At 38.8% G+C, this 72089-nt stretch overlaps 2 pseudogenes; both read right to left on the reverse strand.

Moving 5' to 3' along the window:
• Nucleotides 1-38418: 38418 nt before the first annotated feature.
• On the reverse strand, nt 38419-41955 carry LOC148755735 (large ribosomal subunit protein eL28 pseudogene; annotated as a pseudogene).
• Nucleotides 41956-45900: 3945 nt separating this feature from the next.
• LOC148755736 (large ribosomal subunit protein eL28-like) lies at nt 45901-58780 on the reverse strand (annotated as a pseudogene).
• Nucleotides 58781-72089: the final 13309 nt, after the last annotated feature.

The following is a 72089-nucleotide window of genomic DNA, read 5'->3' on the forward strand; positions in this document are numbered from 1 at the left end:
TTGGTACGGGAGTTATTAACCCCACCCCTGCTGCTACCTGCTCCGTAGTGAGCTCCGAGCACAAGGGCAGCTTCAACGTTGGAACCACAGAAACCAATGTTGCCTCAGTGGCTCCTTTCACATGTGAGACGTCAGAAGCAAAAAAAGAAGAAAGACTTGTCACCAAAAAACAGGTCACTTTAGGCAATATGGACCCTGCCCCTGTGCCATCGGCCTCATCGTCTGTTTGTGGAATAACAGGAAAGAAACATCGAGACCCTGTCACTCCTACTTCTCGAAAGTTTCAGAAGAAGACTGACAAAGAAGAACCAAAGAGTCAACCAGTGACTTCCCTTGTGAATTCTAAGCAAAGGAAACGTGGGAGTTCTTCCAATTCGACCCGGAGTTTCAATGTGGAAAAACCATCAGAGCAGAAGTCTGACGAGCCAACAGAGGCCATTTTTGCTGTCGGATCTCAAACATCTGCTACAGCTGGTAAGTATTAAAGAGTCCAGCTGCGTTGTCCCATGACACTTTCTATGTGATATACTCGCTTTCACTTGTGTCTTTCAATCTGAGGTGTGTCTCGTATACACAGCACACGTACGGTATTTCCAGAGAAGTGTTCATGAAGAGGTAGACTAATTGCCTTACGCAATATTAATGGTGATACCTGTACCTGTATGCTATCTCCCAGAGCGACTGCCTTGAAGGTCATTTACTGAAACATCAATGAAAAAGCCATCTTAAGCAGCGAGAAAAATTGAGTTAGGTTTGAGTTTCTCCTGTTTCTCTGTTCAAATATTAGAGTTACTACATATTCACATCTGTAAAAGGCTCTGCTATGTCTTTGTAATATGATTATATAGTTATTTTGTTCAGACATATGGTGACATGGACCCTAACCAAACATGATATGAGTATCCTGGGACGCATATGTGTAGTTTTATGTTTACATTGACAAGCTCTTGAGTTTGTAGCCTAGACCCATATCATATCAGGAGTTCTGAGCCCTGTTTTTATGACCTTGGACATCTCCATGAGAATGACATTTCAGAATCTTCATTCTGAATTATCTTTCTCTTCCCACCTGAAAACTTTCCTACACTAAAATAATAATAATAATAACAATAACAATAACAATAATAATAATAGTAATAAAGAAGCTCTGATGGATGCACGAAAGGGAAATTAATTCTGAGCTGAAGGGAGAAAAAACTTTGAGTCAGGCAATAAATTGTGAGACACAATTAACGGTAGCTCATATATGTATTAATGAAGCTTGAAATCATCCTGTGAAAGATGAGTCATCGTTTTCAGTAGAGAAGTGATACGATCAAATTGTAATTTGATAAATCACTTGGTAGCTTTATGGGGGCCACATTTGGAGGCGACAAAATTTGGAGACCAGGGCACAGTTTAGGAAGTCGTGTGGATAATACAGGCAAAGATAATGGTGATGTGCGCGAAGGAAATCACATAAGGGTGAGGGTGTAGAATAAGGTGCAGTGGAAGACATGTTGATTCAAGCTGCTGACATTGACGTTCAGATACACGTGAGGCCTTTGGCTATACTGATAATGGACTTTCTGGGCTAGATGTACGAACTTGGGAGTTTTATCCAACAGTTTTCACATACGTCACTGGAATAAAAGGGAAAGAAAGTGAGTGAACAGAGTGAAATGAGAAGACAGCTTAAAACTGAGGTCTGCAAACTTCAGGAAATGGCAGCAATAAAACTTCGGAGCAGTTCATTTTTTAAAAGAAAAACCACACAGGAAAATCATGGCAGTGGTTGCTTCTTGGAAGGATGGATTTAAGGGACCAAGACCAGAAGTCTCAATGAGAAGGCTCTTATTCAAGAAATAAGGGGAGTTTGAATTAGAATATCAGCAGATGGCTAGTCAGGAAACAGAATGAAGAAGGTTCGAGAAATATGTCAGGGAAGACGAGCCATCTAGGCGAGCGAATCAGGTGGATGGTGGGCAGACCATGAGGATGAAGCTCAGAAGTGTGGATTGCAGGTACAAGTCAGGAAACTGTTTTTTTGTTGATTACAACCATCCGAGTGTATGAGAGATCGTGAGATGGGTAGTGAACCAAAGATGGAAGCTCAGGGAGCAATTTTATTCGCAGTAACACGGCACACTCTGATCACTGGGAGATGCGACATCAACTGGAGACCGTTTAGAGAATCAGGGGTTCCACAATGAAAGGCTCCACTCTCTGGGTTTTTTCAATTAAAGTTTATTGTGGTGACAACTGTTAGTAAAGTTACATAGATTTCAGGTGTACAATTCTGTAATACATCATCTATATATCGCGTTGTGTGATCACCACCCAGAGTCAGTTCTCTTTCCATCACCATATATTTGTCCCCTTTACCCTCATCTACCACCCCGCTCCCACCTTACCCTCTGGTAACCACTCAACTATTGTCTGTCACTCTGAGTTTTTGTTTCTTCATTTGTTCCTCTTGTTCTTTCGTTGTTTTCAGTTGTATGTACCACATATCAGTGAAATCATATGGTTGTGTACTTTTTCTGTTGACTGATTTCGCTTAGCATTATAATCTCAAGATCCATCCACATTGCTGCAAATCGTACTATTTCATCTTTTCTTATGACAGAATATTATTCCATTGTGTATATACGCCACAACTTCTTTATGCATTCATCTATCAAGGACACTTTAGTTTTTCAAATATCTTGGCCGATGAACTGTGGAGCACATATGTCTTTATGGATAAAAGTTTTCTGACTGGTTTTTTTTTTGTTTTTTGGTATATACCCAGGCGAGGGATTGCTGGGTCCACTCTTAGCACTGTATTTTTGCATACATGTGCTTTGTTGAGCCGTCGTTCCTGTACAGTCACCTCTCCGCACATACTTGCTGGTTCTGCCTAAAGATTTACATCTCACCCTTGTGGATCCTCCTCCTGTTCTTAGTCCTTTCCTTCTTCTTTGTCCTCTTGTTTTAGATCATTTATCACTTTCCATGCGGGTGATGGTGCCACTGTGCATTTGGTTTACTTTAGAAGTTAAGCGACACTTTATTCATCTTTATGTCCCTAGAGCCTATTTACATTTTGGTGCCTAATAAATGTCCATTTAATGGCAGACTAATACAGAAATGCCACGGAAACAGTAGGTGGTTTCAAGTTGAACTGCAAAGTGGACAATAGAAGACTTGAGTGAAAAAAATTGATCATTTCAAAGACAGAGACCTGTGCTTTGAAATCTTGATTTTAATATGGCCGGTGGCTATGTAGTTTCTGTGTTTGGATACTGCCTACAATTTCTGCCTTGTGTTTTTAATGTTATACAGTTTGAAGGACTTTAACAAAGATTTTAAAGGAAAATTTAGTCTTTGTGGCTCTGATTTGTGAGCATGATGCTTTTTGTTATTTTTTTTCCCCAAATCCGTGGCTTTTATTCTGATTTGGGGTTAAGAGGGTGCTTATCATCAAGCAAGTTGATGTGAGTTGCTCATTAATAAGATTCAAAGAACTCTAGGATGGCTATAGTGTTTTTGACAATGTAATATTTATATTCTGGCATTCGCTCTATCCGAACCAGAATCATGAATACAAATTGAACATTTACACTTACTGGTGTCGCTAAGATATTGATATAATGTAAACAAGAATTTTCCTGTGTTTCCCCCCTGTTTTTTAGGCTGTGCAACACCGACCTCAAATTCAAGTAACAGCACTGTCCCTGTGTCTCAAACCTCTGGAGACCTCCAACAATTGAATGAGTTCAAGAAACCTGAGGGAAGCTCGGACTGTGCAGTTTGCCTAGTACAGAATACAACAGATGCCATGAAATGTGCAGCCTGTGAAAGTTTAAAGCCAGGCACCAATTCTGCGTGTGAAGGTAGGAGTTGGTATACAGTCTCCTTACTTGCCATTTTTTTAGTGACATGTTTGCAGAAAGCTTTAGGTTTAAAATTGGAAATTCCTGTAAATTGAAAATTCTCTATTGATAATTCATGTAAAATGAGGCAATGTCCTGGACTTTTAGTTCATCTTTACCTCTGAAATGGTGTGAAATTGCCTTATTTGGTGGTCAGCAGTGAGGTATCTTTATTGCAGCTGGGTAAAGAAATATTGTGTCTTCTGTTACTGAGTCTGAGAGAGTTTTAGGTTTTGATTTTAACTGTTATCCACCTTTGGTTTCTAGATGAATTTCCTGCCTTTTATGGAGGAATTTATACCCCTAGACCTTATTGTAAGCAATATAGACTTAAGCTTTAATTCCCCAGAGTATGTCCCAGAATAATAATTTTCTTACTATTTTGTTATGGTACGCTATCTGGAGGCTAGAATATTCAAGTCTTTATATTCCTGACTGAATTATTTCATATTTCATATGAGACACACTCCAGTCCAAATTTTGACACAATGACACAAGCTTTCAGAAGATCGCTGCTTCTTGGTCCCCTGTAGTTCCTGCTGTAGCTGGACCTCCTGGTTCTCTTCCCACGTTCTCTACCTGTAGTACAGTAATCGCCATACACTTACAGGTGTCCCTTTGAGGCAGAGGTGATAACTAGTTATTGTATTTGGCACCCGTATTTTTAGCTTTCTTTGTAACATCACCTAAGGTATTTTAGAGGCCAGGTGGATAGTCATTCGCTCCTGAGAATCTGATGCCATTTTTCAATTAGGTTTCTTAGGGTAGGAAAGTAGGGTGTGTAATCTTTAAAGGGGGAATTCTGAAGATGAGGCCTTGCAGAGCTTGGCTGTCGTTTGTCTTTATACACAGGTTAGCAGACCTCAGGATGAATATCGTGGACCCTTTAATGATTCCTGTTTTGAGGCACTCAGTCAAGTGCTTCATTTCTAGTTCAGTCCCCTGCAGAAAAGCATTAAGAAACCACGACTTTGGACTTGTCAGTAGAGTATTCTCTTTCGTTTTAGTATGGCTTCCACTCCTGTACTGCTTTTGGTTCTTTGACTAAAAACGGGTTTCAGTTTGTTAAATGCTTTGGTAGACATTCCTTCACAAGACTTAAAAATCAAATTACGACAGGAATCACAGTAAAAAGACTATCTCTTTGGCACATTTTCTCTTCTTCCTCCCCTATCAAACATGGTGACAGCTATGATGAGTTCCGTACAACTCTTTCAAAGTTTCTCTGTGGACATCATGAGCAAAGGTACTCTTACTCTGTGTATTGTTATTTCCCTCTACCTTGTTTGTGAAGGTTGTGTACCTTATTGCCTTTGTGCCGCTTGATTTTACAATGGATTAGCTTGACACATATTCTGCAATGTTCACTTCTGGCTGCCTGGCTGGCGTATGGCATTTTCCATGTCTCAGCGTTTATCTTGACAATAAAGACTCCGCGTAGAATTGCTGGATCTAACAATATATATCTTTGTAATTTTTTAAATATATTGAGAAATGCCTTCTGTCATTTTGTGCTAATTTCACACACCCACCTATTATTACATATAAAGAGTGTGTGATGCCTAGTCTCATCGTCCACGAAGTTTATCAAACTTGTGTGACCTCTGCCAGTCTCACAGATGAAAAGTGGTGTTTGTATAATTGTCAGGATGGTTCTCATGGTGAGTCTTGGGCAATTTAGTTTATGTTTCCTGCCATTGCTAATATACCTGAAAATAGGCCTTTTCAAAGTTGTTCCTCTGCCCCTTTTGGTTTGTACTGTTTAACATTTTGTTTGAGAGGATAACATTAATTCAAAATGTTTCGTATTTTTGAAGGTTTTGTCACATCTTCCTCATTCTTGAACCCAGCATCCGCATCGTTGAAATTCGGTGTCCCGTCGTCCTCATCTGCGCCTTCGCAGACTTTAAAAAGTGTTGGAGAGGTTCAACTCGGAGGTCAGGGAGGCTGGGAAGTAGATCTGTCATCACATTTTGCGTGTTTGAGCCTTATGAGTGAAGACTTTAATTCTCCTAAAGGAACAGGAGATCTTAAACTTGGAGTTTCATCTGATTCTAAACGTAAAGAAGTTAAAAAGGACAATAAGAATGATAATATTCAGTTTGGACTTTCTTCTGCTTTAAGCCATCCAGCTCCCTTCGAGCCACTTCAGTCAGGGGTGTCTCATTTGGGGCAGCGAGAAAAGAAGAAGGAAGGACCCAAAGCTTCATCTGTAGGCGTTAGCTTTGGTACGGGAGTTATTAACCCCACCCCTGCTGCTACCTGCTCCGTAGTGAGCTCCGAGCACAAGGGCAGCTTCAACGTTGGAACCACAGAAACCAATGTTGCCTCAGTGGCTCCTTTCACATGTGAGACGTCAGAAGCAAAAAAAGAAGAAAGACTTGTCACCAAAAAACAGGTCACTTTAGGCAATATGGACCCTGCCCCTGTGCCATCGGCCTCATCGTCTGTTTGTGGAATAACAGGAAAGAAACATCGAGACCCTGTCACTCCTACTTCTCGAAAGTTTCAGAAGAAGACTGACAAAGAAGAACCAAAGAGTCAACCAGTGACTTCCCTTGTGAATTCTAAGCAAAGGAAACGTGGGAGTTCTTCCAATTCGACCCGGAGTTTCAATGTGGAAAAACCATCAGAGCAGAAGTCTGACGAGCCAACAGAGGCCATTTTTGCTGTCGGATCTCAAACATCTGCTACAGCTGGTAAGTATTAAAGAGTCCAGCTGCGTTGTCCCATGACACTTTCTATGTGATATACTCGCTTTCACTTGTGTCTTTCAATCTGAGGTGTGTCTCGTATACACAGCACACGTACGGTATTTCCAGAGAAGTGTTCATGAAGAGGTAGACTAATTGCCTTACGCAATATTAATGGTGATACCTGTACCTGTATGCTATCTCCCAGAGCGACTGCCTTGAAGGTCATTTACTGAAACATCAATGAAAAAGCCATCTTAAGCAGCGAGAAAAATTGAGTTAGGTTTGAGTTTCTCCTGTTTCTCTGTTCAAATATTAGAGTTACTACATATTCACATCTGTAAAAGGCTCTGCTATGTCTTTGTAATATGATTATATAGTTATTTTGTTCAGACATATGGTGACATGGACCCTAACCAAACATGATATGAGTATCCTGGGACGCATATGTGTAGTTTTATGTTTACATTGACAAGCTCTTGAGTTTGTAGCCTAGACCCATATCATATCAGGAGTTCTGAGCCCTGTTTTTATGACCTTGGACATCTCCATGAGAATGACATTTCAGAATCTTCATTCTGAATTATCTTTCTCTTCCCACCTGAAAACTTTCCTACACTAAAATAATAATAATAATAACAATAACAATAACAATAATAATAATAGTAATAAAGAAGCTCTGATGGATGCACGAAAGGGAAATTAATTCTGAGCTGAAGGGAGAAAAAACTTTGAGTCAGGCAATAAATTGTGAGACACAATTAACGGTAGCTCATATATGTATTAATGAAGCTTGAAATCATCCTGTGAAAGATGAGTCATCGTTTTCAGTAGAGAAGTGATACGATCAAATTGTAATTTGATAAATCACTTGGTAGCTTTATGGGGGCCACATTTGGAGGCGACAAAATTTGGAGACCAGGGCACAGTTTAGGAAGTCGTGTGGATAATACAGGCAAAGATAATGGTGATGTGCGCGAAGGAAATCACATAAGGGTGAGGGTGTAGAATAAGGTGCAGTGGAAGACATGTTGATTCAAGCTGCTGACATTGACGTTCAGATACACGTGAGGCCTTTGGCTATACTGATAATGGACTTTCTGGGCTAGATGTACGAACTTGGGAGTTTTATCCAACAGTTTTCACATACGTCACTGGAATAAAAGGGAAAGAAAGTGAGTGAACAGAGTGAAATGAGAAGACAGCTTAAAACTGAGGTCTGCAAACTTCAGGAAATGGCAGCAATAAAACTTCGGAGCAGTTCATTTTTTAAAAGAAAAACCACACAGGAAAATCATGGCAGTGGTTGCTTCTTGGAAGGATGGATTTAAGGGACCAAGACCAGAAGTCTCAATGAGAAGGCTCTTATTCAAGAAATAAGGGGAGTTTGAATTAGAATATCAGCAGATGGCTAGTCAGGAAACAGAATGAAGAAGGTTCGAGAAATATGTCAGGGAAGACGAGCCATCTAGGCGAGCGAATCAGGTGGATGGTGGGCAGACCATGAGGATGAAGCTCAGAAGTGTGGATTGCAGGTACAAGTCAGGAAACTGTTTTTTTGTTGATTACAACCATCCGAGTGTATGAGAGATCGTGAGATGGGTAGTGAACCAAAGATGGAAGCTCAGGGAGCAATTTTATTCGCAGTAACACGGCACACTCTGATCACTGGGAGATGCGACATCAACTGGAGACCGTTTAGAGAATCAGGGGTTCCACAATGAAAGGCTCCACTCTCTGGGTTTTTTCAATTAAAGTTTATTGTGGTGACAACTGTTAGTAAAGTTACATAGATTTCAGGTGTACAATTCTGTAATACATCATCTATATATCGCGTTGTGTGATCACCACCCAGAGTCAGTTCTCTTTCCATCACCATATATTTGTCCCCTTTACCCTCATCTACCACCCCGCTCCCACCTTACCCTCTGGTAACCACTCAACTATTGTCTGTCACTCTGAGTTTTTGTTTCTTCATTTGTTCCTCTTGTTCTTTCGTTGTTTTCAGTTGTATGTACCACATATCAGTGAAATCATATGGTTGTGTACTTTTTCTGTTGACTGATTTCGCTTAGCATTATAATCTCAAGATCCATCCACATTGCTGCAAATCGTACTATTTCATCTTTTCTTATGACAGAATATTATTCCATTGTGTATATACGCCACAACTTCTTTATGCATTCATCTATCAAGGACACTTTAGTTTTTCAAATATCTTGGCCGATGAATTGTGGAGCACATATGTCTTTATGGATAAAAGTTTTCTGACTGGTTTTTTTTTTGTTTTTTGGTATATACCCAGGCGAGGGATTGCTGGGTCCACTCTTAGCACTGTATTTTTGCATACATGTGCTTTGTTGAGCCGTCGTTCCTGTACAGTCACCTCTCCGCACATACTTGCTGGTTCTGCCTAAAGATTTACATCTCACCCTTGTGGATCCTCCTCCTGTTCTTAGTCCTTTCCTTCTTCTTTGTCCTCTTGTTTTAGATCATTTATCACTTTCCATGCGGGTGATGGTGCCACTGTGCATTTGGTTTACTTTAGAAGTTAAGCGACACTTTATTCATCTTTATGTCCCTAGAGCCTATTTACATTTTGGTGCCTAATAAATGTCCGTTTAATGGCTAGACTAATACAGAAATGCCACGGAAACAGTAGGTGGTTTCAAGTTGAACTGCAAAGTGGACAATAGAAGACTTGAGTGAAAAAAATTGATCATTTCAAAGACAGAGACCTGTGCTTTGAAATCTTGATTTTAATATGGCCGGTGGCTATGTAGTTTCTGTGTTTGGATACTGCCTACAATTTCTGCCTTGTGTTTTTAATGTTATACAGTTTGAAGGACTTTAACAAAGATTTTAAAGGAAAATTTAGTCTTTGTGGCTCTGATTTGTGAGCATGATGCTTTTTGTTATTTTTTTTCCCCAAATCCGTGGCTTTTATTCTGATTTGGGGTTAAGAGGGTGCTTATCATCAAGCAAGTTGATGTGAGTTGCTCATTAATAAGATTCAAAGAACTCTAGGATGGCTATAGTGTTTTTGACAATGTAATATTTATATTCTGGCATTCGCTCTATCCGAACCAGAATCATGAATACAAATTGAACATTTACACTTACTGGTGTCGCTAAGATATTGATATAATGTAAACAAGAATTTTCCTGTGTTTCCCCCCTGTTTTTTAGGCTGTGCAACACCGACCTCAAATTCAAGTAACAGCACTGTCCCTGTGTCTCAAACCTCTGGAGACCTCCAACAATTGAATGAGTTCAAGAAACCTGAGGGAAGCTCGGACTGTGCAGTTTGCCTAGTACAGAATACAACAGATGCCATGAAATGTGCAGCCTGTGAAAGTTTAAAGCCAGGCACCAATTCTGCGTGTGAAGGTAGGAGTTGGTATACAGTCTCCTTACTTGCCATTTTTTTAGTGACATGTTTGCAGAAAGCTTTAGGTTTAAAATTGGAAATTCCTGTAAATTGAAAATTCTCTATTGATAATTCATGTAAAATGAGGCAATGTCCTGGACTTTTAGTTCATCTTTACCTCTGAAATGGTGTGAAATTGCCTTATTTGGTGGTCAGCAGTGAGGTATCTTTATTGCAGCTGGGTAAAGAAATATTGTGTCTTCTGTTACTGAGTCTGAGAGAGTTTTAGGTTTTGATTTTAACTGTTATCCACCTTTGGTTTCTAGATGAATTTCCTGCCTTTTATGGAGGAATTTATACCCCTAGACCTTATTGTAAGCAATATAGACTTAAGCTTTAATTCCCCAGAGTATGTCCCAGAATAATAATTTTCTTACTATTTTGTTATGGTACGCTATCTGGAGGCTAGAATATTCAAGTCTTTATATTCCTGACTGAATTATTTCATATTTCATATGAGACACACTCCAGTCCAAATTTTGACACAATGACACAAGCTTTCAGAAGATCGCTGCTTCTTGGTCCCCTGTAGTTCCTGCTGTAGCTGGACCTCCTGGTTCTCTTCCCACGTTCTCTACCTGTAGTACAGTAATCGCCATACACTTACAGGTGTCCCTTTGAGGCAGAGGTGATAACTAGTTATTGTATTTGGCACCCGTATTTTTAGCTTTCTTTGTAACATCACCTAAGGTATTTTAGAGGCCAGGTGGATAGTCATTCGCTCCTGAGAATCTGATGCCATTTTTCAATTAGGTTTCTTAGGGTAGGAAAGTAGGGTGTGTAATCTTTAAAGGGGGAATTCTGAAGATGAGGCCTTGCAGAGCTTGGCTGTCGTTTGTCTTTATACACAGGTTAGCAGACCTCAGGATGAATATCGTGGACCCTTTAATGATTCCTGTTTTGAGGCACTCAGTCAAGTGCTTCATTTCTAGTTCAGTCCCCTGCAGAAAAGCATTAAGAAACCACGACTTTGGACTTGTCAGTAGAGTATTCTCTTTCGTTTTAGTATGGCTTCCACTCCTGTACTGCTTTTGGTTCTTTGACTAAAAACGGGTTTCAGTTTGTTAAATGCTTTGGTAGACATTCCTTCACAAGACTTAAAAATCAAATTACGACAGGAATCACAGTAAAAAGACTATCTCTTTGGCACATTTTCTCTTCTTCCTCCCCTATCAAACATGGTGACAGCTATGATGAGTTCCGTACAACTCTTTCAAAGTTTCTCTGTGGACATCATGAGCAAAGGTACTCTTACTCTGTGTATTGTTATTTCCCTCTACCTTGTTTGTGAAGGTTGTGTACCTTATTGCCTTTGTGCCGCTTGATTTTACAATGGATTAGCTTGACACATATTCTGCAATGTTCACTTCTGGCTGCCTGGCTGGCGTATGGCATTTTCCATGTCTCAGCGTTTATCTTGACAATAAAGACTCCGCGTAGAATTGCTGGATCTAACAATATATATCTTTGTAATTTTTTAAATATATTGAGAAATGCCTTCTGTCATTTTGTGCTAATTTCACACACCCACCTATTATTACATATAAAGAGTGTGTGATGCCTAGTCTCATCGTCCACGAAGTTTATCAAACTTGTGTGACCTCTGCCAGTCTCACAGATGAAAAGTGGTGTTTGTATAATTGTCAGGATGGTTCTCATGGTGAGTCTTGGGCAATTTAGTTTATGTTTCCTGCCATTGCTAATATACCTGAAAATAGGCCTTTTCAAAGTTGTTCCTCTGCCCCTTTTGGTTTGTACTGTTTAACATTTTGTTTGAGAGGATAACATTAATTCAAAATGTTTCGTATTTTTGAAGGTTTTGTCACATCTTCCTCATTCTTGAACCCAGCATCCGCATCGTTGAAATTCGGTGTCCCGTCGTCCTCATCTGCGCCTTCGCAGACTTTAAAAAGTGTTGGAGAGGTTCAACTCGGAGGTCAGGGAGGCTGGGAAGTAGATCTGTCATCACATTTTGCGTGTTTGAGCCTTATGAGTGAAGACTTTAATTCTCCTAAAGGAACAGGAGATCTTAAACTTGGAGTTTCATCTGATTCTAAACGTAAAGAAGTTAAAAAGGACAATAAGAATGATAATATTCAGTTTGGACTTTCTTCTGCTTTAAGCCATCCAGCTCCCTTCGAGCCACTTCAGTCAGGGGTGTCTCATTTGGGGCAGCGAGAAAAGAAGAAGGAAGGACCCAAAGCTTCATCTGTAGGCGTTAGCTTTGGTACGGGAGTTATTAACCCCACCCCTGCTGCTACCTGCTCCGTAGTGAGCTCCGAGCACAAGGGCAGCTTCAACGTTGGAACCACAGAAACCAATGTTGCCTCAGTGGCTCCTTTCACATGTGAGACGTCAGAAGCAAAAAAAGAAGAAAGACTTGTCACCAAAAAACAGGTCACTTTAGGCAATATGGACCCTGCCCCTGTGCCATCGGCCTCATCGTCTGTTTGTGGAATAACAGGAAAGAAACATCGAGACCCTGTCACTCCTACTTCTCGAAAGTTTCAGAAGAAGACTGACAAAGAAGAACCAAAGAGTCAACCAGTGACTTCCCTTGTGAATTCTAAGCAAAGGAAACGTGGGAGTTCTTCCAATTCGACCCGGAGTTTCAATGTGGAAAAACCATCAGAGCAGAAGTCTGACGAGCCAACAGAGGCCATTTTTGCTGTCGGATCTCAAACATCTGCTACAGCTGGTAAGTATTAAAGAGTCCAGCTGCGTTGTCCCATGACACTTTCTATGTGATATACTCGCTTTCACTTGTGTCTTTCAATCTGAGGTGTGTCTCGTATACACAGCACACGTACGGTATTTCCAGAGAAGTGTTCATGAAGAGGTAGACTAATTGCCTTACGCAATATTAATGGTGATACCTGTACCTGTATGCTATCTCCCAGAGCGACTGCCTTGAAGGTCATTTACTGAAACATCAATGAAAAAGCCATCTTAAGCAGCGAGAAAAATTGAGTTAGGTTTGAGTTTCTCCTGTTTCTCTGTTCAAATATTAGAGTTACTACATATTCACATCTGTAAAAGGCTCTGCTATGTCTTTGTAATATGATTATATAGTTATTTTGTTCAGACATATGGTGACATGGACCCTAACCAAACATGATATGAGTATCCTGGGACGCATATGTGTAGTTTTATGTTTACATTGACAAGCTCTTGAGTTTGTAGCCTAGACCCATATCATATCAGGAGTTCTGAGCCCTGTTTTTATGACCTTGGACATCTCCATGAGAATGACATTTCAGAATCTTCATTCTGAATTATCTTTCTCTTCCCACCTGAAAACTTTCCTACACTAAAATAATAATAATAATAATAATAACAATAACAATAATAATAATAGTAATAAAGAAGCTCTGATGGATGCACGAAAGGGAAATTAATTCTGAGCTGAAGGGAGAAAAAACTTTGAGTCAGGCAATAAATTGTGAGACACAATTAACGGTAGCTCATATATGTATTAATGAAGCTTGAAATCATCCTGTGAAAGATGAGTCATCGTTTTCAGTAGAGAAGTGATACGATCAAATTGTAATTTGATAAATCACTTGGTAGCTTTATGGGGGCCACATTTGGAGGCGACAAAATTTGGAGACCAGGGCACAGTTTAGGAAGTCGTGTGGATAATACAGGCAAAGATAATGGTGATGTGCGCGAAGGAAATCACATAAGGGTGAGGGTGTAGAATAAGGTGCAGTGGAAGACATGTTGATTCAAGCTGCTGACATTGACGTTCAGATACACGTGAGGCCTTTGGCTATACTGATAATGGACTTTCTGGGCTAGATGTACGAACTTGGGAGTTTTATCCAACAGTTTTCACATACGTCACTGGAATAAAAGGGAAAGAAAGTGAGTGAACAGAGTGAAATGAGAAGACAGCTTAAAACTGAGGTCTGCAAACTTCAGGAAATGGCAGCAATAAAACTTCGGAGCAGTTCATTTTTTAAAAGAAAAACCACACAGGAAAATCATGGCAGTGGTTGCTTCTTGGAAGGATGGATTTAAGGGACCAAGACCAGAAGTCTCAATGAGAAGGCTCTTATTCAAGAAATAAGGGGAGTTTGAATTAGAATATCAGCAGATGGCTAGTCAGGAAACAGAATGAAGAAGGTTCGAGAAATATGTCAGGGAAGACGAGCCATCTAGGCGAGCGAATCAGGTGGATGGTGGGCAGACCATGAGGATGAAGCTCAGAAGTGTGGATTGCAGGTACAAGTCAGGAAACTGTTTTTTTGTTGATTACAACCATCCGAGTGTATGAGAGATCGTGAGATGGGTAGTGAACCAAAGATGGAAGCTCAGGGAGCAATTTTATTCGCAGTAACACGGCACACTCTGATCACTGGGAGATGCGACATCAACTGGAGACCGTTTAGAGAATCAGGGGTTCCACAATGAAAGGCTCCACTCTCTGGGTTTTTTCAATTAAAGTTTATTGTGGTGACAACTGTTAGTAAAGTTACATAGATTTCAGGTGTACAATTCTGTAATACATCATCTATATATCGCGTTGTGTGATCACCACCCAGAGTCAGTTCTCTTTCCATCACCATATATTTGTCCCCTTTACCCTCATCTACCACCCCGCTCCCACCTTACCCTCTGGTAACCACTCAACTATTGTCTGTCACTCTGAGTTTTTGTTTCTTCATTTGTTCCTCTTGTTCTTTCGTTGTTTTCAGTTGTATGTACCACATATCAGTGAAATCATATGGTTGTGTACTTTTTCTGTTGACTGATTTCGCTTAGCATTATAATCTCAAGATCCATCCACATTGCTGCAAATCGTACTATTTCATCTTTTCTTATGACAGAATATTATTCCATTGTGTATATACGCCACAACTTCTTTATGCATTCATCTATCAAGGACACTTTAGTTTTTCAAATATCTTGGCCGATGAACTGTGGAGCACATATGTCTTTATGGATAAAAGTTTTCTGACTGGTTTTTTTTTGTTTTTTGGTATATACCCAGGCGAGGGATTGCTGGGTCCACTCTTAGCACTGTATTTTTGCATACATGTGCTTTGTTGAGCCGTCGTTCCTGTACAGTCACCTCTCCGCACATACTTGCTGGTTCTGCCTAAAGATTTACATCTCACCCTTGTGGATCCTCCTCCTGTTCTTAGTCCTTTCCTTCTTCTTTGTCCTCTTGTTTTAGATCATTTATCACTTTCCATGCGGGTGATGGTGCCACTGTGCATTTGGTTTACTTTAGAAGTTAAGCGACACTTTATTCATCTTTATGTCCCTAGAGCCTATTTACATTTTGGTGCCTAATAAATGTCCATTTAATGGCAGACTAATACAGAAATGCCACGGAAACAGTAGGTGGTTTCAAGTTGAACTGCAAAGTGGACAATAGAAGACTTGAGTGAAAAAAATTGATCATTTCAAAGACAGAGACCTGTGCTTTGAAATCTTGATTTTAATATGGCCGGTGGCTATGTAGTTTCTGTGTTTGGATACTGCCTACAATTTCTGCCTTGTGTTTTTAATGTTATACAGTTTGAAGGACTTTAACAAAGATTTTAAAGGAAAATTTAGTCTTTGTGGCTCTGATTTGTGAGCATGATGCTTTTTGTTATTTTTTTTCCCCAAATCCGTGGCTTTTATTCTGATTTGGGGTTAAGAGGGTGCTTATCATCAAGCAAGTTGATGTGAGTTGCTCATTAATAAGATTCAAAGAACTCTAGGATGGCTATAGTGTTTTTGACAATGTAATATTTATATTCTGGCATTCGCTCTATCCGAACCAGAATCATGAATACAAATTGAACATTTACACTTACTGGTGTCGCTAAGATATTGATATAATGTAAACAAGAATTTTCCTGTGTTTCCCCCCTGTTTTTTAGGCTGTGCAACACCGACCTCAAATTCAAGTAACAGCACTGTCCCTGTGTCTCAAACCTCTGGAGACCTCCAACAATTGAATGAGTTCAAGAAACCTGAGGGAAGCTCGGACTGTGCAGTTTGCCTAGTACAGAATACAACAGATGCCATGAAATGTGCAGCCTGTGAAAGTTTAAAGCCAGGCACCAATTCTGCGTGTGAAGGTAGGAGTTGGTATACAGTCTCCTTACTTGCCATTTTTTTAGTGACATGTTTGCAGAAAGCTTTAGGTTTAAAATTGGAAATTCCTGTAAATTGAAAATTCTCTATTGATAATTCATGTAAAATGAGGCAATGTCCTGGACTTTTAGTTCATCTTTACCTCTGAAATGGTGTGAAATTGCCTTATTTGGTGGTCAGCAGTGAGGTATCTTTATTGCAGCTGGGTAAAGAAATATTGTGTCTTCTGTTACTGAGTCTGAGAGAGTTTTAGGTTTTGATTTTAACTGTTATCCACCTTTGGTTTCTAGATGAATTTCCTGCCTTTTATGGAGGAATTTATACCCCTAGACCTTATTGTAAGCAATATAGACTTAAGCTTTAATTCCCCAGAGTATGTCCCAGAATAATAATTTTCTTACTATTTTGTTATGGTACGCTATCTGGAGGCTAGAATATTCAAGTCTTTATATTCCTGACTGAATTATTTCATATTTCATATGAGACACACTCCAGTCCAAATTTTGACACAATGACACAAGCTTTCAGAAGATCGCTGCTTCTTGGTCCCCTGTAGTTCCTGCTGTAGCTGGACCTCCTGGTTCTCTTCCCACGTTCTCTACCTGTAGTACAGTAATCGCCATACACTTACAGGTGTCCCTTTGAGGCAGAGGTGATAACTAGTTATTGTATTTGGCACCCGTATTTTTAGCTTTCTTTGTAACATCACCTAAGGTATTTTAGAGGCCAGGTGGATAGTCATTCGCTCCTGAGAATCTGATGCCATTTTTCAATTAGGTTTCTTAGGGTAGGAAAGTAGGGTGTGTAATCTTTAAAGGGGGAATTCTGAAGATGAGGCCTTGCAGAGCTTGGCTGTCGTTTGTCTTTATACACAGGTTAGCAGACCTCAGGATGAATATCGTGGACCCTTTAATGATTCCTGTTTTGAGGCACTCAGTCAAGTGCTTCATTTCTAGTTCAGTCCCCTGCAGAAAAGCATTAAGAAACCACGACTTTGGACTTGTCAGTAGAGTATTCTCTTTCGTTTTAGTATGGCTTCCACTCCTGTACTGCTTTTGGTTCTTTGACTAAAAACGGGTTTCAGTTTGTTAAATGCTTTGGTAGACATTCCTTCACAAGACTTAAAAATCAAATTACGACAGGAATCACAGTAAAAAGACTATCTCTTTGGCACATTTTCTCTTCTTCCTCCCCTATCAAACATGGTGACAGCTATGATGAGTTCCGTACAACTCTTTCAAAGTTTCTCTGTGGACATCATGAGCAAAGGTACTCTTACTCTGTGTATTGTTATTTCCCTCTACCTTGTTTGTGAAGGTTGTGTACCTTATTGCCTTTGTGCCGCTTGATTTTACAATGGATTAGCTTGACACATATTCTGCAATGTTCACTTCTGGCTGCCTGGCTGGCGTATGGCATTTTCCATGTCTCAGCGTTTATCTTGACAATAAAGACTCCGCGTAGAATTGCTGGATCTAACAATATATATCTTTGTAATTTTTTAAATATATTGAGAAATGCCTTCTGTCATTTTGTGCTAATTTCACACACCCACCTATTATTACATATAAAGAGTGTGTGATGCCTAGTCTCATCGTCCACGAAGTTTATCAAACTTGTGTGACCTCTGCCAGTCTCACAGATGAAAAGTGGTGTTTGTATAATTGTCAGGATGGTTCTCATGGTGAGTCTTGGGCAATTTAGTTTATGTTTCCTGCCATTGCTAATATACCTGAAAATAGGCCTTTTCAAAGTTGTTCCTCTGCCCCTTTTGGTTTGTACTGTTTAACATTTTGTTTGAGAGGATAACATTAATTCAAAATGTTTCGTATTTTTGAAGGTTTTGTCACATCTTCCTCATTCTTGAACCCAGCATCCGCATCGTTGAAATTCGGTGTCCCGTCGTCCTCATCTGCGCCTTCGCAGACTTTAAAAAGTGTTGGAGAGGTTCAACTCGGAGGTCAGGGAGGCTGGGAAGTAGATCTGTCATCACATTTTGCGTGTTTGAGCCTTACGAGTGAAGACTTTAATTCTCCTAAAGGAACAGGAGATCTTAAACTTGGAGTTTCATCTGATTCTAAACGTAAAGAAGTTAAAAAGGACAATAAGAATGATAATATTCAGTTTGGACTTTCTTCTGCTTTAAGCCATCCAGCTCCCTTCGAGCCACTTCAGTCAGGGGTGTCTCATTTGGGGCAGCGAGAAAAGAAGAAGGAAGGACCCAAAGCTTCATCTGTAGGCGTTAGCTTTGGTACGGGAGTTATTAACCCCACCCCTGCTGCTACCTGCTCCGTAGTGAGCTCCGAGCACAAGGGCAGCTTCAACGTTGGAACCACAGAAACCAATGTTGCCTCAGTGGCTCCTTTCACATGTGAGACGTCAGAAGCAAAAAAAGAAGAAAGACTTGTCACCAAAAAACAGGTCACTTTAGGCAATATGGACCCTGCCCCTGTGCCATCGGCCTCATCGTCTGTTTGTGGAATAACAGGAAAGAAACATCGAGACCCTGTCACTCCTACTTCTCGAAAGTTTCAGAAGAAGACTGACAAAGAAGAACCAAAGAGTCAACCAGTGACTTCCCTTGTGAATTCTAAGCAAAGGAAACGTGGGAGTTCTTCCAATTCGACCCGGAGTTTCAATGTGGAAAAACCATCAGAGCAGAAGTCTGACGAGCCAACAGAGGCCATTTTTGCTGTCGGATCTCAAACATCTGCTACAGCTGGTAAGTATTAAAGAGTCCAGCTGCGTTGTCCCATGACACTTTCTATGTGATATACTCGCTTTCACTTGTGTCTTTCAATCTGAGGTGTGTCTCGTATACACAGCACACGTACGGTATTTCCAGAGAAGTGTTCATGAAGAGGTAGACTAATTGCCTTACGCAATATTAATGGTGATACCTGTACCTGTATGCTATCTCCCAGAGCGACTGCCTTGAAGGTCATTTACTGAAACATCAATGAAAAAGCCATCTTAAGCAGCGAGAAAAATTGAGTTAGGTTTGAGTTTCTCCTGTTTCTCTGTTCAAATATTAGAGTTACTACATATTCACATCTGTAAAAGGCTCTGCTATGTCTTTGTAATATGATTATATAGTTATTTTGTTCAGACATATGGTGACATGGACCCTAACCAAACATGATATGAGTATCCTGGGACGCATATGTGTAGTTTTATGTTTACATTGACAAGCTCTTGAGTTTGTAGCCTAGACCCATATCATATCAGGAGTTCTGAGCCCTGTTTTTATGACCTTGGACATCTCCATGAGAATGACATTTCAGAATCTTCATTCTGAATTATCTTTCTCTTCCCACCTGAAAACTTTCCTACACTAAAATAATAATAATAATAATAATAACAATAACAACAATAATAATAGTAATAAAGAAGCTCTGATGGATGCACGAAAGGGAAATTAATTCTGAGCTGAAGGGAGAAAACAACTTTGAGTCAGGCAATAAATTGTGAGACACAAGGAACGGTAGCTCATACATGTATTAATGAAGCTTGAAATCATCCTGTGAAAGATGAGTCATCGTTTTCAGTAGAGAAGTGATACGATCAAATTGTAATTTGATAAATCACTTGGTAGCTTTATGGGGGCCACATTTGGAGGCGACAAAATTTGGAGACCAGGGCACAGTTTAGGAAGTCATGTGGATAATACAGGCAAAGATAATGGTGATGTGCGCGAAGGAAATCACATAAGGGTGAGGGTGTAGAATAAGGTGCAGTGGAAGACATGTTGATTCAAGCTGCTGACATTGACGTTCAGATACATGTGAGGCCTTTGGCTATACTGATAATGGACTTTCTGGGCTAGAGGTACAGATTTGTGAGTCATTATCCAACAGTTTTCTAATATGTCATGGCAATAATAATGATGGAAAATGAGTGAGCAGAGTGAACAAAAAAGACCTCTTAACACTGAGGTCTGTTCCATTAAGGGAGTGGCAGCAATAAAACTTTGTAGCAGTTAATTTATTTTATAGGACTAACCGCACAGCAAAGTGATGACACTGGTTGCTTCTTGGGAGGATGGATTTAAGGAACCAAAACCAGAGGTCTCCATAAGAAGGCTCTTATTCAAGAAATAAGGGGAGCTTGAACTAGAATAGTAGCAGATGGCTAGTCAGGTATAGAGAATGAAGACGGCTTGATAAATATGTCAGGGAAGACGAACCATCTAGCCGAGCTAATCAGGTGGATGGGGAAGAGACCATGGGGATGAAGCTCAGAGTGTGGATTGTAGGTAGAAGTCAGGAAACTGTTTTTTTGGTATTTAAAACCATCCAAGTGGATGAGAGCTTGTGAGATGGGTAGTGAACCAAAGATGGAAACTCAGGCAGCAGTTTTATTGGCAATAAAATGGTGAGCTCAGGTCACTGGGAGAAGCGACTTCAACTGGAGACCATTTAGAGAATTGGGGGTTCCAGAATGAAAGGCTCCACTCTTAGCACTTTATTTCTGCATACACGTGCTTTGCTGAGCCATGTTTCCTATGCTACCTCCTCTCCACACATACTTGCTAGTTCTGCTTAACAATTTAAATCTCACCTGTGTGGATCCTCCGCATGCCCCTTAGTGATTTCTTTCTTCTTTGTCCTCTTGTATTAGATCATTTACCACTTTCCATGTGGGTGAAATGCTACTGTGTATTTGTTTTACTTTAGAAGTTAAGCAAGATTTTATTCATCTTTATGTCCCCAGATCCCAAGTACATTGTGATGCTTAATAAATGTTTGTTAAATGGCTAGCTTATGATAGAAATGCCATGAACACAGTAGGTGTTCAATAGTGGACAGTAGAACACTTTAATGCAAAAATGATCATTTTAAAGGTTGTGACCTGTGCTTTGAAATCTTGCATTTAACATGGTCTGTGGCTGTGTATTATCTGTGTTAGGATATTGCCTACTCTTTATATCTTATGTTTTGTAATTCATTACTGTTTAAATAAATTTGATAAAGATTTTAAAGGAAAATTTCGTCTGTTCAGCTCTGATTTGTGTGTATGATTTTTTGGTAATCCATGGCTATGTTTCTATCTTAGGGTTAAGTGGGTATTTCTCACCGAGCAAGGTGAGTGTGCGCTGCTCATTTATAAGATTCAAAGAACTCTAAGATGGCTATGGTGTTTTTCACAATATAATGTTTATATTCTGGCATTGTCTCTATCCTAATCAAAAACACTAATAAAAATTGAACATTTAGACTTAGTGGTGTCAGTAAGATATTGACATAAAGTAAATTAGAATTTTCCTGTGTTTCCCCACTGTTTTTTAGGCCATTCAGTACATTCTTCAATCAACAGCACTGTCCCTGCGTTTCTCTCCTCGGGAAGCTGCCTAGGATTGGATAAGTTCAAGAAACCCGAGGGAGGCTGGTCCTGTGAAGTTTGCCTAGTGCAGAATAAAGCAAATGCAATTGAATGTGTAACCTGTAAAAGTGAAAAGCCAGGCACAAATTCTGAGTTTAAAGGTGAGGAGTTCGTAAAAAGCCTCCTGGTATTGCCATTTTAAAGTGACATGTTTGCAAAAAGCTTCAGTTTTAAAATTATTCATTCTCTATTGAAATGTTATGTAAAATGGGGTATTGTCCTCGTCTTTTAGTTCATACTTACCTCTGAGTTACTGTGAATTTGGATTATTTATTTGGTTGTCAGCAGTGATGTATCTTTTCTGCAGCTAGATAAAGAACTATTGTGTCTCGTGTTACTGAGTGTGAGATAGTTTTAGCTTTTTAATTTTAACTTTTAACAATCCTTTGGCATCTAGATGGATTTCCTTTCTTTTATGGGACTGAAATTTATACCCCTAGAACTTTATTATAAGTAATCTAGACTTGGGCTTTAATTCCCCAGAGTATGTTCCAGAATAATATTTTTCTTATTATTTTGTTACATAAACATAGGAAGAACTTCTGAGAGTAATTTATGCTAATGTATGTGGAACCAGAATTTTCGAGTCTTCTTATTCGTATATGAATTTTTCCATATTTCATATGAGAGACATTGCAGTGAAAACTTTTGAGAAAGACTTTAGGAAGATTGCTGTTTCCAGTCTCCTTTAGTTCCTTCCTTAGCGGTTACATCATGGTCCCGTTCCCATATTCTCTACCTGTAGCACAGTAATTGCCCTGCATTTAAACATTTGAGGCAGAGGTGATAACTAATTATTGTCTTTGACACCTCTGCTTTTAGCTTTTAGCTTTCTGTGAATTATCACCTGAGATATTTTAGAGTCCAGGAGGATTGTCATTAGTTCCTGAAAATCTGATGCCGGTTTTCAATTAATTTTCTTAGGGTAAGAAAGTAGGGTGTGTAATCATTAAAGAGGGATTTCTGAAGATGAGGGCTTGGAAAGCTTGTCTGTCATTTGTCTTTATTTATACACAGGTTAGCAGAGCTCAGGGTAAATATCGTGGACCCTTTAGCAATTCCTGTTTTGAGTCACTCAGTCAGGTGCTTCATTTCTATTCAGTCAGCTACAGAGAAGCATTATGAAACCAAGATTTTGGTCTCGTTACTATAGTGTGAAGTATGATAAAAAAATATGGTGAATGTTGACATTAAGAAAAATTATTATAGTAAAACACACATTGCCATTAATCCCCCTCAAATTCCTCCCCCTCACTTTGAACACATTTATCCCATCGTTCTTGTGGTAGTTCTGGAAGTCGCCTTTCGTGAGTGTCTTTAGTTGCTCTGTCATGGCTTCCTAGATGTCTTGAATCAATTCAAAACATTTACTTTTCATATTCATTTTGAATTTGGGGAAGAGCCAGGAGTCTCACCGTGCCAGATCCCCTTAAGAAGGTGGATGAGGACACACCATAATGTTTTCATTGGACAGAAATTGCCGTACCAGAAGCGATGTATGACATGGAGCCTTTCTATTGTGATCAACAAATACAGCGAATGCTGCTGTCGAGGGCCATCCAACAGAAAGGCAGGGATCTTTAATATGGGAAGCAGCACGTCAAACCTTAGTAACAGTGTGTGACAAGTTTCAACTTGTTCAGTGCAGTTAGTCAGGTGTGAGCTACAGGTGAGAGAAGGTGTATTTTAAAATGTGTCGTAAATCATCCTCCATCATGATAATGCTCTGTGTCACACATCGCTTCTGGTATATGGCAATTTTTGTCAAAACATTATGGTTTGGGCTCATCCACCTTATTTATCAGATCTGGAATGATGTGACTTCTGGCTCTTCCCCACAGTCAAAATGATTTAGGATATCGAGGCAGGCATGACAGTGCAACTAGACATCATAAGCAAATATGCTCTTACTCTGTATATTGTTATTTCCCTCTACCTTGTGAGTGAAGGTTGTGTACGTTGTTGCCTTTCTGTCCCTTGGTTTTATCATGGATTACCGTGGACACATATTCTTCAGTCTTCACTTATGGCTACCTGGATGGTATATGGCATTTTCCATGTCTCCCAGTTTATCTTTAAAGTAAAGACTCAATGGTAGAATTGCTGGGTCAAAGGATATGTATGCCTTTAATTTTTTATATATATTGACAAAATGCCGTCTGTCATTTTATGCTAATTCCTCAAAGTAGGACTTTTCAAAGTTATTCCTCTGCCCCTTTGCTTTATAAGGTTTAACATTTGTTTGTGAGGATATCATTAATTCCATGTCTTTCATGTGTTTGAAGGCTTTGGCACATCTTTCTCGTCTTCAAACCCAGCAGCCCCATCCTTCCAGCGTCCTGTCTCATCGTCTTCATCTACGTCTTCACAGATTTTAACAAGCACTAGATATGTTCAAATTGGAGGGCCAGAAGGCTTGAAAATAACCGTGTCATCAGATTCTGGGTCTTTAAAACGCAAGAATGATGACATTAAATTTTCTAAGGCAAAAAGACGTTACAAATTTAGAGTTTCATCTGATTCTAAACCTGAAGAAGCTAAAAAAGACAGTAAGATGGGCAGACAGATTATACGGTTGGTGAGAGTTCCAGCAATTAATAACAAGACTGTGGGTTCAAGTCCAACTGGGATGGTGGGCTGTACCCCTCCAACTTAGAATAAAAGCGAGAAATGGACCCAGAGCTGAGCTGTGTACTCCACAGACAACAACTTGGAGCTCATCAGCCTTGGGAAGAGACGTGCTTGCCATATATATCCCATTAAAAAATAAAATTTAAATAAAAAGTATTTTAAAAAAAGCAAGAATGATTATTTTCAGTTTGGACTTTCTTCTGGTTTAAGGCATCCAATTTCTTTGGCTCCATTTCAGTTTAGGCTGTCTAATCTTGGACAGCAAGAAAAGGAGGAGGAAGGACCCACAGCTTGGAGGAAGGACCAAGTAGCAGAAAAACCATAGCTGATGATCAGATTAGTGAACAGGAAGTTTGCAGAACACACTGCAAAAGTACAGAGAGGTTGATCTAAGCTAGATCCACAAGTTCCATTGGGCTAAGAGTGTTTAGAAGATGAGAGCACTATGGAGGAAATGTCACAGAAGTGACAGCAGAAAATTTTCTAGAGGTACAGAAAGACATTGGTCTTAAACATAGAAGTAGTGCAGTCATTGCTAAAGATTACTGAAATTTTAGGGCACCAAAGCCAAAATCGGAACGCTTTCAGAGAGAGAAGAGCTGTTGGCCACACATGAACAGTGATTAGATTACATCCCGACTTTTAGTTTGCAACATCAAATGCTCAAAACAGTAGAGCAGTGTCCTCAAAATGAAAATGGCTTTGAAGCTAGAATTCTATCACTAGCCAAATTTCATCCATCAAAAGTAAAGGCAACATATAGGTATTTCCGTCAAACAAGTTGAATACCCATGAACACTTTGGAATTAAAAATTGTAAACAAATGAAACATATACCTGACAAAAGGGAAATATGAATTTAGGAAATAGGGATGAGTAGTTTTTGTCTAAAACTACTAAATAGAGAATCAAAAGATGAACACCCATGAGGAGTTTTGAGTAATAAATTGGTGTTGGAGTTATTTACCATGTGGTACAATGTACATTTTTGTTCAAGTTTAATATAATTAACTGTCGGAAGCAGTTTTTCTAACCTCAGCAAAAATGTTACCTTTCATTTTTCCGAGAGTTCTTTCTGAGATGTAAGTCTAAGGAACAAGACACTGGGGTTTATTTTATTAGACATTTGACCTCATTATGCGGTATATTCATGATTACATTAGCTGATTTTTGCAATGTGTTAACTTTCTGATAAGAGGTCAGCTGTTTTCTCAGATATATTCCCTTCACATACCAATTTTGACTAGGAAGGTTGGGTCTTGTTAACAGAAGGTTTTGTTTATATGGAGTTTGTTTTATTAAGCAGTGGTAGAGAGAATTGTATTCCTAAAATTCCTAGAATCATCATTCAAAGCTGGTGGCATTTGTTCCACAAGGTAAGAGTCTGAAACAAAGCTTGGAATTTACTTCTGAGTTTGTGGAGAGTTTCTGAGCATTATCTCATTTTAGCTGTCATGGAGATTCAAGTGTTTCTTTGGGCTTCTAGGGATTTCGATTATCAGACCCTGGACCTTCATCATCACCTGTAAGTCCATCATTTGGTGTGAACCAGATCCCAACGTTTGGACAAAGTCAAGGTGCCAGCCAGACGAATCCCCCAGGCTTTCGATTTCTATTATCTGGAGCATTGTTTTCTGCTGGTTCTCAGCCCATACCACCTGCTATTGGGGGAACATCAAGCAGTGGCCACCCTCCTGTGTTAGGACAACAGCCTGGTCAGCCTGCATTTGGCTGTGGAACAGCTCCTGATTCCAGTGAGTGTGTAGTAGTGATGTGGTTTGTATCCGTACTCAGGTATGTGTGCCTCGTGTACAATTTTATTCTAGAACTTTGAGACCATTCACATCTTTCTGTTTTTAAATTGTCACTTGTACTTGGCAAAATGGAGACGTGTGTGTTTAGTCTTGCGTATAAACCACAAGCTCAACTTTGACACAATTTTTAGCATTTTTAAGGTATTAAGGCATTTGATTAAAATGCAGTTACTTCTTAACTCTAATTTAGGTCCTAGATTCATTTAATTCCACTTTTCTACACCCGACTTTGGGGCGCTCTGGCCTAGATTTCAACTATAGTGTTTTCTGATCATCTGTGATTGGATTAACCTCTGGAATTTACTCCCCTGTCTACTTCTCGTGCTGGGACAGTTCAACCGCGTTGTCTCATGACACTTTATATGTGATGCGCTCGCCTCTTCACTTGTGTCATTCAATCTGAGGTGCATCTCGTATACACAGCACATGCATGGTCATTTCCAGGGAAGGTTTCATGCAGAGGTAGACAAATTGCTTTGGTAAAGGCTGTGGTGCATATTAATGGTGATACCTGTACCTGTATGCTATCTGCCAGAGAGATTGCCATGATAGTCAGCTACTAAATCATCAATGAAAAAGGCAAACTTAGCCTCAAAAAAAAAAAAAAAGGAGTTAGGTTTGAGTTTCTCCTGTTTCTCTGGTCAAATTTTAGAGTTACTAAAGATTCACCTCTGGAAATGGCTCTGTGCTGTTTTTGTAATACTGTTATATAATTATTTGGTACAGATATATGGTGACATGGATGCTAAAAAAACATGATATGAGCATCCTGGGACGTATATGTATAGTTATGTGTCTGCAATGACAAGCTCTCGAGTTATTAGCCTAGACCCCTGTCTAAATAAATGGGCCGAGGCATAGTTCTAATTCCTACTGGACATCTCCGTGAGAACGAGATTTCAGAATCTTCATTCTGAATTATCTTTCTTTTTTCACCTGACACCCTTCCTCCCCTAATAAGAAGAAACAAGGAAGCACTGATGTATGCAGAAAAGCAAAATTAATTCTGAGGCGAACGGAGAATAACACTTGGAGTAAGGCAGTAGATTGTGCGACACAAGCAAAGTTAGCTCATACATGTGCTAATGAATTTTGAATTTATCCTGTGAAAGATGTATTTTGATAAATCACTTGATGGCTTTTTGAAGGATAGATTTGTTTATTTTTCAAATTTGAACAAAATGCGATTTTACTCTTATGCCTAAGGAATATAGTGAATTCTGTATATAAATAACCACTTCTGAGCACTCTGCTCCTGAGTGCTGCCATTTCTTCCCTAAAATTAAGCATCGCTAGTTTGATCCAGCACCCCAAGGACAGCTGTGGAAGGGGGTGGGAGTGCCAGCAGTTAGCAAAACAAAGAGCTGACTGAACTGGAAAGCAGCTCAGTGGAGGATAAGGTCATCCTTACCCATAACTGTTTTTGACAACCAAACACCCGTTTGTTAAAAAGGCTTTAGCTTCCTCTGCACTGATCTTCAAGGAGAATCTGCATCGCTGGCCAACATCAGCTTTTCGGTCCCTCTTCTAACAAGTCCAGGAAGGACTCGGGCCAGAAGTCCACAGGATCATTCTTCATCCTGGGACTGTGCTCCTGAACCTAAATGTGCACTGAATTCCCTGGGGGTTTCTGTGAGGGAGGTGCCTCTTCACATTTCCACTCCCAGGTTCACTGCACCCACACCTAAGATTTCACTTCACTTCGGGTAAAATGGGTGTGGTTAGGCAGAGGCATAACCACCCCCTCATTTCATTGCCTGAGCTATTGAGAACCCAACAAACAGGAAGAGAACCTGGTTTTTGCTTTGGGAAGTCTCCAGAATAGTGTGATCCTTTCTAAAGAGTGAAATTTATAATAGAGAAATATTTGTTGTATGAGAGTAAGGTGGGATTCTGGTGATTTTTTTAAAAATTGTTTTAGTATATTTGTTATTTTTGTTTTAATAAGTTGTTTTGATACTGTTATAGTGTGAAGAACATTTTAAGTAGTAAAGTTTGACTTTTGTTCTCACCTGACATGACTTAGCATGTGGGGCAGAAATAATAAGTATTTTCATTAACTTTGGGTCTTGCTGTGCTTTACTTTTCCTAGAAGCTTCACCTGGGGGCCAGCTTTCTCCCTTGTACAGTGTCATTTTCAGGACTGGATTCCATAATAAACCAGATCCTGTGAGTCCCTTTAGGTAGAGCCCCAGGGTGGGGTCCCCTCAGTCATTCTGAGGGTGGTCTCTGTGAGTGGGGAGGGGAGGTAGGGCCAGGAGCTTGAACTCACTGGCGTCTGCATTCCAAGGGAGCAGGATCACGACCCTTCCGTGAAAGGCAGCCAGCACTTCGTCCGCAGGACCCAGCATCTTTGTGCCAGGTCACCCTGAGACAGCAGCAGCCTCATCTTTCAAACATGCTGTGTCCCAGCGGGACCTCAGACCAGTGTGCAGATGCCATGTGCTTCCTGGGCTTCCTCTTTTCCCCTCCTGAGCGGAAGTAGCAAGGTGCATTGTCACCTGGGTAAATCTACAGCTTATGATTTTTCCAGAAAGCCTCTGAACTGAAAATCCCGGATTAATGAAGTGGAGGTATTTTTCTTTTCCCTTAAAATACACAACATTGTGTAGTAAACCTCCAAAAATTCAAATACACTGATACAGTTTTAATCAGTTCTTACTGTAGACTCTGGAGTTGGTACCTAAGTTTGTGTTTTTAATAAATAATATATATTATGTATATGAAATTTGTGTCTATATTACATCTGTTCGGAGACAGACAAGACTGCGCATTAAAATGCAGATAATAGTGCTTCGTAGAAATTCATAAGGTAATAGGCTTTGTTACAGAGCAACTTGGGCGATCTCATGTGCATGTTGCAGGAGCAAACACAAATGCTTTTATGGCCTGAGAATGAGGTTGCAAATCCTTCTTTGCAGAAGAGGTTACAGATGCTGCTCTGTGTAACCAGAGATCCTACATAGGACTGAACGATTTTGCTGTCCACTCGTGTTTTATGTGTACATGTACTTTGACTGCAAGTTTGGTGTCATACTCCTCTTGTCCACCTGGCCAAGCGCTGCCATTCTGTCCTGTTTCCTAAGCACACTGAAAAATCTCACAGCTGTGTTCTTTGGTTTTCTACTTGGCTTGCCACCTGCTGGCTTGCCATTGGATTATTACGCCTGACAGTGACTGGGGCTCTGCCTCCAGCATTTCTGGCGCTTGGTTCAACCCAGGAGTCAGATAGAGTGGGGAGAGCAGTATTACTGTAAAAACACAAGACATACCAAGACTTGGATTGGGGTGCGGAGGGGATGTGGATTTCTGTCTTTCTGTGGGTTTGTTTTGCATTGATAGGTTTTGCTGCGGTCTGGTTTTGCTGTGGTCTGGTTTTGTTGTTGCTAGTGTACTGAATTCTGGAAAATGCTGAAGAGATGGAGTGAGGTATACCGTTCACGGGTGCCGACTGCACTGTGTTTGCAGGAGATGATTGAATACAGATGACCCTGTTGTCCATCTCTTCATTTGTAAAATTCTCCCAGTAATGGAGACATTGTGGGATCACGTGTGCAGAAATCGCTACAGAGGAACTTTATGTACCTAATCCAGAGATGCCTGTGAAGTTGGTCTGGATGTACAGCAATAAATGTGTTGTGAGAGTGAGAGCATGCGTGTAGCCTGCTGGACCTTTTCTCTTTAATGGTTAGCATTAGTAAGTGAGTAGGATAAGGAGATTTTAATGAGAAGCTGCTGTTCATGATTTTTGTGTGTAGTGAGCTGACTGTAGTATGTTACTACTGTCTGTTTAAAAAAAGAAAAACTGTAATTTATATCCACTTTGAATCTTATTTTGTTTACTTGGTGTGTGTGTGTGTGTGTGTGTGTGTGTGTGTGTGTGTGTGTGTGTGTTAGAATGCAGACAGTCTAATTGGGATTTTAAAAAAGAAATTGTATGTCTTTACTGATTCTGCCATTAGTTTGAGATCTAATTTTCCACAGCTGTATGTCCCATGTCCCTGCCGCTTAATAATAGTAACAGCCAACATTCATTGAGGGTTTAGTGTATACTGATCACTGTTCCCAACATTTGATATTTATTATCTCAATTCATCCTTTCTGCAACAGATGCCATAGATACTATTGTTATTGAGTGTGTGATGAATGGAAAACTGGGGTAGAGAGCTTAGTGACTGGGAGAGGGTGGTAGAGCCAGGATTGCACTCCCGCTTTCATCGATCCATCTTCTCTTTGTTCTGTCTGGTGACATGTCACAGAGCAGCAAGCCTCTGGAAGGGAGGACTGGACATCTGCAGAGAGCGGCAGGGCTGTGGTGAGTGTCAGAAGTTCCAGACTGACCAATACTGGGGGGCGGCATCTGTGGCATGTAGGACAGGGTGTGTGATACATGGAACGATGCTGAAATGAAGCTTTAGAGCAAGTAGCAGAGCCGGCACTGCCACCCATGAAATAGTAGCTAAAGTTAGCTTAATATGAAAGATGTATCTAAAAATGGTATTTCAGAGTGTTTTCATAAAAATCTCAGTTGTGTACAGTAGCATTTCTGAAGTGATCAAGAATTAGGTGTAATCTTTCCTGGACAGAAGAGTGTCTTACGTAGACTGCCAGGGGAAAGTAGGGAGGGGAAATAAGCCGAAAACTTATTTGAATTTTATTGAATGGGGGTTGATGTAGACAGCAGCTATGTATCAATAATGTTTAATTTAACTATGACAACTATAAAATGAATGAATTATGATTGCCTTTATTAGTGTGAGAACAATAGTATTTGGTCATTGACATTGTCATTTGTCATTGTGACTATGGGAGATTAAAGTAGTTTGGGGCATCTTTTATGGGATAGTTCCATATAGGCCAGTGTTCAACAGTTAATTTCTAAAGTACATTATTGTCAGTATTTATAGGTATTTGGACACACTTTTTCTCCTAGCAATAACATAGCCTCGTGTTTCTAGGGCATCACCTTATGGGCAGATGAACTTTATAAAAATACCATTAGGATCAGGTAAAGTCCAGATGCTATCTTCTATTAAACTATCCTGCTCTAGCAATACTTATGTATAAAATTACAATATTCCAGCTTTAGAAATATATTGGGGCAAAAACCCACTAACTGCATGATTAAGCTTTATTTTCAAAAAGCAAAGCTTTCCTTAGTGGAATTAAAAAGCCGTAAGAGGAGATGTGATTGGGTAGTTCTTGCTCTCTTGTTTTCTGGAACAAGAGCTAAAGACAGACAAGGATGCTACAGGTTCACAGTCACAGTGAGAACGTTTGGTATTCAGCCTTGAACTTGTTACAGTGACACTAGCACAAGTGTCTTTCTGTGATGTGAGCCTACCTCCTAAATTGAAACATAACCAGAAGGCAATCTGTAATATAGAGCGATTTGTTTCAGACTTTCTCCTCGCCTAGAGGACAGGCAGTCTGTCCCAATGCCCAGCAGCATGCCAGCAGGCAGCTGGGGGTTCCTACAGCTTCCTGCTGCTGGGGGGCCTGGACTGGAGAACAATCCACCAGAATGTGAGAACAGCAGGACACAAACTCTGCCCTTTAACACATTATGAACTGGAGCTGACAGGAGTGAAAAGGAATCCCAAAGTACTGGTGTTTATAACTTGAAACAGTGATTTGGGGCCATCATGTCCTAATTATCTGCCTGGCTGAGGTCAGGGTCCAAAGCAAAACGAAGTGGAACCTGAGAGAATATAGGAATCCAATTTGTAAACAGTATGGTCAAAAGGAAAGCCACAATGTCATGGGAGAAGAAGGAGATAATCATAAAGTGAAACTGGGATTATCAGAATGTGTGAGTTACAGCCAAATAATCAAACTGCACTAATGTTCCTGATGGAGGCAAATGATCAGAAGCAATTAATTCTTTAATTCTGTCTCTCTTTGGAGTTATATTTTCACATTTGACCCATTCCAGATTTACTTTATCAGAGAGACAAATCCATGAGTATATTTGACGGCTTTGCTCAAAACAGGAAATTCAAACACATCAATACTTATTAAGCCAACCAATATTAGAGATTGTCTTTAGAAAGAAAACTGTCAACAAGAGTTTAAGAATGAAGCATGTCTCTTTTTTTGCTAAAGATCTTGACAATATTTTCTTAAATTGTGATACCCAACCAATTGTTTGGAAATAAGCACAGCACGTTCAAGTCTGCTGAAACTTGTAAAATGAAACTTTAAATCCCAAACAGGATAACGGGAAAACGAAATAAAGGGATTTTGAAAAGAATAGTTTAAAATGGAAAACGGGTTAACAACAAAAATTAAAACTAGGCTGACAAAAAGGGTGCAGGTATGTAGAAAAGCACTCTTCGATAGTTTCTCCCATTTTAAAATTTGAGTCAGGTAAATATTCAGTTAACTCAAAGTCAACATTGGGATTCTATGCCCCCAGTCTGTCCCTTGACTCTCTCACGTCCCCGGATGGGTCTGGAAGGAGCCTTTGGTGGTCCTGCCAGCCAGATAGGCACCTGTGATCTCTCGGACTCTGCTGTCTCCTGTTGATCCCTGGTTGAGAAGTAGCTTTTCTCATCTAATTTTGGGGCACAGACTTCTGCCCCGGCTTCACCCACCACTGATGTCAGTAATGGTGTGTCCCTTCAGAACTTTTAGCAGGGCAACTGCTCCAGGAAACCTGGCAAACTTCCTCTGCTGACTGGGTCTCACTGCTGGCCCTCCACTGGTACTTGTGAGGCTCTGCTCGGCCTGCCTGTGGCTCCTGTCTCTGGGCTGTCCCCTGCCATGACACTCCTGTAACCACGCCCATACATGGCGAACCCTGGGCAGTCAAAGTGACTCTTCATTCTGTGCGCTCTTCTAAATTATTCATGGGTTCTTCCAGGAACTCTTCCATGCCACAAGAAGGACCTTTTCAATGCTCCCTGGAGCCCATCTCTAGTCCCCCGATCCTACCAAAGCAAGCCTGGTAGGGCGCCAATGGGGAGAAGCAGAGCATCAGCCTAGGCAGACTCAGATTCTCTCTCAAGCTGTCTTAGCTTTTAAACTAATGTCTTATTCATCACCCAAGACCAAGACATGGGGACTGATCGTCTCTTACAGATCAGGAACAATCCTTGACACCGGTAAGAAACTCTGAACCTCAGTGTCTCTTCTCTCATTCCCTTTCCTGATTCCTCCCTTGTCCTTCCATTGCCATCTCACAGGAACCACCTTTATATCATAGAGCCATTGACTCCACACTGTGGCTTATAACACAATGACCTCTAGGCTTTGCTGTGAACACGTAAATGAAGGCTTTTAGAATTAAGAAAACTCTTCTCATTCAACAAAACACGGCTCTCGACATTACTTACTACTTTGATGAGGACTGAAAGCCAACCTGTGTTCAAGACAGCACCAACCACCCCTTGAAGGCATAAGGTATGCCAGTGGCACAGAGAGGACAATGAGAGGGTAACATGATTTCTAGGAAGGAAAGACACATCTTTTTAATATTAACTAATATCCCCATTGCGTTGTTATGTGTTTATTAAGTGTAAAAGGCTTTATATTGTTTGTCTCCCAAAATAATTTCAACAACCTAGTTAGATAGATACTGACATTACACCCATTTTGTAGTTGGGGAAACTGAGTCTTAAAGAAGTTAAGGATTTCTGAGGGTCACAAAGGCCAGAAAATGGTGGAGCTGAGCTTCAAATCCAGGAAGACTGTCTCAGTCACACTTTTTCAGTCTCAAAATCTTATTCAGAAGAACTGTATAGTGGTTGCCACCACTGTTCTTGACTCTTAGCTGTTTGTATTTCCAGCAGAGAAGGGAAAAGTGTAGGCAATGGCATTCTTCCTTTCTCTTAGCTCAGATACTTTGCTTTCTGTACCTACTTCATTTGGTGGTCTTCAGCCATTAAGGATATGAAATGTAGCTCTTAACTAAATGTTGGGGCATCCCTGACACAGACTCTGTAAAGAGATAGATAGACCATTCTTTTTCAAGATTATTGAAACAATACAGTTATTCCAATTAAAAATGAGGTAAGAATAATGGGGACCGTAACTCCCGACTCATAAGTGTGAGCTGTGCAATGACTTTATTCTAAAGAGTATGGGAAGGGGGAGAAAAGAGAAACTTTGTAGAGGAGAACACTGAGAAATACCACATCCAGATGATCAAGGTCAACATCAACAATGAGGCTAGTTTCGGGGCCAACAGACAAGGTGGGAAAGCAGAGTAATGAGTTGGAGACTTAGTGTGCCATTTTACAAGGCTAGGGGAGTACAAGGTGCCTCAGATTAAGATGTAGACACATCTGGCTAGTCTCATTAGGATGGCAAGAGGTGGGATCTCTTGGAAAATGATGAGAATAAAGAGGAAGGTGTTATGGTGATTGAAATTGATAATATATGGAAAGTGTAGGGTATGTGTGTTTGGTAAAAGAAGGCATGAGGAATGCAAATGCATTTTTATTAAAGGAAAAGAAAGTAATTTTGTCCTAAAGTAAAATGATTGCTCCAGAATAAGAGAGGAAAAAGCTGAAGGATTTATGAAAGTTGTAGAAGGTTTGTGGAAGTTACAGAACGTTTATGGAAAAGGAATCTTGAAAAAGAAATCTTATGTACGGTTAAACTAACCAAGATTGTGAGGGATTTATTTAACTTTTACTATCAAAAACACATTGATGCACAATTAGAATTTGTTTTTCTATTCGTAATTCTTTGAGAAACCTCCACACTGCCTTCCATAACGGCTGCACCAGTCTGCATTCCCACCAACAGTGTATGAGGGTTCCTTTTTCTCCACAGCCTCTCCAACATTTGTTATTGTTTGTCTTGTTGATGATAGCCATTCTGACTGGGGTGAGGTGATATCTCATTGTCATATGACCCAGCAATCCCTCTTCTGGGTATCTACCCAAAAAATCTGAAAACATTTAGAGATAAAGACACATGTGCTCCAATGTTCATTGCAGCTTTGTTTACGGTGGCCAAGACATGGAAACAACCAAAATGTCCTTCGATAGATGAATGGATAAAGAAGTTGTGGTATATATACACAATGGAATACTATTCGGCAGTAAGAAAAGATGATATAGGAACATTTGTGACAACATGGATGGATCTTGAGAGAGTAATGCTGAGCGAAACAAGTCAGACAGAAAAAGCAGAGAACCATGTGATTTCACTGATATGTGGTATATAAACCAAAAACAACAAAAGAACAAGACAAACAAATGAGAAACAGAAACTCATAGACACAGACAATAGTTTAGTGGTTGCCAGAGGGTAACGGGGGTGGGGGGTGGGGGGTGGGAGATGAGGGTAAGGGGGATCGAATATATGGTGATGGAAGGAGAACTGACTCTGGGTGGTGAACACACAATGGGATTTATAGATGATGTAATACAGAATTGTACACCTGAAATCTATGTAATTTTACTAACAATTGTCACCCCAATAAATTTAATTAAAAAAAAAAAAAAAAAAGAATTTGTTTTTCTCTCTGTTAAAAGAACAAAATTTTTCTGTATTTTGCTATGCTCTTAATAAGAAATTTTAAAGGAAAACAAATATTTTGTGTTTTATTAAGATGATTTCCTGTGCTCTCCTTCATAAGGTCTTTGATTACTTAGGTAAACCAAATCTCCTTAATAATAAAAGAGGTAAATTTTGCTTCCAGCTATTATTTAACTTTCTATTTTTTTCCTGCGATGATTAAATGAATAGTTAAGTATTGTTGCACAGTGACCTATGATCCTATTTGACCCAGTGTTCTAAAACATATGATATATTTGAGAATTTCAAATTTTAAATAGAATCTTAACCTTAATGTGAAAATAACTTGAGACATTTCCCTAAGGAATCTCTCTTTACAACAGAGGGAAATTAAATTAATTAGGCCTATTTGATATGCTAGAATTGCTATTTGATAGGCTAGAATTAAGGTTTGAAAAGTGAATTTAATCCAATTGCCCTTTCTCAAGAATAAATATGTGCTAGTGATGAACGGTATGGATTTTCATTGGGTAGAAGCATTCCTATGTTAAAGCGCTATAGTCACAACAACCACTAAAATACTTCTAGAAAGGATTTTCCAATTTGGAGAACCCCCACAGAGCTGCATAGTGATGGGGGAACCCACTCTACAGGACAAACGCTATACCAGGTATGTGAAATTCGTCCAATATTACAACATGTCCATTATGCTTATTATCTCCATTCTTCTGGAATTGTAGAACAAATGAATGAAATAAGCAAAACTCAGTTAACAAAATTAATTGAATCTTTTTATCTGCCTTGGCCTAAAGCCCTTTCCTTAGTGTTACTTAAGATCTACTCCCTTTGGTAAACATGGATTTTTTCCTCTTGAAATCATTACTCAGAGACCTGTGGTAAACTAGAATTGGAAGTATTAATAGATGAAATCCAGGCACAAGCCAAATAATTAAATGCAGTGCCAGCTGACAACGTCATAGTTCTTTAATACCTTCAGCTGCCGGCCCTCAGGTATTGCCTCTCATTTCAGATCTGTTCTTCAAATTGACCTTAACATCTTATGTGTTATTATAGAAAATTTTGCTGTTATAAATCTTTGTTTGTTTTGCATAGCTTGACGTTAAAACGACACTACTCTAATAACGGTTGCTCAACATTTTGAAAAGATTACTAAGGCCTATGAGTCTCAGCTCAGCTGGGTCATTTAAGTTTTGGTTCACAGTGCTTTTATTTGTCATTTGTTTCTAATTAAATTTCATTTGTGACTTCCTCATTGACACGTGAGTTTTTTAGAGGTATATTTTTTGACATTACATAGGAGATCTTGTAACAGTTTCTGTTGAAGGTAAAATCATGTTTAGATTGAAATTGTGGCATGCACTAATACTGATTTTCTTCATATCTATTGGTATTTTCCTTTGCTGGCCTATTTAGTGTTGGGGGTCTTTGTTTTTCTATTTCTTCATCTCCTCTTTTCCTATTTAGCACCTTTGTCATTGGAACTCTGACTGAACAGAGTCATGATTGGTTTGGCAGTTTGGACTTTCTACCATAGGGCCCTCTTGTGATATTTATGTGGAGGCCTTGGCTCAGTTACTGGTCTTGAGGGTCTTTTTTTCCCCTTAGTTTGTACTTGTTGCCGGCCTGGAGAGTTGCAAAGAAAGGACTGTATCAATGTGTTGTAACACCTTGAATGCTATTCATTATAACTTGCATAAAATTTTGTAGTTTTATCAAATCACTTTTCTTTTGTCATTAAAGGTCTTTATGTTCATATGTTTACATTTGTGAAATGGGTTATTTGTCTTACCTTGTTTACGTAAGGAAATTAGTATCAACTGATGTAACATGAGTTTGTACTTTAGACAGGTTTTTATGTTTCTCCCTGAAATGTGCGGCCCTGCCTTTTTAAAGTTTATTTCTTTAGGAGAAAAACATCAGCTTGGTTTGGTGTGAGCCTGGTGCAGATTTGTAAATTTTGCTTATTTTCCTTCAGTTTCAATTTTTAAAAATATAACTATTTAACTGAATCTCAGGTTGACACCTGTAGCTCAATGTTAGCCATTTCACTAATTTAATTTGTGTTTATTCTGATTTTGCTGAGTTGAGACATTTGGGGCGTGGTGGTGGTGCTTAACTGTTTCTTGATTATTTTGCTCTTACTATCAGGTATAGTAACTGTCAGGAACTTTATGACCCTCTACACCGCCCCCCCCCCCCATCTTACCTCCTCTCTTATCTAGGTCCCCTCCCTTCCTCTGTGGGGATTGTTAGTCACTAAACATTGTCATTTTGCCTCTACTGTGATGTCAATCTCATTTCTATAATGAAAATGTTCATTGATAGTGTTAATTGGATAAAAATAACCTTTTAGATAGTTCATCAAAAAAAGGGTTTATTCAGGTGGTGGCCAGTTAGCTCAGTTGTTTAGAGCATGGTGCGAATAGCACCAAGTTTGCCGATTTGATCCTCATATGGACCACTGTGAGCTGTGCCAGCCTTAAAAAAAAGAGTTCACTGGGGATAAGAAAACAAAACCAGCACAGCAGTGTGGGAACACACACTTTCGGGCCATTATCCACGTGCAAAACAAGCGCTCTCTCAAGATGGTTCCCTTATAACACCCCCTACAGGAAGTTAGAACCATAAAGTTTTACAGGAAGTTGGGACTAGAGAGTAACAGGAAGCCCAGCTCCAGCCATAGACCTCCCAAGCCCTGGTCAGTTTCCTTAAACGGCCCAGTTGGCTTTTACCAATAGAGAATAAGTGAGTGGTATATGATGAGACTGGTATTCGGGAGATTTAAATGCTTGATATTATCAGGTCAGGTACAGCCCTGCCACTTAGTGGCGTGGATGACCTTGGTAAAAGTAACCTTTTTATACATCAACTTCTTCCCTTCCTTCCTTCCTTCCTTCCTTCCTTCCTTCCTTCCTTCCTTCCTTCCTTCCTTCCGAGAAAGTCAGCTGATGCTTTATGGTGTATTGCTTGTGGTCAGGAAGGTGCTCAGGAGCCCTGGGTGGGGCGAGCCTGCTTCCTCTTCAGTGTCCCTGGCTCCTGGCTGCGCAGGATGGCACTGGCGCTGTGGGTGTCGGCCATGCGCAGACCTCGGCAGTACTTGTCTTGGGGATCATGTTCTGGATGCTGCTGAGGGGGGCCCGAGCCTTCGTGTTGATGTTTGTCCTCATGTAGGAGGTGGATGGCTTTCACTGGCTAGATCTCCACTTCATGACGACCACCACACCTCTGCGGTTGGCCCCTCGCTCCAGGTCCATATTCTTGCGGTGAATCAGCCCATTACAGCGGAAGGAGTTGCAGGCTTTCACATTATTGGGCTCAGTGCTGTATGTAGGCTTGTTCCTTCTGATCAGGATGCTAGAGCAGTTGCGCACAGCCTTCTGTTGCAGATGCATGAACAAGGTGCCAGCGCCTCTCCTTGCAGCAGCGGGAGACAGAAAGGGCAATTTTCTTCTTTTTAACATGGAGATATGAATACTAAGTATATTTAGCTTGTGTCTGTAGGATGTCTGCTGTTTAAGCTACAGGATATTAGGCCATATATCTCCATGCCTCAGTTTCCTCTTGCACAGCAATGGTGTCTACCTCATGTGAGATAACCCAAGTAAAGGTATTATAAAGTTAACATATAGTAAGTCCCAAATTTTTGGTGGTTGAGGTTTCTGTAAGCACCCAATTATAGACTTTCTTTTTGCCAGCTTAGTGGGACCCACTTCTGATCAACCAAGTCAAAATTTAGGAGAGCATGGTGGAATCAAATTTAGGGTTGTTTCAAGGTCAATATATAAGGAAACAGTATGTCCAAGCTTAAGGAGTAGGCGTGAGAACGAGGTTATTCAGTTGATGTGTCTAGGTGTTATAAGGTTCTAAAGGGAAGAAAATAAGACTAGTCATTGGAGAGGGGAAGAAACATCCCTACAGAAATAACCAAATATGTCTTTTGGTGTTTTTCTTCCCTCACAGATTTGATTATAAAATTCACACAGAAGAAATGTTGAAAGAAGTGTGCAGTGGACAAACATATTACCAGCACCCAGATACTGATATTTTGTTGTGTTTGCTTTACCAAATGAATATCCATCCCATTATATTTTGGGTGTATTACAAACTAAACTTAAGGTATGAACACACTTCACCCCCAAATACTCAGCATGCATTGTTTGAACTAGAATTAAATATGTATTGTATGTTTAATTTAGCAAGAATTTACATGTAGTGAATTGTAAAATTCTTAGGTGTACCACTGAATGAATTGGACAGGTGTTTACACCTGTGTAATTCACAGCCTACCGAGGTGTGGAACATTTTCAGTCCTGCAGAAAATTCACTCATGCTTTTTCCCAGTCAATAATACTCATTGTCTCCCCCCCCATGGCAATCAGTGTTCTCATTTATCCCTGCATCTATTAGTTTTGCTTGTTGTAAATGATCATATCAGTTACTCAGTGGGTAGTGTTTTCTACCCTGCTCTTATGAAAAGCTGCTGTGAACATTCCTGTATCTCTTTATAGACATATGTTTATTTCTCTTGGGTAAATACCTACAAGTGGACTTGCGAGTAATAGTTTGAAGGTGTGTGAACCTTTCCGTCACTCTACATCCTTACCAGTAGTTGGTTGCACTCTTTTAAATTGTAGCCATTCTGCTTTGTGTATGCTGCTGTGTCGTTGTAATTTTACTGTGCATTTCCCTCATGACTAGTAATGTGTTCTTGTTTATGTGCTTCTTGGCCACGTGCATGTCTTGCTTTGTGAGGTCTCGCTTCAGAACATTTGCCATTTAATAACTTGAATTGTTTTTTTATTATAGAATTATAGGATCTCTTTATACATTCTGGACACAAGTACTTTGTCTGATACAGGCTTTACAAATATTTTTCTCCCAGTCTGGCTTTACTTTCATTTTCTTAATATTATCTCTTGATCAGCAGATGTTGTACATTTTATGAAGTCCCTATTTCATGTATTTTCTGCATTATTTCTACTGTTGTTTGTATTCTATGAAAACTTTGCCTCTTCCCAGGCTGCAAAGAAATTCTCCAGCGTTATCTTCTAGAAGATTTTAGGGATGGTTTTATGTTTTCTCTAAATTCCTTTGACTTCTCATGTGATCTGTGTGTGATTGTGATTCCTACTTAATCATGACTTTAATATTTTAAAACACCTCGAGACTCCTTTTATAGCCCAGTGTATGATGTGCTTGATGAGTTTTGAAGAAGTTATATTGTGTAGTTATTGGGTATTTTGACCTCTAGAAGTCAGATAAATGACTGATAGTATTTCTTACACTGTCTTTGTTCTTGCTGATGTTTTGTTTGTTTTTTTTTCTTTGTGGGTGGTGACTGGTTAATCTTTTAAAATTGAGTGATAGGAGTTAATATTATCAGCTTTCCATTTGGTGAATTTGTCTTTTTCCCTTAATTATGTCAAGTTTTCTTCATGTATTTTGAGACCCTCATGACAGCATGCACCTTACATTTATTATGGCTCCTCGATGATGTGGCCCTGTTATTATTACTGACTGTATTTTTTTTAAGTGTTTTGAAATAATACGTTTTCTTGTAATCTACTTCATCTGGTATTCATATAGCCTTCCATTCTATTACTAGAATAACGCTTCTTACGGCAGGTTCTATGTTTTTCATCCATTTACTTTCAACCTGTGTGTTTATATTTAAAATAAGTCTCTTGGAGACAGCACATATGTGTCTCTTTCCTTCTTATCTTTCTGCCTGTTTATTGGAATGTGTGTAATTAATGAAATTATTTATATGGTTGGATAAATACCTACCTGTTAAAAATTGTTTTAATTACTTTTTGACTTCTTATCTCAATCTTTGTGGTTCCTCTTGGGATTGCTATACATGTCCTTAACTCTTTTACATTCTACTTTGTGTTTATCTTGTACCACTTCCTGTACAAATTTAAGAATCTTGCACTTTTATAGTTTGATGTACTACCCCCTTTCCTTGGTTGTGCCGTACTTGTCATTTCTATTTCATTGAGATAGATAGACTATAATCCCACAGCATATAATCTTTGCTGTATGAAGTTATGTGTATTTTAAATAAATTTAGAGAAAAGCAATGTGGGTTTTTTTAATGTCTTCTCACATAAGTCTTCTTCTTTTTTTTTTGTTTTTTTTGAAATCTCCATTTCTATTTGGTCTCATTTCCCTTCAGCCTGAAGACCTCGTAGAGCAGGTTTCATGGAAACAGATTCTCTTAGATTTCTTTTATCTGAAACTGTCTTTATTTTCCTTTTTTGAGGGGAGGTTGACTTTACTGAGGTGTGGTTTATGTATAATAAACTGCATCCATTTGATGTTATTCAGATTGCTTTGGTGGCAGTGAACTTACCTGAACTCAAACCCTGTCTCCTCTGTGGTGGGCAGCAGCCGAGACTCTTTAGTCTGAGTTGGCTGTTGGGTGTCCGTCCATCTTCCACTCATGTAGTTACAGGTCTGCCAGGTATTTGGGCAGCTGCCATGCAGATCGGGACTCCCCTTCTGTGGCTCTTCAGTCATGCATCTCCTGTCATTTTCTAGCTGCTGTGGTCACTTAGTGTGTCCTCTGATTCTTCAACACATTTGCTGTTTTTCTGTGCATTTCAAGTGTCCAGTGGCCCCAACTCATAAAGAGAATAGGAAGCTCACTCAATGCTTTTCTTTTCTACCAGATGGTTCCCCTCCAGTTTCTTCTTGTTGTGAATTATACTTTAACATTTTCAGATGTTTGTTTTCAATATTTTGGCCAGAGTTTGTAATTATTATGTCAGAGTGTTGGGCAGATACCAGCTACTCTACCAATAGCAGAACTGGAACTTGTTTTGTTTGTTCTTAATCTGGGTCATGTGAGACTTGGGGTGGCCTTTGCTGTATTGGGTTAAAAACCAAGGCAGTTAACCAAACTCATGAAAAAAGACATTTATTAAATGTTTGATTTATATGCCATGACCCCATATCACTTTATGTTCCATGTTAATACCACCACTTGGTCTATTATTTTTCCCCTCATTTTCATCAACTAGGAGATTGGTACTTAGGGCTGTTAGGGTCCAAGTCGCATGGCTGGCTGGTGGCACAGCTGGGATTCAAATCTTGCTTGGTTTTTTGATTCAAGAGTCACATTGTAAATTAATACTGCAGGATGCTACTTTCGCCCTGTCTAAATCAGTTATTTCTCCAGGGAATTCTGCTTCCTTGTCATGGAGGTACTCCTCAGTTTCAGGGAATCATTTGAAAAGGAATGTCTTTCTCAATTTGCTTGTATGTTAAATAGGCCATAAGAAGACATAAGTAAAAGTCTTTTTATGGTTGGTAGTGAATTAAGTTTGTATACTACCATTTTATTTAAAGCACAGTTGTGCTCAGTGACGTTTTATGTGCCAGTAATTACACCCTTACACGTGTGTACCATTCAGAAAACAGGGTATGTTACCAAGTTTAGGATTCATTAAGTGAGCGCCATGAAATTCCTGATTCCAAATATTAAATCTCACAGACAGAAGGAAAAGAAAACAAATAAGCAAGCATTTAAATATGGTGTGTTCATTTTTTTGTAGACTGGAAATGAAAAAATATATGACACCAGGACAAAACAGAGAACAACAAGAAAGGTATTGTCATCTTTATAGCTAAACATTATATTGAATTTGTAAGGTTTATACTTGATTCACATAAGCCTTTTTGAAGATTAAGTAAATTTGAAAAACAGAGCCTTTTACACAAATAAATCTATCAGCTTTTAAAATCACATTCAGCTGTACCTTTATTTTCTTGTTAGTAGTTCTCTAATTTTTAGGTAATCAGTTCACAAATTATGGAGCAGAGTAATATATCATTTGCCTTAATTTCCTTTAATTTTTCTTTTTGCTTAGTGGTTTTTCTCCCCCAAATTTCAGTATATCTGCAACCAATGGTTTATCTTCTGGAGTAGATAGTGGAGGTGGCAAGATGAAATGGGAGAGAACACACATTGTGGTAACTAAACCCCCAGAGGAGGAGGTAGGTTATATAGTCAATACTGTTGATGTTTATTAAAGGCCTTGGTGTGCTGTGGTGGGGATGGGAGGTGTGGAGGGGTGGGCTTTGGGGTGACCCAGCACAAGATTAACCTGCCACTGAAACAGTCCCTTCAAATTGTGTGTGTGTGTGTGTGTGTGTGTGTGTGTGTGTGTGTTTTAAACTACCAGGCTTTTAAATTTTAAGTCATGTTCACTGTGACAACACAGAAAACCTAACCTAGCACCTATAATTATGATTATCATCTAAAAGCCATAATTCGTCCAAACAGAATTGCAACTGAAACTATTTGACCCTCAGAATATTATTACATAATTAGGTTTTGCTTATTTCTGAAATGTCTTTAAATGGATTAATATTGTGTGTATTCATCTCACTTGCCTTTTTCTTCATAGGATTTATTCAACCTGTCAGTGTCATAAAAGGTAACTCCGGGTTATTCAATTTCACTGTTATATATTTATCCAGTAGGAAGATTTCCCACAATCCATTCTGCAGAGTGCATCCTAATACGTGCTGAGGGGAATGTACATGCACTGCTCCCTGGACAAGGTGCCGTCTGTTCTGTAGGCTCTTTATCTAGGAATGGGGTTGGATTATAGGGGGTCATACACACCTTCAGATCTGTGATGTGTTGCCTCATTGCTCTTCAAGGTAGTTTTACAGCTTCCCACTTCCACATGACGGTGCGTAGCTCTGCTGTTCCTTGTCCATAAAGTACTGATTTTGTTTATTTCTAAACTTTTGCCGCTGTGATGTCAGTGAAGCGGCACACCAGTGGAGTTTCATTTTGCGTTGTGTTGTTTACTACGGAAGGGAAAGATTTCTTTTTTTGTGTGAGTTTCTTTGCCACTTGGGTTTTCTCTTTCTTTATCCATTATTTTGCATGGGTTGTTTCTTTTGTTAGGGCGAGTCCTTTATGTGTTCTCAACATAAAAGTCTGAAAATGATGTAGACTGCAGATTGTTTAATTTATCCTTTCTTTCTGTACGTTTTTATTTGTTTTCTCCCTAATTTTAGGTGAACCCAGGTCTCGTTTCAGTCTTTTTGTAAAGGAATTTCAGCTTAGCTGGGTCATTTAAGTTTTGGTTCATAGTGCTTTTATGTGTCATTTGTGTCTAATTAAGTTTCATTGTGACTTCCTCATTAACATGTGAGGTTTTTAGAAGTAAATTTTTAGACCTTAAGTAGGAAATCTTGTAACAGTTTCTGTTGAAGGTAAACTCATGTTTAGATTCAAATTGTGGCATGTATTAGTATTCATTTTCTTCATGTCTATTGACATTTTCCTTTGCTGGCTTATTTAGAGTTGGAGGTCTTTGTTTTTCAGTTTCTTCATCTCCTCTTTTTCTATTTAGCACCTTTGTTATTGGGACTCTCTGACTGACAGAGTCATGAGTGGTTTGGCGGGTTGGACTTTCTGCCATAGGGCCCTCTTGTGATATTTATGTGGAGGCTTTGGCTCAGTTACTGGTCTTGAGGGTCTTTTTTTCCCTTAGTTTGTACTTGTTGCTGGGCTGGAGTGTTGCAAAAGGAGGGAATGTATCCATGTATTGTAATATCTTCAAAGAAGGTGTATTGAATGCTATTGATTATAACTTGTATAAAATTTTCTAGTTTTCTTAGCAAATCGCTTTTCTTTTGTCATTAAAGCTCTTTATGTAGACATATTTACATTTGTGAAATGGGTTATTTGTCTTACCTTTTTTACATATGAAAATTAGTATCAAGTAACGTAACATGAATTTGTACTTCAGATGAGATTTTATATTTTTCCCTAAAATGTTTGGCCTTGCTTTTTTAAAGTTTATCTCTGCATATGGAAAAAATCAGCTTGGTTTGGTGTTTGGCTGATGACAGAGTTGTAAGTTTTGTCTATTTCCCTGCAATTCTAATGTTTGAGCTATAATTCCTGAGATATAATTCTTTAGGTGAATCTCTGGTTGGTACCTACAGCTCAGTGTTAGCCATTTCGCAGATTTGTATTTAGTCTGATTTTGCTGAATTGAGACATTTTGGGGGTGGTGGTGGTTAAATATTTCTTGTTGATTTTGCTCCCACTACCTGGTATAGTAACTGTTAGGAGTTTTAAAACCATTTAACCCCCAGAACCCTCTTCTCTTTTCTGGGTCCCCACCCTCCCTCTGGAGGAATCCGTGTCAGTCACTAAACATTGTCATTTTTCCTCTCCTGTTATATCAACCTCGTTTCTATAGTGAAAATATTCACTGATGGAGAATAAATAAGTAGTATATGATAAGACTGGGTTTCAGGAGATTTAAGTGCTTGTTTCATCATGTCAGGTACAGTCTTGTCACTTAGTGGTGTGAGTGACGGTGATAAAAGTAACCTCTTTGTATAGCAGCTTCCTTCTCTTAATTTTATTTATTTATTTGGAGAAAGTCAGCTGATGCTTTATGTTTTATTGCTTTGGGGTTGGGGAGCTGCTCAGGAGCTGTGGGTGTGGTGAGCCTGCTTCCTCTTCAGTGTCATGGGCTCCTGGCTGTGCAGGATGGTGCTGGCTCTTCCGATGGCGGCCTTGCACAGGTCTGGACATACTTCTTGCAGATCATGTACCAAATGCTGCTGAGGGGGGCCCAGGCATTCGTGTAGATGGTGGTCCGCATGTAGGAGGTGGCCAGCTTTTGCTGGCCTGAACTCCGCTTCATGATGACCACCACACCTCTTCCGTTGGCCCCTAGCTCCAGGCCCACTGTCTTGCATTGAATCGGCCCGTTGTAGTGGAAGGAGTTGCCGGCTATCAGAATATTGGGCTCGGTGCTGTATGTTGGATTGATCCTTTTTTTTTTTTTTAATTACACTTTGTTGAGTTAACAGTTGTTAGTAAATTTGCATAGGCTTCCTGTGTACAATTCTGTAGTACATCATCTATATGTCACATTGTGTGCTTACCTCCCAGAGTCAATGCCCCTTCCATGACCATATATTCGATCACTTTTACCCTCATCTACCACCTTCCTTAGCTCTGGTAAGGACTAAAGTGTTGTCTGTGTCTATAAATTTTTGTTTCTTCTTTTGTCTGTCTTGTTCCTGTGTCGTTTTCAGTTTTATATACCACGTATCAATGAAATGATTCGAAGCTCTACTTTTTCTGTCTGACTTATTTCACTTAGCATAATAATCTCAAGATCCATCCATGTTGTCTCAAATGACATTATTTCCTCTTTTCTTGTGGCAGAATAGTATTCAATTGTGTATATATACCACATCTTCTTTATCCAATCATCTCTCGAAGGACACTTTGGTGTTTCCATGTTTTGGCCTCATGAATAAAGCTGCAGTGAACACAGGAGCACATATATCTTTATGGATAAATGTTTTCATAATTTTGGGGAAGATACCCAGGAGAGGGATTGCTGGGTCATTTGGTAATTATATTCTTAATTTTTGAGGAACCTCTGCACTGCATTCCATAGCAGCTGCACCAATCTGCATTCCCACCAACAGTGTATGAGCCTTCCTTTTTCTCCGCAGCCTTTCCAACACTTGTTATTATTGTCTTATTGATGATACCCATTCTAACAGGTGTGAGGTGATATCTGATTGTGGCTTTTATTGGCATTTCTCTGCTAATTAGTGATGTTGAGCATTTTTTCATATGTCTATTTGCAATTTGTATGTCCTCTTTGGAGAAATGTCTCTTCAGGTCCTCTGCCCATTTTTTAATTGGATTTTTTGTTGTTGTTGTTGAGTTGTATGATTTCCTTATATATTTTGGATATCAGCTGCTTATCAGAGACATTGTTTGCTAAAATCTTCTCCCTTTAGGTTAGTGGCCCCTTTAATTTTTGGATGGTTTTTTTTGCTGCACAGAAGCTTTGTAGTTTGATATAATCCCATTCATTTATTTCAGCTTTTACTTCCCTTGCCTTTGGAGTCAAATTCATAAAATACTCCTTGAACCCGAGGTCCATAAATCTAGTATCTATGTTTTCTTCTGTGCAGTTTATTTTTCAGGTCTCATGTTTAGGTCTTTGATCCATTCTGAGTTAATTTTGGAACACTGTGACAGATGGCAGTCTAGTTTCATTCTTTTGCCCGTGGCTTTCCAATTCTCCCAGCACCGCTTATTTATTGAAGAGGCTGTCTTTTCTCCATTGTACGTTTTTGGCGTCTTTGTCAAAAATTACCTGTCCATATTTATGTGAGTTTGTTTCTGCATTTTCCATTCTAGTCAACTGGTCTGTGTGTCTGCTTTGCTGCCAAAACCACACTGTTTTGATTGTTGTTTTGCCTGTGATACAATCTGAAGTCGGGGAATGTGATACCTCCAGCATTGTTCTTTTCTTCTTAGGATTGCTTTGGCTCTTCAGAATCTTTTGTGGTTCCATACAAATCTGATGATTTTTTTGTTCTATTTCTTAAAAAAATGTCATTGGGATGTTGATGGGGATTGCATTAAATCTGTATATTGCTTTGGGTCATATGGCCAGTTTAACTATGTTGAATCTTCCAATCTATGAATGCAGACTCTTTCTATTTCTTTGTGTCTTCCTCAATTTCTTTAAAAAATGTCTTATAGTTTTCATTGTATAGGTCTTTCACATCCATGGTTAAGTTTATTCATAGGTATTCCGTTCCATTCTTGCAATTGCAAGAGGAGTTTTTTTTTTTTTTTAATTTCTTTTTCTGAGACTTCATGGTTAGTATATAGGAATGCAGTGGACTTTTGTACGTTGATTTTGTAGCCAGCAACTTTACTGTATTGGTTAATTGTTTCTGATAGCTTTTTGGTGTAGTCTTTGGAGTTTTCTATGTATAGCATCATGTCATCTGCAAAAAGTGACAATTTAATGTCTTAATTCCCAATTCCGATGCCATTTATTTCTTTCTCTTGCCTGATTGCTCTGGCTAGGACTTCCAATACTATGTTGAAAAGCAGAGGTCATAGGGGACAGCCCTGTCATGTTCCTGAATGTAGAGCAAAGGGCTTCAGTTTTTCACTATTATTTATGAGATTAGCTGAGGGTTTGTCATATATGGTCTTTATTATGTTCAGGTATTTTCCTTCTATATGCATTTTATTAAGTGTTTTAATTATGAATAGATGTTGTATCTTTTGAAACACTTTTTCTGCATCTAGTGGTATAATCATATGAGTTTTGTCCTTTATTTTGTTTATGTGGTGTATCACATTGATTGATTTGCATATGATGAACCATTCTTATACCCCTGGGATGAACCCCACTTAGTGGTGGTGTATAATCTTTTTAATGCATTTTTGCATTTGATTTACTAGAATTTTGTTTAAGATTTTTGCATCTTATTCATCAGAGATATTGGTCTGTAATTTTCTTTTTGTGTGTTTTCCTTACCAGGTTTTGGTATCAGGGTAATGTTGGCCCTATAAAATGAGTTAGGGAATGTTGTCTCTTTCTCAATTTTTTGGAAGAGTTCGAGTAGGACAGGTATTAGATCCTCTTTGAATGTTTGGTAGCATTCACTAGTAAAGCCATCTGGTCCTGGACTTTTTCTTTTGTGAAAATTTCGGATGACTGATTCACTTTCCTTACTGTCGATTGGTCTGTTTAGATTTTCCAGTACTTCGTGGAAAGCTATATGTTTCTAACAACATATCCATCTCTTCTAGATTATTGAATTTGTTGGCATATAGTCCTTCATAATATTATGGATGATACTATATATTTCTGTGGCATCTGTGGTAAGTTCCCCTCTTTCATTTCTGATTTTATTTATTTGTGTTTTCTCTTTTTATCTTAGTGGGTCTGGCCAAAGGTTTGTCAATTTCATTAATCTTTTCAAAGAACCAGCTCTTTGTTGCCTTAATTTTTTCTATGGTCTTTTTGTTCTCTATTTCATTTAGTTCTACTCTGATTTTTATTATTTCCTCCCTTCTGTTGACTTTGGTTTTCATTTGTTCTTCTTTTTCTAGTTCTTTAGGTGTAATGTGAGGTTATTTATTGTTGCCACCCAGCAGCCCACCCGTCTGTCCCCTCATACCTGCCCCTAAAGAAAGGAGAGTCTGTGAGACTGATCCTTTCATGGACTTTGCTTCACCTTTGTGCTTACACCTTATTTCTGTCTCCCTGTTTGGCCCCAAAGGATGGCTGGTTAGTCAATGACAGGAAAGATTCCTCAAGGAAGGAACAACCTAAGCCAGGCAGAGTCCCATAGGGGCCATCTGGAGAACTCATGGGGTTGATAGAGGTGGGCACAGACCCCCTTCTTCCCCTGGCTAAGGAGAGCTTCTGCCTCTGTGGCTACATTCTTTCCCACATCCTGCTAGGTAAGAGATTCAATGATGTGATAACATCAGCTCTCCATCTATTCATATGCATAAAGGTTTTGTCCCTTGGGGAGGTACATACATCCTGAGTCTTAGAGTTCCAGCTGTCTGCAGGCAAGGGTAATTGGTTTGAATCAGTTTCCTAGTATAACGTGTGAGATTCAGATCTTGAGATTAACAAGCTTTACTTTCTCATTCATTAATCAATAAAAGCTATGCGTTGGCCCGATTCTGGGCTCTCAGTCCTTGGTGCTGGAGTCCTTTGGTTCCGCTTGCACTCTATTCGTGAATACTGTATTTCTTATCCCTGTGCCATGCTTCTCGCTTCCCACAACTTTTGTTAAGTGACGCGACAATTTATGTGGGATTTTTCTTGTTTCTTGAGATCAGCCTATAATGACATAAATTTCCCTCTTAAAACTACTGTCACTGCATCCCCCAAATTTGGGTAGGATGTATTTTCATTCTCATTTGTTTTTATGTATCTTTTGACCTCTCCTCTTATTTCTTCCTTGACCCAGTCATATTTTAAAAGTATGTTGTTTAATCTCCGCATATTTGTGGTTTTTCTTGCTTTTTTTTTTGCAGTTGATACCCATTTTCAAAGCCTTGTGATCAGAGAGTATGGTTGGTATGATTTCAATCGTCTTAAATTTGCTGAGGCTTGTTTTATGTCCCAATACATGATCTCTCCTTGTACACTAGAATGTTCCATGTACACTAGAAAATAATATATAGTCTGATGTGCTAGGATGAAGTCCTCTATAAATGTCCATTATGTCTATTTCATCTAATGTGTCATTTAGGGCTGATATTTCTTTACTTTCAGTTTGGATAGTCTATCCATAGCTGTCAATGCTGTATTTAGGTCCCCTATTCTAATTGTTTCAGCTTCTCCCCTTAGTTCTGTTAGTGGCTGCTTGGTATATTTTGGTCCTCCCTGATTGGGGTCATAAATGCTGATGACTGTTAGGTCTTCTTGTTGTATAGTCCTCCTTATCAATATGAAATGTCCATCTTTGTCTCTTGTTACCTTTTTTATCCTGTAGTCTGTTCCACCTGATGTCAGTATGCCCACACCTGCTTTTTTCTGAATACCGTTTGCTTGGAGTGTCAATGTGAACCCTTTCACTTTGAGTGTGTATTTGTCCTTGTAGCTGAGATGTGTCTCTTGGAGGCAGCATACCGTTAGGTTTAGTTTTTTTATCCAATCTGCTACTCTGTGCCTTTTTGGCGAGTTCCGTCCATTTACATGTAGGGTTATAATTGATACATAAGATTTCCTATCATTCTAGCTTTGGTTTTCTATTAGGACAGTGACTCCATTGTTTCTTTGTCTTTTTGTTTCTGTCTATTATATCATTGTGGTATTCTATGATATTTCTGTTTCTTCTTTTTTATGTTATATTTTTCAGTTCTGGTTTTTTTTTAATGGTTGTCATTAAATTTATGTAAACAAAAGTTTCATATTTAGAGTATTCCACTTTCTTCAGCATGCTTTCTTTCTCCATTCCCTTTTGCCAGTTAAGACCTTTACTCTCTCCCATTTTATGTTTTTGCTGTCACAAATTATCCCTATTTATGCTGTGAGTTGATTTCTGTGCTGCAATAGCAGGTTTTGTTTTTCCTCTTTTTTTTAAAGTGTATTTTTTATCCCTTCTTTACTCTGTGTGTTATGTTTAAGTGTATGGTGTCCTATTTGATAAGGGGCTGCCATATCCTACTTCTGTCTGTCTGTTCATAATACTACTCAGGGTTTTGTATTCTTTTGGTATTTTTTGGTTCAGGCCGAATAGCCTCCTTCAGTATTTCTTGTAGTAGCCTCCTTTGGTGTTTCGTGTTAGAAAATTCCCTCAGCTTCTGTATGTCTGGAAAGGTCTTTATTCCTCCTTCATATCTAAAGGATATCTTTGCTGGATATATTATTCTTGGCTCATAAGGTCTCTCTTTCAAGAGTTTGAATATTTGAGTCTACTCCATCCTGGCTTATAGAGTTTCTGCTGAAAAATCTGATGATAATCTAATGGGCTTTCCGTTGTAGGTTACCGTCTTCTTTCCCCTGGCTGCCTTGAGGATTCTTTCTTTGTCATTAATTTTAGACAGCTTCAATATAATGTGCATTGGAGAAGCCCTGTTCGGGTTGAGGTAATTAGGTGTTCTATTTGCTTCTTGGATTCAAAGATATAGTTTGGGAAGTTCTCATCGACTATTTGTTTGAATATACTCTCTGTTCCCTTCTGCCTTTCTTCTCCTTTTGGTATGCCCATGATTCTTATAATTGCTCTTTTTGATGGAGTCAGAAAGTTCTTGTAGAGTTCTTTCATTTCTTTTAACTCTTAAGTCTTTATCTTCCATCAGTGTCATTTCCAGATTTCTTTCTTCGATGTCACTGATTTTTTTCCTCCACCTGGTCAGCTCTATTACCTAAGCTGTCTGTTTCATTCCTCATTTCTTTTATTGAGTTCTCCAGAAATTCTATTTGGTTCTTTTTTAAAATTTCAATCTCTTTGGTAAAATGTTCATTTTATTCTTTAATTGTGTTTCTGAGTTCATTTAACTGCCTATCTGTGTTTTCTTGCATCTCAATGAGTTTTTTAAGAACTGCAATCTTGAATTCTCTGTCATATAAATCACATATTTCCATGTCTTAAGTTCATTTGCTGGAGACTTTTCATTTTCTTTCTGAGGTGCCTTGTTACTTTGGTTATTCATGGGAATTAATGAATAATTATTTCTCTTCTGAGTCACCTACAGGATTGCGTTCTGCAACAGGTTGATAGGAAGAGGTCTTTTGTTTTGCTTTCCAGTAGGGGTTGATGGAATGTTTCATTCTCTCTCCCTCTGCAGCCTTTTATTCTTTCCCATGCTGTAGTGTTATATATTTTTTCTGCACTCTTTGGGCTTCTCACACAATGTGAGAGGTGGATCCTTGGAAGGTGGGCTTCTCTTCTGTCAGCAGGGGGATGTGGAAAGCTTCTGAAGTTCCAATGCTCTTCCTGCACCAGATTTAGAGCCTGTGTTTCTCAGTGGCTCTGTTTACCCCTGCAGGGAACTGCCCAGATAGGTGGGGGCTGGGGCAGAGTGGGTTGTGAGAGGTGCCTCTGAGCAATGGTGGAGACCACTAGCGCAACCAATGATGCAACCAAGCTCCCTCCCTTTTGCCGAAACTACTTGGGCCAACATTTCCTGGCTGTGGGTCCGCAGTTTTCAGAACTGCAAATATTCTGTTCTTTTGATGTGACAATGATATCTTTCAGCTTCTAGCACTGGGAGGATGGGTGGCTATGAGTACTGGAAGGGTAAGATGGGGTCGGCTAGGCTCCCTGCCTGTGTCTTCTATCCTCCTCCTGGCAGTTAAGGTTTAAATCACCATTTTCTCACTTCTTCCCTCAGTCTTTGCTCTGAGGTCTCTGCCGTGAGTGTTGGGTTCAGCCTGTCATATGCTGATCCCTAAGGCGGGATGTGGGCCCTAAGGGGAGTGCTAGCAGTCTGAATCCTTCCCTCTCCTGTGGCTGCGGTAGCTCAAGCATGCAGAGAGCTCTGAGCTCCAAGATTGGTCTGCTCCTGATCTCTTAGGCCTGAGACTCCCAACATCCCCCTTCCCTCTTCCCCGAATCACCCAATTTGCCTACCTTTAAGTGATTTCAATTGCGCGTCTCTTACTCTTGCCTGTCTGCTGCGCGTGGAGTCCTTTTTGGAATTATAGTTGTTCAATATGCTTTAAATTCTAGGGGAGACTTCAACAGTCTCACCTCATGGCATCATATGTATGTTGTAATCCTTGGCTAGTTCCTTTGGATCAGGAAGCTGGAGCAATTGGGCACAACCATCCGTTGTAGATGTGCAGATTGGCGACAGTGCCTCTCCTTGCAGCAGTGGGAGATGGAAAAGGCGACTTCCTTCTCTTTAAAATGAAGATACGAATGCTAAGTATATTTAGCTTGTGTCTGCAAGATGTCTGCTATTTAACAGCTATATGGTATCGGGCCATATATCTCTGTGCCTCAGTTTTCTCATCCAAGCAATAGTGTCTACCTCATGTGAGACAACCCATGTGCAGGTATAAAGTTAATATATAGTATGTCCAATATTTTATGATGGTTGTGTTCCAGTTGAGGTATCTGTAAGCATACAATTTCAGTGGTTGGCTTTGTTTTTCCAAGTTTTTTGGGATTCCCCTTTGATCCACCAAGTCAAAATGTGGGTGACAAGGAATCAAATTTAGAGTTTGTTCAAGGTCAATATGTAAAGAAGCAGTATGTCTAATCTTAAGGTATTGGCGTGAGAACTAGGTTATTCAGCTGATGTGTCCACGTGTTATGAGGCTCTAAAGGGAAGAATATAAGACTAGTGGTTGTTGATGGGAAGAAACATCCCTACAGAAATAACCAAATGTGTCTGTTGTTTTTTTTGGTCACCCCCCCCCCCCCCCGCGCAAGATTTGATCATAATTTTCACACAGAAAAATGTTGAAAAAATTGTGCAGTGGACACACATCACACATGTTGTCATCTCTTAGATTCTAATGTTTTGTTTTATTTGCTTTACCAAATATATATATATATATATATATATATATATATATATATATATATGTTTTGGGTGCATTGCAAACTAAGTTTAAGGTGTGAATACACTTCATCCCCAAATACTTCAGCATAGATTGCTGGAAGTAGAGTTAAATATGTATTTTTTTTTTAATTAAGGAAGAATTTACATTAGTGAATTGTAAAACTCTTAGGTGTACCATTGAATGACTTGGACAGATGTTTACACCTGTGTAACCCAAAGCCTGCCGAGCTGTGGAATATTTCCAGTCCTGCAGAGAATTCATTCATGTTCCTTCCCAGTCAATACTTATTGCCTCCTGCGCCAGGGCAGTCAGTATTCTCATTTTTCTCACCATCTATTGGGTTCGCTTGTTCTAAACGTTCATATCAGTACAGTTACTCAGTGTGTCGTGTTTTCTGCCTGACTCTTATGAAAAGCTGCTGTGAACATTCTTGTATCTGTTTGTAGATATATGTTTATTTCTCTTGGGTAAATACCTATAAGTGGAGGTGCAAGTAATAGTTTAAAGTCCCAGCAACAGTGTGTGAACCTTTCTGTCACTCTACATCCTTATCAGTAGTTGGTTGTCCTCTTTTAAATTGTAGCCATTCTGCTTTGTGTATGCTGCTGTGTCATTGCAATTTTACTGTGCGTTTTCCTCATGACCAGTAATGTGTTCTTGTTTATGTGCTTCTTGGTCACGTGTGTCTTCCATTGTGAGTTCTCTCTTTAGAACATTTGCCCTTTTAGAAATTGGGTTGTCTTCGTATTCTTGAGTTGTAGGAGCTCTTTATGAATTCTGGACGCAAATACTTTGCAGCATGCCTTACAAATATTTTTCGCCCACTTTGGCTTTCATTTTTTTTTTCCCTCCATCCTTCCACTGGTCCCTCCATTCCTCCCTGTTTTGTTTCTATTTTCCTTCCTTTCTTTCTTTCCACCTTCAACATTAATTTATATTAATTTTATGTGTACTCCATAGTGGTTAGTCATTTATATAAATTAAAAAGTTTATACAATGGAGTATTACGCAGCCATAAAGAAGAAAGAAATCTTACCATTTGCAACAACATGGATGGACCTAGAAAACATTATGTTAAGTGAAATAAGTCAGAAAGAGAAAGACAAATACCATATGATCTCACTTATATGCGGAATCTAAAGAAAAGAATAAGTGAATGAACTAATCAGAAACAGTTTTGGAAACATGGAGGAAAAACAGAGGGTTGCTAGAGGGGTGGGGGGGTGGGGATAAGGGGAAGGTGAGAGGTTTTGGGAACGTACAGAGGGATAGTGGATGGGGGGAGGGGGGTTCACACAGTGTGAGGGATATAAATGATAAATGTCTAAAAAAAAAAAAAAAAAAAAAAGTGATCCCTCTGACTAGTGTAATGACCACTTGGCGCTACGCATAGTTTTTACCATATTCTGGACTACATTCTCTGTGCTGTACTTTACATCCCCATGACTATTTTGACCCATTTGTACTTCTTAGTCCTGTCACCTTTTTCACCCTGCCCTCAACCCCCCTCCCAAGTTTCACCATGGTAAACCTAATACCAAGTATCACCATGATAAACCATCTGACACCATACATAGTTATTACAATATTATTAACTGTACATTTTTATTCCATGCTCTACTTTCCCATGACAACTGTGTAATAACCAATTTGTACGTCTTGATTTCTTCCTTTTCTCACTCATCCTCACCCCTGTCCCATCTGGCAAGCATTCATATATACTCTGTATGTATGAGTTTGTTTCTGTTTTATTTGTTTGTTTATGTTGTTTTTAGATTCCACCAATAAACAAAATCACATTGCATCTGTCCTTCTCTGACAGACTCCATCCAGCCCAGTACCCTCCTGTTCCATCCATATCACTGTCGATGGCAAGAACCCATTCCCTTCCATGGCTGAGCAACATTCCTTTGTGTATATGTACCTACTCTTTATCCATGCATCCATCAACAGACACCCAGGCTGCCTCTACACCTCAGCTATTGTAAACAATGCTGCAATGGATATATGAATGTATACAATCCCTTGATGTGGGGTTTTGGTTTCTTCAAATAAATGCCCTGAAGTGTGATTTCTGAATCGTTATTTGTCCTTTTTATCGTCTTTGTTTTAAATTCTGTTGTGTCTGGTACAAGTACTGCTACCCAGATTCTGGCTGTTGGGTTTTTCTGTTTCAATTTTCATGATTTTTTTTTTTTCATTTCTTTACTTTCAACCTTTTTGTGCCTTTTGATCTGAAGTGAGTCTCTTGCAGTCAGTGTATTTAAGGGTCTTGTGTTTTTTGTTGTTGTTGTTGATTCAGACACTCTATCTTTTGATTGGAGCATTTAATCCATTTATACTTAAAGTAATTGTTGATATATTTGTAGTTATTTTCATTTTATTATTCATAGTTTTGATTTTCTTTGTTTTCTTCTTCTTATCACTTTATTTCCTGCCAATCCTTCTGCGCTACAAAGTTTCTGTTGAGATATCAGCTGATAGATTATGGGAGCTCCCTTGTAGGTGACTAATTTTTTTCTCTTGCTGCCTTTAGGATTCTCTCTTTGTCTTTAACCTTGGTCATTTTAATTATGATGTGTCTTAGTGTGGGCCTCTTTGGGTTCATCTTGTTTGGGACTCTGTGTTTCCTGAACTTGTATATCTACTTACTTTGCCAGGTTAGGGAGGTTTTTTGTCGTTATTTCTTAAAATATGTTTTCACTTCCTTGCTCTATCTCTTCTTTTTCTGGTACACCTATAATATGAATGCTGATACACTTGATGTTGTGCCAGAGACCCCTTAAACTCTCCTCTTTGATTCTTTTTTTGATATTTATTTTCTTTTTCTTCTTTCTTTCTTTTTTTTTTTCTCTTGTGCTACCTTGTCTCTGAATCACTGATTTGATCCCTGTTTCATCTAATTTACTGTTGATTCTCCATTTGTTTTCTGAACAGTATTTCTTGAACATCAGATGTTCTAAATTATTTGAAGTTTGAATTTATGTGATTTTTTTACCCCATTATTTTTACTGTTCTTTGTGTCCTAAGGAACGTTTGCCTCTTCCCAGGCTGCAAGGAGATTGTCCTATTGTCTGTTAGACTATTGTAGTAGTGCTCTTATGGTTTGTTTTTTTTTAATTTCGTGATTGATCTCTTATGTGATTCCTGGATTAAAACTGATTTTATGCATAATTTCAATGTTTTGAAATGTATCGAGAGTTGCTTTATAACCCAGTGTATGGTTTACTAGATGAATTTTGAAGAAGGTATATAATGCATTTGTTGGCTATAGTGTTCTAGAGAAGTCAGATAAGATGACTGGTGGTATTTCTTACATCTTCTTTGTTTTTGCTGAATGTTTTTTTAGGAGGTGGTGTATGATTAGTCCATTAAAATTGTTGAGAGATAGGAGTTAAAGTTATCTACTTACCTTTGGTGAATTTGTCTTTCCCCCTATATTATATCAATTTTTGCTTTATGTATTTTGAGGCCCTCATGACAACATGCACCTTACATCTATTATGGCTCTTCAATCATGTACCCCTGTTAATATTAGTAATTGTCCTTAAAAAAAAGAACTTTGGAAATATTCTTTACCTTGAAATCTACTTTATCTGGTAATCATACAGCCAGCTATTCTGTTAGTAAAGCAACAGAGAACCTGCTTATAATTGCAGTTCTATCTTTTCCATCCATTTACTTTCCACCTGTGTCTTTATATTAAAAATAATTATCTTATAGACAGTATATAGTTGAATATTTTCCTTTTATCTATTTCTGTCTTTTAATTTGAATATTTATATTTAAAGTAATTATTAACATGGTTGGATAAAGACTTGCCATTTTTAAATTGTTTTCATTACTTGTTGATTTTTTTTATCTCTATCTCTTCATATTACTTATTGGTTCATTATGGAATTACGATACATGTCCTTAACTTTTTCCATTCTATTTTATGTTAATATTGTGCCACTTCCTGCCAAAAATGTAAGAATCTTCCACCTTTATATTTTGATATACCACTTTTTCCCTTGTATGTGATGCAGTACTTAATTTGTTTATTACATTTAGATACAGAGGATATAAACCCATGGCATATAATTTTTGATTTATCCAGTTATATGTATTTTAAAGAAATTTAGTGAAAAACAGAGGGGCTTTTATGTTGTTTTTTTTTAATGATTTGTCACATATTCTCCATTTTTTCCAAAACGCTGAGTGTCCATTTGGTATCATTTCCCTTCACCCTGAAGACCTCATACAGCAGGTTTTATGACAACAGATTCTCTTAGGTTTCATATATCTGAAAGTGTGTTTATTTTTCCTGTTTTGGGGGGAGGTTGACTTTTCTGAGGTGCAGTTTATGCATAATTAACTGCATCCATTTGAAGTTATTCAGATTGTTTTAGCTGGCAGTGAACTTACCTGAACTCAAACCCTGTCTCCTCTGTGGTGGGCAGCCGCTGAAACTCTTTAGTCTGAGTTGGCTTCTTGATGTCTGCCATCTTCCACTCATGCAGTTTACAGGTCTGCCAGGTATTTTGACAGCTAATATGCAGACTTGGGGCTCCCCTCCAGTGGCTCTTTAGTTGTGCATCTCCCATCATTTTCTAGCTGCTGTGGTCACCTAGTATGTCCTCTGATTCTTCACCAACACATGTGCAGTTTTCTCAGTGCATTTCAAGTATTCAGTTGCCCCAACTCATAAAGAGGTCAGGAAACTCACTCAGTGCTTCTCTCTTTTTGAGGTCTCTTCTCCTCTTCAGGTTCTGCTTCATTTTGTTTGCTCTTTAATGTTTTCACATGGTTGCTTTAATATTTTGTCCAGAGTTTATAATTGTTATGTCAAGGAATTGACATATGATCTATTCCTCCATGAACAGAGGCGTAACTCTTTGTTTTTAATCTGGGTCATGTGAGACTTGGGTGGCCTTTGCTCTATTGGGTTAAGAACCAAGGCAGTTCCCCAAACTAATGAGAAATGATGCTTATTAAATGCTCGTTTAATATACCAAGACATATATAACTTTGCGAATCATGTTAATACCATTACTGTGGGTATTATTTTTTCCTTATTTTCACCAATTAGGAGATTGGTACTTAGGGCAATGAGGTTCACATTCAGATGCCTGGCTGATGGCAGAGCTGGGATTCAAGTCTTGTGTAGTTTTTTTGGTTCAAGAGCTCACATTGCTGATTAACATGGCATGGCATGTTCTTCATGTTCTAAATTTACCTCTAACTATGTAAATTCTACCTGAAAAAATATAGATAAAAGAATGACAGAAAAGATGAACTACAACATTATAAAACATACTGTGTTCTAGGAAATGGAAGTACCAGTATTACCGAGACTCACTCAATCCATCACCAGTCTCACGGCATCCCATCAGTTTTAGTTTTTCTGTGATGACTTCTTCTGCATCACTGATTAGTCCTGCACAGTCGTTAGCAAACAAGGTTTCAAACCATAATACAATTTGAGGTGATTTTTGTTTTTTTCTTATTGTTTATTTAAAATATCTAATATTAAGTTTGAAGCAGTGATTAATTTTTGCTAATTCAAACCAACAACTCAGAGAAGAGAACAAAATGGAAATGCTATTTGCCTTTCTTTAGTGTACATTATAATGGGATCCATTATAATGGGAGTGTTTGTCACGTCTTACGCAAAGTATTAGGGAAAGCAATGATTGTAAATTTGTTTCCAAACAATGTTTTCAATGAAGATACTCTTCTTTTTGTACTAATAAATGCATGTTTTTATTTCTCAAGAAGAAATAATATCTTCAATCCGCTCATCATATTTGTCCTTTTGAGTTTGCATTTACTTTTTATGAACGTATAGATGTTACTTTTCTCCTTCAGAGAAATATCCATCTCTAAAGGAGTGTATACCCCTATTCCAAGAGGAGGCAGATGTTGCAGAAGAAACTTAAGAATTTTTCAGAAGTTTTTTTTTTTTTTTTTTTTTTTTAATTAAATTTATTGGGGTGACAATTGTTAGTAAAATTACATAGATTTCAGGTGTACAATTCTGTATTACATCATCTATAAATCCCATTGTATGTTCATCACCCAGAGTCAGTTCTTCCATCACCATATATTCGATCCCCCTTACCCTCACCTCCCCCCCCCCCCATTACCCTCTGGCAACCACTAAACTATTGTCCGTGTCTATGAGTTTCTGTTTCTCATTTGTTTGTCTTGTTCTTTTGTTGTTTTTGGTTTATATACCACATATCAGTGAAATCACATGGTTCTCTGCTTTTTCTGTCTGACTTGTTTCGCTCAGCATTACTCTCTCAAGATCCATCCATGTTGTCACAAATGTTCCTATATCATCTTTTCTCACTGCCGAATAGTATTCCATTGTGTATATGTACCACAACTTCTTTATCCATTCATCTATCGAAGGACATTTTGGTTGTTTCCATGTCTTGGCCACCGTAAACAAAGCTGCAATGAACATTGGAGCACACGTGTCTTTATCTCTAAATGTTTTCAGATTTTTTGGGTAGATACCCAGGAGAGGGATTGCTGGGTCATACGGCAATTCTATTCGTAATTCTTTGAGGAACCTCCACACTGCCTTCCATAACGGCTGCACCAGTCTGCATTCCCACCAACAGTGTATGAGGGTTCCTTTTTCTCCACAACCTCTCCAACATTTGTTACTATTTGTCTTGTTGATGATAGCCATTCTGACTGGGGTGAGGTGATATCTCATTGTGGTTTTGATTTGCATTTCTCTGATGATTAGTGATGTTGAACATTTTTTCATATGTTTATTTGCCATTTGTATGTCCTCTTTGGAGAAATGTCTCTTCAAGTCCTCTGCCCATTTTTCAATTGGGTTGTTTGTTTTTTTGTTGTTGAGTTGCATGAGTTCCTTGTATATTCTGGATACTAGCCCCTTATCGGAGGCACTGTTAGCAAAAATCTTCTCCCATTCAGTTGGTGGCCTCTTTATTTTGTCAATGGTTTCTTTTGCTGTGCAGAAGCTTTTAAGTTTCATATAGTCCCATTCGTTTATTTTAGCTTTTACTTCCATTGCCTTTGGAGTCAAGTTCATAAAATGCTCTTTGAACCCAAGGTCCATAAGTTTAGTACCTATGTTTTCTTCTATGCAGTTTATTGTGTCAGGTCTTATGCTTAAGTCTTTGATCCATTTTGAATTAACTTTGGTACATGGTGACAAATAGCAGTCCAGTTTCATTCTTTTGCACGTGGCTATCCAATTCTCCCAGCACCATTTATTGAAGAGGCTGTCTTTGCTCCATTGTATGTTTTTAGCTTCTTTGTCAAAAATTATCTGTCCATATTTATGTGGTTTTATTTCTGGGTTCTCAATTCTATTCCATTGGTCTATGTGTCTGTTTTTCTGCCAATACCATGCTGTTTTGATTATTGTGGCCCTGTAGTACAGGCCAAAGTCAGGAAGTGTGATACCTCCATTATAGTTCTTTTTTCTTAAGATTGCTTTGGCTATTCGGGGTCTTTTGTGGTTCCAAACAAATCTGATGATTTTTTGTTGTATTTCTTTAAAATATGCCATTGGGATTTTGATGGGGATTGCATTGAATCTGTATATTGCTTTGGGTAATATGGCCATTTTAACTATGTTGATTCTTCCAATCCATGAGCACGGAATGTCTTTCCATTTCTTTGTGTCTTCTTCAATTTCTTTCAAAAATGTCTTATAGTTTTCAGCATATAGGTCTTTCACATCCTTGGTTAAGTTTATTCCTTGGTATTTTATTCTTTTTGCTGCAATTGCAAAAGGAATTGTTTTTTGTATTTCTTTTTCTGAGGTTTCATTGTTAGTATATAGGAAGGCAATGGACTTTTGTGCGTTGATTTTGTAACCGGCAACTTTACTGTATTCGTTGATTGTTTCTAATAGCTTTTTGGTGGAGTCTTTAGGGTTTTCTATATATAGCATCATGTCATCTGCAAAGAGTGCTAATTTTACTTCTTCATTCCCAATTTGGATGCCTTTTATTTCTTTCTCTTGCCTGATTGCTCTGGCAAGGACTTCCAACACTATGTTGAAAAGCAGAGGTGATAGGGGACATCCCTGTCGTGTTCCTGAGCGTAGAGAAAAGGGCTTCAGCTTTTCTCCATTAATTATGAGATTAGCAGAGGGCTTGTCATATATGGCCTTTATTATGTTAAGGTATTTTCCTTCTATACGTATTTTATTAAGTGTTTTAATCATAAATGGATGTTGTATCTTGTCAAATGCTTTTTCTGCATCAATTGATATAATCATATGATTTTTGTCCTTTATTTTGTTTATGTGATGTATCACATTGATGGATTTGCGGATGTTGAACCATCCTTGTGCCCCGGGGATGAACCCCACTTGGTCGTGATGAATAATCTTTTTAATGCATTTTTGTATTCGATTTGCTAGAATTTTATTTAGGATTTTTGCATCGGTATTCATTAGAGATATTGGTCTGTAGTTTTCTTTTTTTGTGCTGTCCTTACCAGGTTTTGGTATCAGGGTAATGTTGGCCTCATAAAATGAGTTAGGGAGTACTGTCTCTTCTTCAATTTTCTGGAAGAGTTTGTGCAGAATTGGTATTAGATCCTCTTTGAAGGTTTGGTAGAATTCACTAGTGAAGCCATCTGGTCCCGGACTTTTGCTTTTGGGAAGGTTTTGGATGACTGATTCAATTTCGTTACTGGTGATCGGTCTGTTTAGATTTTCCAGTTCTTTATGGTTCAGCCTTCGAAGGCTATATGTTTCTAAGAACTTGTCCATTTCTTCTAGGTTGTTGAATTTGGTGGCATATAGTCCTTCATAGTATTCTTGGATGATTCTTTGTATTTCTGTGGTGTCCGTGATAACTTCCCCTTTTACGTTTCTGATTTTGTTAATCAGTGTCTTCTCTCTTTTTATCTTAGTAAGTCTAGCCAAGGGTTTGTCAATTTTGTTAATCTTTTCAAAGAACCAGCTCTTTGTCACATTAATTTTTTCTATTGTCTTTTTGTTCTCTATTTCATTTATTTCTGCTTTAATTTTTATTATTTCCTTTCTTCTGCTGACTTTGGGTTTTACTTGTTCTTCTTTTTCTAGTTCTTTAAGGTGTAACATGAGGTTATTTATTTGGGAGTTTTCTTGTTTCTTGAGATAGGCCTGTAATGAGATAAATTTCCCTCTTAAAACTGCTTTCGCTGCATCCCAGAAATTTTGGTAGGATGTATTTTCATTGTCATTTGTTTCTATGTATCTTTTGATCTCTCCTCTAATTTCTTCTTTGACCCAGTCCTTCTTTAAAAGTATGTTGTTTAATCTCCATGTATTTGTGTTTTTTCCCGCTTTCTTTTTACAGTTGATATCCAATTTCAAAGCCTTGTCATCAGAGAATATGCATGGTATGATTTCAATCTTCTTAAATTTGTTGAGACTGATTTTATGTCCCAATATATGGTCTATCCTTGAGAATGTTCCGTGTACACCAGAAAAGAATGTATAGTCTGATGTTTTAGGATGAAGTGCTCTATAAATGTCAATTATGTCCATTTCATCTAATGTGTCATTTAGGGCTACTATTTCGTTATTTATTTTCTGTTTGGATGATCTATCCATAGCTGTCAATGATGTATTTAAGTCCCCTAGTATAATTGTGTTTTGGTCAATTTCTCCCTTTAGTTCTGTTAGTAGTTGCTTGGTGTATTTCGGTGCTCCCTGATTGGGGGCATAAATATTGATGACTGTTATGTCTTCTTGTTGTACAGTCCCCTTCACCATTATGAAATGTCCATCTTTATCTCTTGTTATCTTTTTCACCTTGAAGTCTGTTTCATCTGATATCATTATGGCTACACCTGATTTTCTCTGGGTACCATTTGCTTGGAGTGTCAATTTCCACCCTTTCACTTTGAGTCTATGCTTGTCCCTGTAGCTGAGATGTGTTTCTTGGAGACAGCATATGGTTGGGTTTAGTTTTTTGATCCAATCTGCTACTCTGTGCCTTTTTATTGGTGAGTTCAGTCCATTTACATTTAGGGAGATTATTGATATGTGAGGATTTCCTGTCATTCTATCTTTAGTTTTCTGGTAAGGCTGTGTCTCCATTGTTTCTTTGCCTTTTTGTTGTTGTCTATTATTTCTGTGTGGTGGTATTCTATGATGTTTCCCTCCGTTTCTTCTTTTATTTCAGTATATATTTCAATTCTGGATTTATTTTGAGTGGTTACCCTTAAGTTTATGTAAAAGAAAGTTTGATATTTAGAGTATTCCATTTTCTTCAGCACGCTTACTTTCTCCATTCCCATATTCCGGTTCAGGCCTTTACTCTCCCCCTTTTTGTGTTTTGGTTGCCACAAATTGTCCCTGTTGATGGTGGTCGAATAGCCTCCTTTAGTATTTCTTGTAGTGCAGGTCGTGTATTAGAAAATTCCCTCAGCTTCTGTATGTCTGGAAAGATCTTTATTCCTCCTTCATATCTAAAGGATATCTTTGCTGGATATATTATTCTTGGCTCATGATTTCTCTCTTTTAATAGTTTGAATATTTGGTTCCACTCCCTCCTGGCTTGTAGAGTTTCTGCTGAAAAATCTGATGATAATCTAATGGGCTTTCCTTTGTATGTTACCGTCTTCTTTTCCCTGGCTGCCTTGAGGATTCTTTCTTTGTCGTTGATTTTAGACAGCTTCAATACAATGTGCCTTGGAGAAGGCCTGTTGGGATTGAGGTAACTAGGTGTTCTATTTGCTTCTTGGATTCGAGGATCCAGTTCTGTCCACAAATTTGGGAAGTTCTCATCGACGATTTGTTTGAATATATTCTCTGTTCCCTTCTCTCTTTCTTCTCCTTCTGGTATGCCCATTATTCTTATATTGCTCTTTCTGATGGAGTCAGAAAGTTCTTGTAGAGTTCTTTCATTTCTTTTAAGTCTCAAGTCTCTTTCTTCTTCTCTCTGTGTCATTTCCAGGTTTCTATCTTCGATGTCACTGACTCTTTCCTCCATCTGGTCAACTCTACTACCTAAGCTGGTTATTTCATTCTTAATTTCTTCTATTGAGTTCTTAATCTCCAGAAATTCTATTTGGTTCTTTTTTAAGATTTCAATCTCTTTCGTAAAATGCTCATGCTGTTCTTTGATTGAGTTTCTGAGTTCATTTAACTGCCTATCTGTGTTTTCTTGTATCTCGTTGAGTTTTTTCAGAACTGCAATCTTGAATTCTCTGTCATTTAAGTCACATATTTCTGTATCTTTAAGTGCCTTCTCTGGAGATTTTTCACTTTCTTTCTGAGTTATCTTGTTGCCTTGGTTATTCATGGCGATTACTGGTTTACTATTTCTCTTCCTAGACATCTACAGGAGTGGCTTCTGCAACAGGTTGATAGAAAGCGGTCTTTCTTTTGTTTTCCAGTACTTGTTGGTAGAATGTTTTATTATTTCTCCAACTGCAACTTATTTTCCTTCTCCCACACAGTGGTGCTATGTTTTCTCTGCACTATTCCAACTTCTCACACAATGGGGGGATTCCCTGGGAGACGGGCTTCTCCTCTGTTAATAGTTCGTCTAGGTCACAGGGCGCAGTGTCCCGGTGGGTATGCGGAGAGCTTTTGATGTTCCAAAGCTCTTCCAGCTCCTGATTCAGAGCCCGTAGGTTTCAGCAGTTCTGTTTACTCCTGCAGGGATCCGCCCAGATAGGTGGGGTCAGAGGCGGGGTGAGTTGTGAGAGGTGGCCCAGAGCAATGGCGGCAACCACCACCACAGCTGGTCCTGCTTCCACAGCTCTCTCCCCTTTGCTGGAACTAGTTGGGCTGTGAAATTGTGTTTGCAGTCCACAGTTCTCAAAACAGGAAATTTTCTGTTGTTTTGATCTGACACTGCTACTGTTTCGCTTTTAGCACCAGGCAGGTGGGGGCGGGGCGAGCTCTGGGAGGGGAGGGAGGGGACGGCTAGTCTCAGTGCCTAAGGCTCCGTTCTCTGCTCGGCAGTGCGGGCATGAACCACCGTTTTCAGCCTTTTTCCCTCAGTCTTTTCTCCGAGGTCTCTGCCGTGGGCGTTGGGTTCAGCCGTGTTATATGCTGTCCCCTCAGCCCTGTGGAGCCCTGGCGGAGCCCTAGCAGTCTGAGTTCTTCCCTCTCCCGCAGCTGCGGTAGTTCCGGGAAGCAGCGAGCTCGGCGCACTGAGCTAGGTCTGCGTCCTCCGCCCGCGCGTCTCCGTCTCCGCGCACTTCTCCCTTTCCTCCTCCCTCCACTCGCGCGAATCTCCCACCTGTAGGTGATTTCAGTCGGTAGTGGGCCTCCTCGTGTTGCCTGTGTGCTGTGCAGGGAGTCCTTTGTGGAGTTTTTGTTGTTCGATTCGTTGTAAATTCCAGGGGAGCTTTACAGAGGCTCACCTCACGCCGCCATTTTTCCGGAAGTCCCAGAAGTTTTAAAGTGAGTTTTAAATCTAAAAAGGACAATATTTACTTTTGGCTTCTTAGGAGTAATTAATTTGCTTATGATCTATTTTATTGTAAATTTCTTTTTCTAAAAGGTTGTTTTTATATATTTTTTTAGTTTATCGGGGAGACAATTGTTAGTAAAACTACATAGATTTCAGGTGTACAATTCTGTATTAGGTCATCTATAAATCCCATTGTGTGTTCACCACCCAGAGTCAGTTCTCCTTCCATCACCATATATTTGATCCCCCTTACCCTCATCTCCCAGCCCCCAACCCCCTTACCCTCTGGTAACCACTAAACTATTGTCTGTATCTATGAGTTTTTGTTTCTCATTTGTTTGTCTTGTTCTTTTGTTGTTTTTGGTTTATATACCACATATCAGTGAAATCATGGTTTTTTGCTTTTTCTGTCTGACTTATTTCGCTTAGCATCATACTCTCAAGATCCGTCTATGTTGTCACAAATGTTCCTATATCATCTTTTCTTATCGCTGAATAGTATTCCATTGTGTATATATACCACCACTTCTTTATCCATTCATCTATCGAAGGACATTTTGGTTGTTTCCATGTGTTGGCCACTGTAAACAAAGCTGCAATGAACATTGGAGCACACGTGTCTTTAAGTATAAATGTTTTTAGATTTTCTTGGTAGATACCCAGGAGAGGGGTTGCTGGGTCATATGGTAATTCTATTCGTAATTTTTTGAGGAACCTCCACACTGCCTTCCATAACGGCTGCACCAGTCTGCATTCCCACCAACAGTGTATGAGGGTTCCTTTTTCTCCACAGCCTCTCCAACACTTGTTACTATTTGTCTTGTTGATGATACCCATTCTGACTGGGGTGAGGTGATATCTCATTGTGGTTTTGATTTGCATTTCTCTGATGATTAGTGATGTTGAGCATTTTTTCATATGTCTCTTTGCCATTTGTATGTCCTCTTTGGAGAAATGTCTCTTCTGGTCCTCTGTCCATTTTTCAATTGGGTTGTTTGTTTTTTTGTTGTTGAGTTTCATGAGTTCCTTGTATATTTTGGATATTAGACCCTTATCGGAGGCACTGTTTGCAAAAATCTTCTCCCATTCAGTTGGTTGTCTCTTTATTTTGTTGATGGTTTCTTTTGCTGTGCAGAATCTTTTAAGTTTCACATAGTCCCATTCATTTATTTCAGATTTATTTCCATTGCCTTTGGGGTCAAATTTATAAAATGCTCTTTGAACACAATGTGCATAAGTTTAGTACCTGTTTTCTTCTATGCAGTTTATTGTGTCAGGTCTCATGCTTAAGTCTTTGATCCATTTTGAATTAATTTTGGTACATGGTGACATATAGCAGCCCATTTTCATTTTTTGCACATGGCTATCCAATTCTCCCAGCACCATTTATTGAAGAGGCTGTCTTTGCTCCATTGTATGTTTTTAACTTCTTTGTCAAAAATTATCTGTCCATATTTATGTGGTTTTATTTCTGGGCTCTCAATTCTATTCCATTGGTCTATGTGTCTGTTTTTCTGCCAATACCATGCTGTTTTGATTATTGTAGCCCTGTAGTACAAGCTAAAGTCAGGGAGTGTGATACCTCCAGTATTGTTCTTTTTTCTTAGGACTGCTTTGGCTATTCGGGGTCTTTTGTGGGTCCGAACAAATCTGATGATTTTCTGTTCTATTTCTTTAAAAAATATCATTGGAATTTTGATGGGGATTACATTAAATCTGTATATCGCTTTGGGTCATATGGCCATTTCAAGTATGTTGATTCTTCCAATCCATGAGCATGGAATGTCTTTCCATTTCTTTGTGTCTTCTTCAATTTCTTTCTAAAATATGTTACAGTTTTCAGCATATAGGTCCTTCACATCCTTGGTTAAGTTTATTCCTAGGTATTTTATTCTTTTTGCTGCAATTGCAAAAGATATTGCTTTTTGTATTTCTTTTTCTGAGATTTCTTTGTTAGTATATACGAATGCAATAGACTTTTGTATGTTGATTTTGTAGCCAGCAACTTTACTGTATTCGTTGATTGTTTCTAATAGCTTTTTGGTGGAGTCTTCAGGGTTTTCTATATATAGCATCATGTCATCTGCAAAGAGTGCTAATTTTACTTCTTCATTCCCAATTTGGATGCCTTTTATTTCTTTCTCTTGCCTGATTGCTCTGGCAAGGACTTCCAACACTATGTTGAAAAGCAGAGGTGCTAGGGGACATCCCTGTCGTGTTCCTGAACGTAGAGCAAAGGGCTTCAGTTTTTCTCCATTAATTATGAGATTAGTAGAGGGCTTGTCATATATGGCCTTTATTATGTTAAGGTATTTTCCTTCTATACGTATTTTATTAAGTGTTTTTAATCATAAATGGATGTTGTATCTTGTCAAATGCTTTTTCTGCATCAATTGATATAATCATATGATTTTTGTCCTTTATTTTGTTTATGTGATGGATCACATTGATGGATTTGCGTATGTTGGACCATCCTTGTGCCCCGGGGATGAACCCCACTTGGTCATGATGAATAGTCTTTTTAATGCATTGTTGTATTAGATTTGCTAGAATTTTATTTAGGATTTTTGCATCGGTATTCATCAGAGATATTGGTCTGTAGTTTTCTTTTTTTGTGCTGTCCTTACCAGGTTTTGGTATCAGGGTAATGTTGGCCTCATAAAATGAGTTAGGGAGTACTGTGTTTTCTTCAATTTTTTGGAAGAGTTTGAGCAGGATTGGTATTAGATCCTCTTTGAAGGTTTGGTAGAATTCACTAGTGAAGCCATCGGGTCCTCGACTTTTGCTTTTGGGAAGGTTTTGGATGACTGATTCAATTTCGTTACTGGTGATTGGTCTGTTTAGATTTTCCAGTTCTTTATGGGTCACCCTTGGAAGGCTATATGTTTCTAAGAACTTGTCCATTTCTTCCAGGTTATTGAATTTGGTGGCGTATAGTCCTTCATAGTATTCTTGGATGATCCTTTGTATTTCTGTGGTGTCCGTGATAACTTCCCCTTTTTGATTTCTGATTAATTAGTGTCTTCTCTCTTTTTATCTTAGTGATTCTAGCAAACGGTTTGTCAATTTTGTTAATCTTTTCAAAGAACCAGCTCTTTGTCACATTAATTGTTTTTATTGTCTTTTTATTCTCTATTTCATTTAGTTCTGCTCTGATTTTTTAAATTTCCTTTCTTCTGCTGACCTTGGGTTTCACTTGTTCTTCTTTTTCTAGTTCTTTAAGGTGTAGCATGAGGTTATTTATTTGGTATTTTTCTTGTTTCTTGAGATAGGCCTATAATGATATAAATTTCCCTCTTAACACAGCTTTCGCTGCATCCCAAAAATTTTGGAAGGATGTGTTTTCATTGTCATTTGTTTCTATGTATCTTTTGATCTCTCCTCTAATTTCTTCTTTGACCCAGTCATTCTTTAAGAGTATGTTGTTTAATCTCCATGTGTTTGTGTTTTTTCCTGCTTTCTTTTTGCAGTTGATATCCAATTTCAAAGCCTTGTGATCAGAGAATATGCTTGGTATGATTTCAATCTTAAATTTGCTGAGGATGATTTTGTGTCCTTATATATGGTGTATCGTTGAGAATGTTCCATGTACATTAGAAAGGAATGTATAGTCTGATGTTGTTAGGATGAAGTGCTCTATAAATGTCAATTATGTCCATTTCATCTAATGTGTCATTTAGGGCTGCTATTTCGTTATTTATTTTCTGTTTGGATGATCTATCCATAGCTGTCAATGATGTATTTAAGTCCCCTAGTACAACTGTGTTTTGGTCAATTTCTCCCTTTAGTTCTGTTAGTAGTTGCTTGGTATATTTCGGTGCTCCCTGATTGGGGGGCATAAATATTGATGACTGTTATATCTTCTTGTTGTACAGACCCCTTTACCTTTATGAAATGTCCATCTTTGTCTCTTGTTATCTTTTTCACCCTGAAGTCTGTTTCATCTGATACATTATGGCTATGCCTGATTTTGTCTGAGTACCATTTTCTTGGAGTGTGAATTTACATCCTTTCACTTTGAGTCTATGTTTTTCCTTGAAGCTGAGATGTGTCTCTTGGAGACAACATATGGTTGGGTTTAGTTTTTTGATCCAATCTGCTACTCTGTGCCTTTTTATTGGTGAGTTCAGTCCTTTTACATTTAGGGTGATTATTGATATGTGAGGTTTCCTATGATTCTATCTTTAGTTTTCTGGTAAGGCTGTGTCTCCATTATTTCTTTGCCTTTTTGTGTTGTCTATTATTTCTGTGTGGTGGTATTCTATGATGTTTCCCTCTGTTTCTTCTTTTATTACAGTGTATATTTCAGTTCTGGATTTTTTTTTTTTTTTGAGTGGTTACCCTTAAGTTTATGTAAAAGAAAGTTTGATATCTAGAGTATTCCATTTTCTTCAGCACACTTACTTTCTCCATTCCCATATTCCAGTTCAGGCCTTAACTGTCCCCCTTTTTATGTTTTGGTTGCCCCAAATTGTCCCTGTTAATTGTGGTCGAATAGCCTTCTTTAGTATTTCTTGTAGTGCAGGTCATATATTAGAAATTTCCCTCAGCTTCCGTATGTCTGGAAAGGTCTTTATTCCTCCTTCATATCTAAAGGATATCTTTGCTGGATATATTATTCTTGGCTCATGATTTCTCTCTTTCAATAGTTTGAATATTTGGTTCCACTCCCTCCTGGCTCGTAGAGGTTCTGCTGAAAATTCTGATGATAATCTAATGGGCTTTCTTTGAAGGTTAGCATCTTCTTTTCCCTGGCTGCCTTGAGGATTCTTTCTTTGTCGTGATTTTATACAGCTTCAGTACAATGTGTCTTTGAGAAGGCCTGTTGGGATTGAGGTAATTAGGTGTTCTATTTGCTTCTTGGATTCGAGGATCCAGTTCTGTCCACAAGTTTGGGAATTTCTAATCGACAATTTGTTTGAATATATTCTCTGTTCCCTTCTCTCTTTCTTCACCTTGAGGTGAATTCAGTAGTGGGCCTGTTTATCTTGCCTGTCTGCTGTGCAGGGAGTCCTTTGTGGTGTTCTTGTTCGATTAGTTGTAAATTCCAGGGGAGTTTTACAGGGGCTCACCTCATGCCGCCATTTGGATGATGTCCTTATATATTTTTAATAATCCTGAAAACCAGGTAGAAACAACCTCTTTGAACAACACTGGCCATCCCATAGGTTTTCATCTCCAATTGTACCACCTACTTATGCAGATGTGAGTAGTAACAAGGGAATATTTCATATGTATGTATTTCAAAGGCATAATGTATTTTTCTTAAATCCAAGATGCTGTTGGTGGTAACAAATACCATTTTTTTCCTTCCACCACCAACAACAATATTGCAATGTATAGAAAACTTGAATGAGTGAACACCTACATATTTTCTTTTATATATATAACATAT

The sequence above is a fragment of the Rhinolophus sinicus genome, chromosome 14 (assembly GCF_057876585.1).
Source record: "Rhinolophus sinicus isolate RSI-liver-muscle chromosome 14, RSI-T2T, whole genome shotgun sequence".
Lineage (NCBI taxonomy): Eukaryota > Metazoa > Chordata > Mammalia > Chiroptera > Rhinolophidae > Rhinolophus > Rhinolophus sinicus.